At 45.9% G+C, this 71,911-nt stretch overlaps 1 protein-coding gene and 1 pseudogene across 3 annotated transcripts; one reads left to right on the top strand and one right to left on the bottom strand.

The window, feature by feature from the left end:
- Positions 1 to 18,786: 18,786 nt before the first annotated feature.
- ZNF496 (zinc finger protein 496) lies at positions 18,787 to 58,773 on the bottom strand. 3 transcript variants are annotated; one of them, XM_033095769.1, is made up of 10 exons: positions 58,549 to 58,773; positions 58,109 to 58,335; positions 56,611 to 56,727; positions 55,856 to 56,282; positions 55,292 to 55,475; positions 52,511 to 52,587; positions 29,616 to 29,748; positions 29,120 to 29,227; positions 28,451 to 28,620; positions 18,787 to 24,183 (listed from the first exon to the last, which is right to left on the bottom strand). In XM_033095769.1, the coding sequence occupies exons 4-10, from the start codon at positions 56,243 to 56,245 to the stop codon at positions 23,434 to 23,436; spliced, it is 1,812 nt and encodes a 603-aa protein (XP_032951660.1). In that variant the 5' UTR covers positions 56,246 to 56,282; positions 56,611 to 56,727; positions 58,109 to 58,335; positions 58,549 to 58,773; the 3' UTR covers positions 18,787 to 23,433. The 3 variants fall into 3 exon arrangements, with proteins under 3 accessions (XP_032951660.1, XP_032951662.1, XP_032951661.1); XM_033095770.1 differs by having other exon boundaries at positions 18,788 to 24,179; positions 28,507 to 28,620; positions 58,549 to 58,770; XM_033095771.1 differs by lacking the exons at positions 58,109 to 58,335; positions 58,549 to 58,773 and having other exon boundaries at positions 18,787 to 24,179; positions 28,507 to 28,620; positions 55,856 to 56,235; positions 56,611 to 56,723.
- On the top strand, positions 34,012 to 38,734 carry LOC117016506 (riboflavin kinase-like; annotated as a pseudogene).
- Positions 58,774 to 71,911: the final 13,138 nt, after the last annotated feature.

The following is a 71,911-nucleotide window of genomic DNA, read 5'->3' as shown; positions in this document are numbered from 1 at the left end:
TGAAAATGGATAAGTAAATTTCTCCAAGGGCACATCCCTATGCATAAACACCAAAAACTGAGCAAAAACAGTGAGAATTAACTGTCAGTATGGAAAAAGAGTCAAATGTTTACAGAATCCAAGTGAACACTGTATCTAAGACAAATTTAAAAGTGGTAGGGAACTCTAGGTGTCCTATTTATTCTTGCACACCACAGTCTCCTGTTTGGCAGTGGTCCTGAAGATGGCAGCCCACACTCCTTGTGTGGGACCCTGGTCCTTGGATCAAGAGGAAGGAGAGATGTGATTCTGGAAGAATTGTGCTTGTCTGTTTTTAACTATCTTGGGTTTACTTGAAAGACTACTGTAAGGCGCTCACCTTTATTTTTCTCAGGGTTGAAAAACAGCTACATAGAGGACTCTCTTTAAAACATTGTAGACCATTTCAATTTTTATGAAATATATTTTTCCATCCCTTTACTTTCAGTCTGTCTTTTGATCTGAAGTGGATCACCACATAAGTTATATAAATTCTAATTACTATATTGTACACCTGAAACTAATATAATATTGTGTGTCAACTGTAATTGAAAAATAAAAAATATATTAAAAATAAAAAAATAAAATACAGAAAAAAGTAAAATGTCACTGATCATTTTTATATTGATTTTTTAATATATTTTTATATTGAAGTTATATTTAGGTTATATTGAGTAAAATAAAATATATCATTACAATTAAAAAAGAACATTGTAAAGCAAATGAATAAAACATTGCATTTTAGGGCAAAATTTTACAGTTGAGGGAAACAATAGACACACTAAAATCCTGAAAGGAAAGCTGGGGAAAAAGTTGCTTTGAAAAATTAGGACACTGAAAAGAACATGTGCCAGGAAATTTGGACAGGAGGGGCATTGACTCAGAGAGGACCTAAGAGGACTCTGATTTTTTTGTCTGACTCATCTCCAGGATCAGCACAAGCAAGAAATAAACTCTAAGGCAGACTGGTTAATGGCTATCGAAGCATGGACACCATGCTTGAACCTGAGTGCGGAGACCGGCAGAGGGTACTTTGGTTCTTTTTTTTATCTTTTCCTCCAGGTATTTAAGGAAATCTCTGTCAAAACACTAGCAGACCACAGCTAAAACAGACTAGCATAATAATCTCAAGATCCTTCCATGTTGTTGCAAATGGCACTATTTCATCTTTTCTTATGGCAGAATAGTATTCCATTGTGTACATATACCACATCTATATCGAATCATCTATCAAAGGACACTTTGGTTGTAAACAACAAAGAAACAAGGAAAACAAATGAAGAAATACAAACTCATAGACACAGACAATAGTTTAGTGATTACGCTCTGGTAAGGGGGGAGGGAGGTGGTAGATGAGGGTAAAATGGTGATGGAAGGAGAACTGACTCTGGGTGGTGAACACACAATGGGATTTATAGATGATGTCATACAGACTTGTATTACATCCTATGTAACTTTACTAACAATTGTCACCCCATAAACTTTAATTAAAAACCAAAACCAAAGAGACAAAATGACTTTTATTTTTTAACAAAAATAGCCAAATTAAGACTAACTTGTTCACTAAATAAATCTAATTAAGTGCAGCAAAAATAGTGTCTGATCATATAGGCTCTTTTAAATCTGCTTTGCTAGAACTTTTCATAAGGAATCTCAGATTGAACTTTTTTTTCAGTTCTTTTTTATTGTGGTAAAATATACATAAATAACATTTATCATTTGAACCATAAGTGTACAACTCAGTGGCATTACAGATTCAACTTTTAAAGGCCTCTTGATACCAAGAAAGTTAAGCCAAGGACTTGCCATCAGACTTTGCCTGTATTACCTATAGACTTGGATGAATTCTTTTCTTCTCAAGATTCCCAAAATATCTTGAGGTTCTGGTGTCTGCCAAGAAGTGCCCTTTCTTATTCACCTGATAAGATTGCTGGAAACTGTAAGCAAGGTACCACGCCAGTTTTTCCAGGGCATAAGTTTCCATAAAGTCAACCTTAGTTTCTTAAGGCATTCTGGTCAGATTTAAGTCTCTCCACCTCAAATATGAAATTCCAGTGAAAGCCTTGGCAACAGAACCAATGTTTCCATTTATTAGAACAGATTTTTTAAAATTAAACTTATGAAAATAACTATTGCCATGAAAATAAAAATACTCACTGAGAGTTTCTGAGTCTACGTAAGGAGAAATAGGTAAATGTTTCAATATTGTTCACAAAGGCATATATTACAAAATCACTGTAAGTCATAGATAGCTAAAAAGAAAGGTTTCTTTATATTTTTTGGGGGGGTAATACAGCAATATTATAAGTAAAAGTCGTAAAAATTACAGTCATTCTCGATTTATTCAATCCCATGTAATTAATTTTTGTTAAACTTAATCTTTTGTTAGAAGTTTTATGAAGCCTTCAGTTTCTCCATTTGGTTCTATAAATTCAGTGGTATGATTTGAAAGCTATCAGAAACTTGTATTCTAGAATACTCATTAGATTCCTTTCCATGAATTTCTCTGGAGATGAAATACTTTTGCAAGAACAATCAGAGCATCAGAGTAAAACAATAACTGTCTGTAAATAACAGAAGACTTAAAATGGCCATTATGAAAAGAGCTGATGTAAGTATAATGGAATTGACAAGGAAATTTGCTTATTTTTGTGACATACAACATTTTAAGTTAATAACTGGGATTATGACAGATAAACTTACACTAGGACATATCAGACTTTTTAAAAATTTATATAATCTATAGATTATTTGTATTAGTAACATTTACTGGTTCAATATAGCTTAAGAAGGTTTATCATCATTCATTTAGCAATGCTTCCCATGTAATTTAACATACCAAGCAAACCTAATTAGTTTAATATTTTCCCAATCTTTTGAGATTGGGAAGGGACCCGATAAAAAATCTGTTATTTTCAGGTCAAAAAGACTTAATTTAGAACTTGATTTTTCAGGAAGGTTGTCACAAGTATCAAAGGTTTGGACATTTGACTGAATAGGATCACAGATCACTAGGAAACAATATTTAATTACCCGTTTAACCAAAGAAAGATTTCAAAGGCAAATATAGAAGGTTACATACTCTCAAAAGCTTAGTTCTTTTAATATGTAGAAGACTCAGCCTTTCCAAATAATAAAAACTCTGATAACAAAACAAAACAACACAGAATATTTATTCTTAGATTAAATTAAAGGCAAAGAAGCTTTATCTTTTTAACAAAGAGAAAAAACAAATTCTAATTGTGCAAGTGTACTTTTGACATTAAAACTCATTCTTAGGGCCAGCCAGGGGGCTCAGGTGGTTGGAGCGCCGTGCTCCTAATGCCAAGGTTGCTGGTTCCATTCCCACATGGGCCAGTGAGCTGCACCCTCTACAGCTAAGATTGTGAACAACGGCTGTCCCTGGATCTGGGCTGCCGTGAGCAGCCAGGGGTTGGTGTGAGCTGCTGTGTGCTGCCGCAGGCTGCTGTGTGCTGCCATAGGCTACATGTGCCACCATGAGTGGCCGGTGGTCAGCGTGAGTGGCCGGCAGCCAGCGTGAGCGGCCGGCTGGCGAGAGCTGCCATGAGCTGCTGTGAGTGGCCAACCGACTGGCGACCGACTGCCTCAGCCAGCGGGAGTGCAAGGCTCATAATACCAGCATGGGCCAGGGAGCTGTGTCCTACACAACTACACTGAGAAACAAGGGCTTGAACTGGAGTGGGGGGTGGGCGGTGGAGGATGGGCGGTTGGGGGGTCAGGGGCAACAACACATTCTTAAATGAATCCAACTCAATCTTAGCCAGCTTGACATGCATAAAATTCATTTTCAAGGATCCCTTTTCTATGAACCTTCTATAACTTTCTTTTTACATTCAGATTTTGTCATTTCCTCTCTCAAAACCAGATTTTTTTTGGACAAACTTACTCTCCTTTCCCTTGATAAAAACATCCCCATATCTCATATACATTTTACCCCAAAATACATTCTATTTTTCCTATATGTAGAGTACCTTATTATTTCTAATTACTTTAACCACATTTTTTTTTTTTTAATCCTCTGTGCTCTGCCTATTCATTCTTCCCCTGTCCCCAACCCCTGGCAACCAGTGATTTTTTTTTTTTTTTTGATTTTATTGGGGAAGGGGATCAGGATTTTATTGGGGAACAGTGTGTACTTCCAGGAGTTTTTCCAAGTCAAGTTGTTGTCCTTTCAATCATAGTTGTGGAGGGCGCAGCTCAGCTCCAGGTCCAGTTGCCGTTGTTAGTTACAGGGGGCACAGACCACCATCCCTTGTGGGAGTTGAGGAATTGAACTGGCAACCTTGTGGATGACAGCCCACTGGCCCATGTGGGAATCGAACCGGCAGGCTTCGGTGTTAGGAGCACAGAGCTCCAACAGCCTGAGCCACTGGGCTGGCCCCTACATTTTTAATTAGAATTCTCAATCCTTAGAATCCTTAATTTCTCAGCAATTAAAAATTGTCTTTTATATTAGCATTCCGTGGATTGGCAGACATGTAAATACTTTTTAGAAATGTGCATTCTCATAAAAAATGTATTAGCATCACATAAAACATGTTTACTAAAACTTCAGGTTTTTTCTGGAATGGGAAGTCAAAAGTAGATAGAGCTATGTTCAGTTTTTTATTTGATAATGACCTAGATACTCAATGAATTTTTATCATTCAATTTAACTTAGCAAAACTTTAATGATTCAAGTTACCAAAAAAGATTTTGGAAGCTATTTTTATGTACATATACCATAAAATATCATTGTTACACCTAAAAACTCTTATTTCATTTACATCAGAATCATTTGTTCTCAACAATTCTGTTTAGATTACTCATAAAATTTCATTAGACATTACACAAAGCCAGCTATTATCCCAGGCTATTTACTTGCTGACAAATTTTGCAATAGAGACAACACAAACTTATTTGACTAATAAGCCTAGGAAGAATAAAAAGTTGTTTATCTGCATAACTCTAGAGACATGTTTTTATTAAACCAGCAACTTAAACTAGCTTTTATTTACCTAAGATTATTTTATATCATGTTAACTTAAAGATAAAACATTTGGGTTAGTTATCATGACATTTTTGAGAATTTTTATATTAAATTTATATAAACTCTTGTATGTTTAGCCCATTAAATAGAGCTTTGACAAATTAATTAGTAATACAATCCAGAGGTAGAAAAACACCATATCTATAATGTACATGCATAAAACATACAAACACAAACAAACATTTTATAGCTGTTTTAAAACAATATAAAACTTACTAGTTAATAAATACCAGTTGGAATAAATTTACTTTCTCAGATGGCTAAAGTTTTTTATTATTTGTGGTGTGGAAAAGACTTTTAAGATTTGTGTTTGTCCCTAGAAATAATTTTAAGTAGTCTAGAATTTGGGCAGGAGAGCCCTTTCAGCAGTTTGTATTTTTTTAAAAAGGCCTCTTTTTTGTATTTTTTATTTTAATCTGGGAGATGGTGGGCTGTGTTTACATTTCAAGGACATGACAAGATTTAAAACAGCAAGTGTTTTCTTTGGAATTTTGGGGTATATTTGTTTATTATCAGCAATTACTGATTAAACTTTCATTCTTTTCTTAAGTACAGGACAATTTTGTTTTTAATATCCTGATCTTTTATCATATCTACAAGCATTTTTGAGAGGAACAGATGAGGTTTGGGGATTGGTAAAGATAGATAGGCTTTGACTTGCTTGTAGAATTACATTTCTGGTTTTGCAGAGATTTGTAAGACAAAGACAGTTGCTTCTATTAGCCCTTGAACATTGATTGGCCTCTGGCTGATTATTGGCAGGAGTGTATAGGAATTTGTTGAGAAGATGGGGTGGTTTTTAAGAAGGGGAATTTATGGAAAGGTAAAACTGAAATGGTGTTACAGTAAAAGGTGGGCAAGTTGGCAAAAGCACACGACAAAATTGGCATTTCATTTTAATGTGATAACAGCTGTTTGACAGCAGATTAGTTTAACATTGAACATCCCACCAAAACAGTAATCCACTTCCAAGTGTATAATAATTCATTGTTGCCCTTCACCATATATTAAATGTCACCCATCATTGTGACAGGAATATAAAAACTACTGCACACTAGTCAGGACTCAAGATAAAGCTGTGAATTATCTTGGCTCCTGATGAGCGTACAATTTAAAATTAAAGTGCTTTTTCTGTAATCTGTAATCAAATGCTTATTGGCATATTCCTTTAAAGATAATTGTGCTTGAGTATATTTTACAAGTTTCTACATCTATTTCCAAATTACTTTTTCACATAAAATATTTTTTATTGTTAGAATTAAATTAAGTATAAATATAAGAGCAGAAGTTTGATTTAAAAAAAAAACAAGAAGGGAAATTTACATTGGATTTGTGTTTTAAGTCTAATATCTGTTTCTTCACCTTGTCAGGAAGTTCCCAAGGATAGCAGTCATATCTCCTATATCCATCTTTTAATTTGGTCTTACCATGAGTACCAATAAGAAACTGTCAAAAAACAAATTTCAATTTAGATTTCCAATTTAAAGGATCCACCATCTAGTCATTGATGAGTAAGATCTTAATAGTGATACAAACCAATACACCTTTTATGGCTTAACCAAGGACGCAAGAGGTGTCCCATACGAGAGCATAAAACATGTAGCCCTCACAAGATCCGGAAAGTTCACTCCCAGAATTAGTCTAAAATCGAAAGTCTTTTTTTTGCACAGGGGTAAGAATGGTGTAGTGAAGGTGGCGCCTCTGGTCTCTCACAGCAACATCAAATGCCACGAAGCCGATCACAAACCCACCAATCTGTGACACTAACAAAGCAACAAAGGCTGAGGTGACAAGGGCCCCTGATGGATTGGGACCGCTTATGATAAATTTCAGGGGAAAGTTGACATGGCTGAAGAAAGAGCTCCTAGTGGCAGTGTCTCAGAATCCCAATCTATTTGGCTGGTCACCAGATGTACCACGTAAGTGCACCTTCTGGCTGGTGGAGATGACAGAAAATATTTTCACTGGTCATAAAACCAAGCTCTCAAGACATAGAACAAGACAGAAGGAAAAACAACAAAAACCTCATACAACATTTTACATAGAGGACACACGGCAAAGTTTGTCTACACATATGCCGGTCTGATCAGAACCGTTCATTCATCAGTCTGTGAGGCTGGCTTGAACAGCAGGTTCATAGGCCTGCAGCCTTATCCCACGGTGTTTCCTCCTAATGACAAATGACATAACAGAGACACCAGACCATCTGTGGGAGGACATGGACCTATAAAAATGAAGAGTACTCATTTACCAAATACCAAAGTTCTTAGGCCCAAAGAATTAGTTCCATAAATATTTTCTCCTGGTAAACTAAATTTAGAAAAAGAGAAAAGGACTTTCACAACTTTTGCCTCCAGACAGAGATGCAGGAAGCTGATGTGGTAAGGATGCTTACCTTTTGCTGGCTCTTGTCACATGTCCCAGGACCTCCCAGCTGTGGCCATCCTGAGGAGTAAGCGGTTTCCAGCCAGTGATTCTCCTGGCTGGCTTGCCAAAACTGTTGGGAGGGAGGAATTCCCCCTTTAACCTCCTTAAGTTCTTGTGGCTGGACTGAAAATGAGAATTGACACGACCGATTAACAGAAAAAAGCAAATTCTTAACGATGTGTGCACAGAGGTTCCGTAAAATAGGGCCTAAGAAGTGACCGAGGCATGCAGGTTTTTTATACTTTTTAGTCAAAGAAATAAGTGTTAGGCACGGCCAGAGGAATGAGTAGCAGGAGACCAAGATCGGTCTATTAGAATTTATTTGGTGTGTTTGAGCTGTGGGAGGTCAGGCTAGAGCAGAGGGAAAAGATCATAACCTCTCCAAGCAAAGAGGGGTATGGAGTTTTATAGGAGAGTGTAAATGAGGCTGCTCCCCTTTCAATGTTTCAGGGGGTTTACATGGACACCAGGTTTCAGGGCATGACCAAGCCCTCCAGCTCCACACCCTGGCCCCAGGTCGCCATCCCACCACCCAGGCCCCCAGATCACAGGCCCCTAGGAGATAAAGCAAGACAGGATCAAGATAAGAGGGCTTTTAAGATAAGGTTTCTGCTCCTGGCCGAACTATGGCTTAACACATTCCCCCTCTGGGTTTGATAACTATTCTTAGGAGAAGAGACAGTGGTCAGTCTTCTGTAACTGCTTCCTGCTGAGCGGGGGCATCGATCAGGGTCCCTAATTAGAGTTTTGGGTGCGGGGCTATACCGGTACTCTTGTAAGAGCATGGTAAGATAAAGTTAATAAGCAGATGGAGCAAGAAGGGACCAACAATTAAGAGGAGCAACAAGGGGATCAAGGGGCCTATGAGTGGGAGTGACCAGAGCGGCTCGGAGGTCCTGAGGATATAGGATGGAGGGGAGCTACCAGGTTGGAAGAGAGGCTTTGGAGCCTACGTAGTAAGGGAGTTAGTCAGAAGCAAAGGGGTGGGTTATGTTCGTAAACAAACCCTCAAGGAAAAAGAGGGGGCCTCTCATCCTGGAGGGAGGAGATCAGAGCTTGGATTAGAGAGCAATTAGTCAGCTAAAATGTGAGAGATATTAATAAAAAAAAAAGGTCTTCCCAGTCCCCATGTTCAGGGGCGGGGAGACAGCAGAGAAGCGTGAGGTAAAGGATAGGGGGCAAATGGAGATCAAGTCTAGACCCTCTTAATCACCCAGAGGACAAGGGAAAATGGCAGGCCTCCCGCTGTCGGTTTCCTCAGGTCCGGCAGAGGGGAAGAGTGCAGACCGGGGCAGGCGTCCCTGCCCATGGCTGACCCAGGGGCCTGGCCCCAGGAACAGTCAGGCCTAGCACTAGGTCTTGTATCAGATGGCAAATCTGACCAAATCTGAGGGTGAAAGAGGGAGGACTTGCCTAAGTAAGGGTAGCAAAATGGGCTGAAGAAAGTAGGAGCATGGGGGGGGTGAGGGGACAGCAGCACCGAGGTGGGACATGGATAGTAGGGGTAGTTTTCTGGCAGAGGTAAGACAGGGGCCCTTCCAAATGGCTCCAGGACTGGTAACAGGCACTGGAGAGCCAAGGAGGGCAGCCAGGCGTGCCTCCCTAACAGCCTTGTTGTTACCAATGGCAACAAAGCCAGATCCCTTTTGGTGGCCCCTGCAGTGTATAACGCAAGGGGAAGAAGCGGGGTGGAGAATTTAAAAGGGTGTCCCTCTGGGAAACATAAAAGGGGTGGGGTAGCCATGGGGTGAGAAAATATGCCACCAACCTCCACAATTGAGACAGGAGAGGGAGAGAGCTTGCCCGATAATTCAGAGAGTACTGAGTAAGTGGCCCCCATGTCTAGAAGAAAAGAAGTGGCCTTACTGGCAACTAGGAGAGTTACCCGTGGTTCCTCATGCGAAAGGCAGAGGTGCAGGCCTGTGACGAGACTGGGCCCCTTCATTCTTCATCGGTGCCGAGGATCCCCAGGAGGGAAAGTTTAGTTCCATCTGCTGGTGCTGTGGCAGGTGTGGTGTTTGGCTAGGGCCAGGAAGTGGATGTTCCTGAGACTTGAGGGTCTTGAGGGCAATCCAACTTCCAGTGGCCACCATGGCTTCATAGGCGGGGAAGCTTAGTAGGAGGCCTTGTGTTATGGCAAGAGCGGCTCCAGTGTCCCGGAGCCAGTGCCACATTTAAAGTAGGCACCTGGTTGACTAGGGTGCGCAAAGGATTGGAGTCCCAGTTCTTTCCTTTGGGACCAGCCTGGCCTAATAGGCTGGGAAACTGCTGCGGCTGCCATCTGTAAGGCTTCGTCTCGATTATTGAAGACCTTAAAGGCCAGTTCCTAAAGATCTGTCTGGGGATGTGAGGACCCTTCTCTAGTTTCTGAAGCTTCCTGTGAATATCAGGGGCCGACTGGGAGATGCCCAGCTTAGATTCAATCTGACTCAGGTCTGTCATCGAGAAAGGGACATGGACCCTAACAGGGCCTTCCGCACCTGCCACTTCCCTAAGAGGCATGTGGGTGGCTGAGGGTGCACAAGGCTGCCCGGATCAGGTATGAGGAGGGGAAGAAAGGTCAGGAGCAGGCGGGCAGCAGTGGAGGAAGTATCGGGTGGTGACATGGGAGCAGCGGGTTGATATGATGGGGGGAGGTGAACTAACAGAGGTCGGGGAGGAGAGGAAAAATCGGGGGGGGGTCCAGAGCAGAGGGAGAAGAAGAAAGAGGCTGAAGCTAAACCTAAGAAGCATGATTCACCCTTAGGTGGGAAATGGGACAAGTCCCATCACAACTCAAAGAAAGCCAGGAGGTAGGGGACCTCGCTCCATTTACCCTGCCTATGGAGACAAGTGTCTAAATCTCAGAGAACATCAAGGTCAAAAGTTCTGGTAGGCGGCCAGGATTCGCCATTATCAAGCTTATATTGTGGCCAGGCCACAGTTGAAAAGGAAATGAGGCGTTTAGCCTCTAAAATGGGGTAAAGTCCTCTCTTAATGTGGTCCAAAAGGATCCCCAAAGCGGAGTCCCTGGGGTAAGAGGAGGAGCCGGAGCCCATAGTAATGAAGGAAGGGAATGGGGGGGGGCAAAAGGAGATAAAGTCTAGACCCTCGTAATCACTGGGAGGATGAGGGAAAACGGCAGGGCGTCCTGCTATCTGTTTCCTCACATCCCGTGGAGGGCAAATCTGACCGAGTCGGAGGGTAAAGGAGGGAAGACTTACCTAAGTCGTCCGCCGAAGGGTAGATGAAGGCGGCACCTGGTACAAGCCACCAAATTGTTAGGTACGGCTGGAGGAATGAGTTGCGGGAAACCAAGATTGGTCTATTAGAATTTATTTGGCGTGTTTGAGCTGCAGGAGGTCAGGCTAGAGCAGAGGGAAAAGATCATAACCTCTCCAAGCAAAGAGGGGTATGGAGTTTTATAGGAGGCGGTAATACTACAGTGGGTTTTCGTTGACAAAGGGTTTCAGGACATGACAAGCCCTTCAGCTCCACACCCTGGCCCCATGTGGTTGTCCTGACTGCCCAAGCCCCTGATCACAAGTCCCTAGGAGATAAAGCAAGACAGGATCAAGATAAGATGGCTTTTAAGATAAGGTTTCTGTTCGTGGCCTGAATATGGCTTAACAATAAGTTTGTGAGAATTTGACAGAACAAAGAAACTTTAAGGAAGCCAAGCAGAATTCAGTTTAGGGTGATAAATTAGGGAAGGATGCAAGGCCTGTTTATACAAGCTTCCCAGCCCTGGGTCCCTGGCTCTGCCTGTAAGGATGCTTCTCTCCTCCTGCTGCAGGCCCAATACCTCTCACCTGGGACATTTATGCCCTGCTTTCAGGGGGACAGAGGAGGATCTGCATGCACTTTTTGCACCTGCTGCTTTCCAATAACTGTATTTAAAATAACCAAATACACTATTGTGGCATATCTTGGGACTACCTGCTCGGAGCCCCAACAACAGGGAAGATTTTATTCCAGAGGCCATTGCAACAGGAATACTGAAGGGCTGCTGCAGTGGGGCTCTGCTGTCGGGGTGAGAGATTGACTCAATTCTGAAAACAACAAGGAAAAGAAGAAATTTACAGCCACGGAGCAGGCTGGCGTTAATGGATGGAAAATGACTAAGTGGAAACATCAGGGTTAAGAGGGGTTCTAGCTAAACCAACCCAACAGGATTCTTGCTGAAGGCAGGCCAGGGTGATCAGACACCACCTGGGGAATGGTGGGACATGACGAACCCAAATCGATAGCAAATGTGATCAGATATCTTGAGGGTGGGGATTCTGGTCAAACTGACCTATCAGGATCCTTGCTAAAATTGGACAATGCAGAGATGAATGTGAAAGTCCAAAAAAAGTGCTCAGAAGAGTGTAAGTGGAGTTTGATTGAGGAGAGAATCTGTGTCACAATGCAAGATCGCTTAGATCAGTTCACTAGATGTATTTATTAAATGCCTGCTCAACCCAGGTGCCTCAGGCCCTGGTGATGCAAAAGTGTGTAACAGAAACTTGAAGCTATTAAAGAACAAAATTTAACTGAGAAATTTTTAAAGATTTTATGGGCTTTATTTAGGAATTCATGAATCGAGCAGCCTCCAGTCCAGCAGATAGAAAGGAGCTCCGGGGAGCTGTACAAAATAAAAGTGTTTTCTAGACAGAGGGAGCAGAAACAGAAAGTCAAAGTCATACCAGGCAAAGTGGGTGGGTATTGCAAGGTTGCTTTCTTCATGGGATAGAAGCAGTTTCTCATGCAGATACCTCACTAGTGCTGGGCAGGCCGTCCTGACGGGCTGGTCTAAGATTCCATTCCTGAGAGAGCTCAAACCGAAATCAAGTTGTCTCAGTTTGGTGACTGAGACTTGGCATAAGTGGCTCCATTTGGGGTCTGTTGTCCTGTCTTTCATGGAATTCAGTCATTACAGCATGGAGGCAAGCAGCAAGGATTCAAAAAGAATGTGGGACATTCTATCCTCAAACTCCAGCTTGTTTTGTTTCACGAATACAGCACTTCTGATTCTTCATTTATTCACAGAACACTTTTATAATATAGCCATTTTCTAATACCCTGCGTAACAAATAACACAAATCCGGACTTAGAAGAGGCTTTATTCAAAAGGATTATGGGAAGAGGTGGGGGATGGACTACTGCAATAGGAAGAATGCTCCCACCAGCATCTCGCTACAGGGAGCAGTGAATAAACGCTGGAAATAACCGGGTGTGGGTAAGTGGGGTGAAAGGGCAGCCCCAGCGGACAGCAGATCAGACAATGGTTTACCCTGAGGTTAGACCGTTCTCAGGACGGGCCTCTACTGGTTCAGCCTGACAGGGGTGGGGGTGGGGTGGGGGGTCCAAATTCCAGGGAAGGAAGAATTTTAACCAAACCTTGATTCACAAGTATTTTGTTCTGGTTGATCCGTGAGGGCAAGCATTTCAGCTAATCACACATGGGACAAAGCATGGCGATTTGGAATATCCATAGCTGGCCTTATTCTATGTAATGTTAACCTAAAAATGAAAGGCCAGAGTAAGAGGCAATGAGAATTTACTTGAGATCCAAAAGAATAGCTATTTGGGAAGCACTGATTCAGGCAGAAACCCAGTGTTCAAATTGGGAGGCGAAGGCCATGGGTATTTATGAGAAAGGGAAGGGAGACAGTTATATCAACAGAAGAAACAAATTTCTATAGGTGTAGATAAGCTAACATAGGGACACAAATTCTAAAGAGTGTCTTCAATTTTCAGTCCAGTTCTCATAATATCTGTTTCTTGTTATCCTTGCAAATGTTCTCTGGGACAAGTGTTGAATCAGGCCGAGTCCAAAGGTTATTTTACCCAGTTTGAACATTCCCAAGGTTTGAGGAGTAAGAGCTGCAAAGCATTTCCTCTGGGATGGCAGTTCTGACTCTATTTTAAAAGTGGCTCAGTTTATATTTTTACAGTAAACAAAGGGGGAGCCATATGTCTTCACAAATCATGTGAAGAAGGGGGTTCTTTGCTAGAAGCTGTTTCTAGAACACAAAGTGTGGCAGGATTCCTTTACCTCGCAGTCACAGGACTGCGGAAAGATTCAACATGCTCAACTAGTATACTTAATATTTTTCTTTCTAAAAATTTTAATCAAGGGGTGGCTGGATAGCTCAGTTGGTTAGAGCGCGAGCTCTTAACAACAAGGTTGCCGGTTCAATTCCCACATGGGATGGTGGGCTTCACCCCTGAAACTAAGATTGAAAAGGGTGACTGGACTTGGAGCTGAGCTGCACCCTCCACAACTAGATTGAAGGACAACTACTTGGAGCTGGTAGACCCTAGAGAAGTACACTGTTCCCCAATAAAAAAGTAAAACAAAAGTTTAAGCAAGTTATTTAAGGAAAGCTTCATATCACTAGTGCAAAAAGACAACTAGTATCATTTGCCATAAAAAAAAAATGCCTTAAAGAAAACAAAACAATGTTATTACAGTTCAGATGATGTCTGCCTAGAACTATGAGTGTATTTTTTCTAAATAATGAGAGATCACAAAGTATCAAAAGAGTGATGAAGATATCTTGTAATTACAGGGAGGTTTTCTCTGTGATATGATGAGAAGGATTAATGTTTTTAAAAAAGAATTTTCCCGTGTGTGATTGGAAGTTTTTAATGCTATGGCCATTTGCCAGATGAAAGTGTCTCATCTGTTCACAAACGTATTTGTTTCTCGTTCTGGGAATCCCAGGTGATATGGTGCTGGTGAAAATTTTTCACATCAATTTTTAAATAAAATTTATTATTTTAGAAGTTCTTAAAATTAATATATTTTAAATTAAAGCTTACATACAATAACATATTAGTTTCAGATGTAAAATATAGGGATTAGACATTTATGTAACTTACAAGGTGACCCACCCATAAGTCTAGTACCCACCTGGTACCATACATAGTTACTACAACATTATTGGCTATATTCCCTATGCTGCACTTTACATCCCCGTGACTATTTTGTAAATGCCAATTTATAGATCTTAATCCCTTCACCTTTCCCAGCCAGTCCCCCAACCTCCCTCCCATCTGGCAACCATCAGTTTGTTCTCTGTATCTATGAGTCTGTTTTTTGGTGGTTGTTTTTTCCATTTATTTTGTTTTTCAGATTCCATATGTAAGTGAAATCACTGGTTATTTGTCTCTCTCTGTCTAACTAATTTTACGTATCATAATTCCCTCTAGGTCCATCCATGTTCTTGCAAATGGTAAGATTTCATTCTTTTTTATGGCCAATTAATATTCCACTGTATATATGCACCACTTTTTCTTTATCCAATTGTCTATTGATGGGCACTTCAGTTGCTTCCATATCTTGCCTATTGTGAATAGTGCTGCAGAGAATATAGGGGTGTGCATGTCTTTTTGAATTATTGTTTTGGATTTCTTTAGATAAATATCCAGAAGTGGGATTACTGGGTCATAAGGTAATTCTACTTTTAATTTTTTGAGGGACATCCATACTGTTTTCCATACTGGCTGCACCAATTTACATGCCCACCAGCAGTGCACAAGGGTTCCCTTTTCTCCACATCCTCACCAACACTTATTGTTTGTTGATTTATTGATGATCATTTTTTTGACAGGTGTGAGGTGATATCACATTGTGGTTTTAATTTGCCTTTCCCTGATGATTAATAATATTGAGCATCTTTTTATATATCTGTTGGCCATTTGTATGTCCTCTTTGGAGAAATGTCTATTCAGGTCTTCTGCCTGTTTTTTAATCGGGTTGTTTTGGGGTTGTTTTGTTTTTGTTTTTATTTTTTTTTTGGTGTGAAATTGTATGAGCTCCTTATATTTTGGGGGTATTAATCCCTTACTGGATGTATCATTGGTAAATATCTTTGCCCATTCAAGAGGTTGTCTTTTCATTTTGTTGATGAATTGCTATACAAAACCTTTTTAGTTTGATGTAGTCCCATTTGTTTATTTTTTCTTTTGTTTCCCTTGCCTGAGAAGACATATCCAAAAAAATATTGCTGAAAGCAATTCAGAGACTTTACTGCCTATGTTTTCTCCTAGGAGTTTCATGGTTTTGGGTCTTACATTTAAGTCTTTTAATCCATTATGAGTTTATTTTTGCATATGGTATAAGAAAGTGATCTAGTTTCATTTTTTTGCATGTATCTATCCATTTGTCTCAACACCATTTATTGAATAGACTGTTTTTACCCCATTGTATTATATATTCTTGCCATCTTTGTCATAGATTAATTGACCATATAGGTGTGGGTTTATTTCTGGGCTCTCTATTCTGTTCCATTGATTGATGTGTCTGTTTTTATGCCAATACCATGCTGTTTTGATTACTGTTGCCTGGTAGTATAGATTGATATCAGGTAGCATGATATCTCCAACATTGTTTTTCTTCAAACATTGCTGTGGCTATTCCGGGTCTTTTGTGGTTCCATATAAATTTCAGGATTATTTTTTCTAGTTCTGTGAAAAATGCCATTGTTATTTTGATAGGGATTGCACTGAATCTGTAGATTGCTTTGGGTAGTGTGGACATTTTAACAATGTTAATTCTTCCTATCCATGAGCATGGTATATTCTTCCATTTATTTGTGCCTTCTTCAATTTCTTTCTTCAGCGTCTTCTAGTTTTCCAAGTACAGGTCTTTGACCTCCTTGGCTAAATTTATTTCTAGGGTTTTTTTGTTTGTTTGTTTGGTTTTTTAATGCAATTGTAAATGAGATTGTTTTCTTAATTGTTCTTTAATGAACAACAGCTCATTATTGGTATATAAAAATGCAACAAATTTCTGAATATTAATTTTGTATTCTTCTACTTTATTGAATTCACTTATTAGTTCTAATAGATTTTTAGTGGAATCTTTAGGGTTTTCTCTCTATAGTATCATGTCATCTGCAAATAATGACAGTTTTATTTCCTCCTTTCCTATTTGGATGCCTTTTATTTCTTTTTCTTGTCTAATTGCTGTGGCTAGGACTTCCAATACTATATTAAATAAAAGTGGTACAAGTGGACTTCCTTTTGTGTTCTTTCTGATCTTTAAAGAAAAAGCTTTCAGCTTTTCATTATTGAATATGATGTTAGCTGTGAGTGTGTCATATATGTCTTTATTAAGTTGAGATATATTCACTCTGTTCCCTCTTTGCTGAGAGTTTTTATCATAAATGGATGCTGTATCTTCTCAAGTGCTTTTCCTGCATCTGTTGATATAATCATATGATTCTTATATTTTATTTTGTTTACGTGGTGTATCATGTAAATTGATTTGTAAATATTGAACCAACCTTGCATCCCAGGAATGAATCCCACTTGATCATGGTGTATGATCTTTTTTAATGTATTGTTGAATCCAGTTTGCTAATATTTTGTTGAGGATTTTTGTATCTATGTTCATCAGGGATATTGCCTACATTTGTGTGTGTGTGTGTGTGTGTGTGTGTGTGTGTGTGTGTGTGTGTGTGTGGTGTCTTTGTCTGGTTTTGGTATCAGGGTAATGTGGCCTCGTAAAATAAGTTTGGGAGCCTTCCCTTCTCTTCCATTTTTGGGAATAGTTTGAGTAGAATAGGTATTCATTCTTCTTTGAATATTTAGTAGAATTCACCTAGAACAATTTTAGATATACCAAAAATAAAAAATAAATTGATAAGATAGTATAGAGATTTCCCATAAAACCCGTGTCCATTTTCTCCTATTATTATCATATTTAAGTGTGACACAATTATCATATTTAATTGTTAAAATTAATGAACTGATAAGGATACATTCTTATTAACTAAAGTCCTCACTTTATTTAGATTTGCTTAGTTTTCCCCTAATGTCCTTTTTCTGTCCCACAGGGCTACACAGGATCCCACATGACATTTAGTCATCAGTATGGACTCTGTCTTTTAGATATAGATGTATCTAAAACTCTCCATCCAGTTGTGCACCCTGTGAAAGAATTTATCTGCTGAGATGGCCTCCCCATGGTCAACCGAGAATCCAAGTTTTATGAATAATGAGAGCCTAGTGGCCATTTGCTGTGAGGCTCCTCACATACTCTGTTCACAGAAAAAAATCTCAGACTGAACTCTGGGCTTCCCTCACGCTTGCTGGCCCATTAGTTCATGCTGTCTGAGTCAACCACTGCAGCGAAGCCTGGCTTCCTCTTTCCAATCAGCCCCATCCAATCAGAACTGCATAATTTGGATACCTCATTTACATAAAACAGACTTAACTGGGAACCTGGGCAGGAGCTTTCCCAATAAAAGGTGGCCTCTCCTTTGTTTCAATGGAACACACTAGGTTGCTACCTGAATCTCCCAGGCTGCAGCTCCTTTTGCTCAAATAAATGCTTCTTTTTCTTTATTACAGTCTAAATTAATTTTGGCTTACACTGGCTCTCTTGTCGTTCTCCCATGGCCATCTCATCTACCTCACTAATTACAGAGACAAGTGTTTCCTCTGCTGCCTGAAGCCTTCTCTGTTCTCTAGATAAACACATCCAGCTGCACGTCCTCGTGACTCTCCTGAAACTCAGCAACCCCACACTGAATTATCCGTTCCTCCCCTGGGATTTCACCCATCTGTTCAAGTCAGAACCCAAAAGTCTTCTCCAACTTCCCTTCCACGTGTCTCAAATTTCTCGGCCACTCTGCACCTTTACTGCTGCCATGCAGCTCCCAGCTGGTATCTCAGCTGTCCTAGGCCAACATCTCCAGCTCACCTCCCCCAAATCTCCAGCACTGCCCCTGACCTTTGAGCCCACTGTTCCCTCCCTTGTGCCCCACTGCCCCTCCCCTGAGCCCCACTACCCTCCTCTGTATCCCACTGCTCTCCCCTGAACCTCACTGCAGCAGACTCATCTTTGAAAACACAAAGCTGGTCACGCCATGTTTCTGTCCAAAATGGACTCTCAAGGTAAATTGCAAGGTCTGGTGCCACTCTGGGCTTGCTCTCTTCTGTCCTTCCAGCTGTGGAAAGCCCTGTCCCCTCTTTATTCTGTTGCCTTTGTTTACCTACCCATCTCACTTTCAGAGTTACTCCTTATGGAAACCCCTCCTGGCCCCACAGACCAAGGGATGTCTCCCTGTTGTGGGGAGGAAGAAACTCCTTTCCCCCAAGGTTCTGTCAGCCAGACTAATAATCACATAGACATGAGACAGATCAGCGAGAGAAAATAACCAAATTTAATGTACACATATGTAGGGGACCCCACATAATGAGAGTCAGACACCCAATGTGCAGGAGAGGGTCAGAGACAGAAAGGGGGATTGAGGTACATAAGACACCCTGAGCTAGGGATGACGCTAGGTGCCTGGGGGGCTTCAGAGGATGATAAAAAGAGCAGATGCTCAATAACTAGAAGTTTGTCCTGCCCTACAGACAGGTCAAAAGAGGTCAGGTCCAACACTTTGTTATTATGGGCAAGGCTGGTAATTCAGGATCTTCTACACAGTTAAGTGGGGCAGAAGGTTCTTTTGAGCCCACGGGGTTGGTGGCCTCCAGCTCAAAATAATCCACATAGCACAGACGCACATCTTGGGGTGACTGGTTCTGAACCCCCCCCCAGTTAGATTCTCTCTGTATTCCTAATCTGTAGCACTTATCACAACAGTATTTAAAAATCATTAGTGAGCAGCAGCCTCTCAGCACACTATGAAATGCCCACACTGCCCAGACAAGCTGCCTCAGTTGGAATCTTGGATCGGCTGTGTGTCCCCAAGCAAATTCCTTAGCCACTCTGTGCCTGCTCTGTAAAATGAGGGTAATAATTGTGCCTACATTACAAAATGATGGTGAAGATTAGGTAAGCTGAAATGCCAAAGCTCTTCCAAGTTCTTTCGATTGACATGCAGCTGTTGCCCTGAGATGTAAACACCCAAGTTTCCTCCAGGCCATAGGAAGATTTCTGAGCCTCTTTTCTTGCTTCTGGGTTCATCTAACAAATGCAGGGGGCATGACAAGGTTCACATGAATGCTGGCAGGATGCACATGTCTGTCCCTGCTAGTGGCCTCTGAGCCAGGGCTGAGCTCACTTCTGAGGCTCAGAGTGGTGCTGTGATTCCGGGAAAGAGCTCAGGGACCTGAAGACAGTGCTGAAACCAGAATCATCAGTTATCTGTGCTGTGCCGCTTCCCTTCTGTAAAACAGATGGACAGACAGACAGAGGCTGGGAAGGGGCAAGTGATTAGAGAGCTGGATACCTACGCTGTCTGCAGTCAGTGCTTCCAGGACAAAAGGTGCACTAGGATCCACGATACCCTGAAACGGACCCACCATCACCACCGAGCTTCTGCTGCAGCCCTGTTGGCATAAACCGTCCCAAAAGCAATGCTTTGGGGTCCCAAAAAGAGCTGTCCATGTGAGGACAGGCCTTTAATGTCCACCTATCGGCACATGGCAGCCAAGCCAAGGCATCCTGTCCTTGGTAAGTCCCTGACCAGAGTGCCACCAAGCTGGCCAAGGAGAGGGATGAGCAGTAAGAGCAGCTCCTATGTGTTTCCAGGTAAAGCAAGTCCTCTTCCCAGTCTCCAGCGTCTTACTAAAAACGATGTTGTCTTTCCCAGTTTTATTCTGACTTCACCCTTGCTATCTAGAGCCTGAAGCTCAGCCAGGGCTGCAGTAGTCTTTAGCCACACCCTGCTGTCTTTGCTGGGGCACCCAGTTCTGCTTCTACAAACCGGGCTGAGTGCACATCTGGGCAGAATTTTGGCTTCTTGAGCACAGGTGATTAAAGTTGCTGGTGAAGGCTTCAGACAATGGCCACAGAATATCACCCTGACATCAGGCAAGCCATTTTAGAAAAATGGCCAAAAGGGAGACCAGGATAAATTTGGTGCAGCACCCCCTGTCCCTGTACAATTGCTGATGCAGTGTCAGCACGATTTCCACATGAGGTGATACTCTTTCCCGCTCCAGATCTTCTTCTGGGAAAACATTTAAAAATATCCAGGAATCTCACTCTGAAATCACCATCAGTGTACTGGGGGCAGGCCCCAGCCCTTCCGAGAGCACACACACACACACACACACACACACAGTTCCGAAGGGATTCAGCTTGATTCGGCTTACCTGCCATGTCTTCAGGGCAGGTGTCCCAGCCTCTTCACATTTTAACAAGATGTAGCAATGTAAGCATCCCCAAGTCCCCTACATTACACTGCAAGCATCTCCCGGGAGAGGAATGCCAGGACCGGTCTCCAAGTCAGGTGTGCACTTGCGCCTTCTCTTCATGTGTGCCACACAGTGACAGCAATGGCAAGGCACCTTCCCACCACTGGCCACATCACCCAGCTGGGGAGAGAGGTCAGGAGACAGAGGATACATGAGAATGGCCGAGGTTGTGTTCACCAGCCGTGGTGTGACCAGGAGTGCCAGCTACCCTTGGTGTTGGGAAGCTGTGATGTCCTCTCCTCAGGACAGGCGTCAGATTGGATGACCAGAACGATCTACCTGAGGCCTAAAGTGTCACAAGGTGACGTCTGATGCCCAGAAGGCTATTTTCAGCATCCACGCGCCTCATGCTCTCCTTGTTAGGCTACCTGACCTCTTCAGCTGTGCTACACACATTAACTAAAACAGTAAGTCTAACATGGATATTAATTCAGTGCGTTTCTGTGTACCTGAGTTAGTGGGAACAATACCAAGGAACCCAAGGAACACAGGGCAGATGTTTCTCAGATGTGGGGTCTCTACTTTCATGGCCTGGGGGAGGGAGCAAGTGGTCAGCTCCTGTGTCCTAAAACTTTCCCCAGTGCAGGTAACCCTACTGGCTTCTCATGTGGGACGGGATTTGAGCTACCGCACCCAGGAGAGCTTCTGACTCCAGTGACGAAGTGACCTTCCGGTTAGGTAGGCGCTTTGGTGTGCTGGGTGAGTGGGGGTCTCTCCACAGCATTTGTGGGGGGGACTCAAGACACATAGTCTCCTTGTGGGGTTCAGTTCCATTACACTGCCTTTGTGTCTTATTTAGGATCTGATTTCACAGGTAAGACACTGGTAAGTAGAGCAATGTTCCTCCTTTAGACCACATCTGAAGCCGGTGAGGGAACCTTCCCACTGCCGGGACCTTGGGCAACAGTGCAGAATGCAGAGTGCAGGAGGACGGGGTAAATGTGCACCTAGCTTCTACGTAGAATTTTCCCCTCCTTGGCCTTACAGATTCATATTTTCCCCTTCGTGACAGGTCAATATAAGAGGCAACATATTTACAAACGAAGAGCCCCAATATTTATTTCTTGTGCAGGGTATGACCAAATGGTTTTATTGCATTTACTGCTCCCGAGTGTATAGGTGTCTACAATGGCACAGTAATCAGAATTATAAAACCTTGTGGCTCTTCCACTGGGTTTGTGGCAGTGACGTATCAATGTGTCAATGACATCTTAAGGTGACAAGGAGCCTTGCTGCCTGCCAGTGGATGTAACATACAAATAACACCAAATGCCTACCTGGTGGCTTTGATCCAGCCACCACCACTCCACAGCCCGCATATTCTTGCGGTTGAGCCTGGCTGACATTGCCAGTCTTCCAGGAACAAAAAGACCATGGTTTTCATTGCTCGAGGTTTCACTGACAACTGTCACTCTCAGCCCAGAAATCCAGGTCACAAACTTCCAAGCTATCGTCAGGGGGACACCTGCCCTGGAAGCAGAGGCTTGGGTCTAAATGCTGCTTCCAGTGGAGTGGACAGCAAGCCAACTCGAGTTTGCTGACTCATCTGTAAACCGGGGATGAGGGCAGTGTCGCCAGGCTATCTGGGGCTGTGGGTTGAATTGTCTACCCCCCTCCCCCCCAAAATTCATGCTTACATCCTAACCCCAGTGCACCAGGATGTGACCTTCCTTGGAAATACGGTCACCGCAGATGTACTAGTTAAGATGGGGGCATACTGGAGTGGGGAGAAGGGTGATCCAATGACTGGTATCCTCTGAAAAGGGGAAATCTGGAGATAGACATGAGCACCGGGGCACACGTGAAGATGAAGGCAGAGCTGGGGTGATTCTTCTACAAGGAACACCACTGATGGCCAGCACCACCAGAAGCTGCAGGACAGGCGTGGAGCACACCTCCCCTCACAGGGACCCAGCCTGCCCTTGAACTTAGCCTTCCCACCTTAGTCCCAGCAATAAGACTCTGTTGTCCTAACCCACCCATTTTTAGTACTTTGTTAAGACAGCTCTAGCAAACGAACACAACCAGCATGCCAAGTGGATGGACACTCACAGCTCGACCTCACAGCTTGTTTGCGCTGCCCCAGACACAACAGAATGGGAAGGGGGACTTAAGTGCCTTTCAAATGATGACAACTCTACTTCCACCCCACAACCATTTACCGGGACCTTCATGATACAAAGAAACATTTGGGCAGGGTGTGCAACATACAGTTTAAAATGTGGGCATTGCCCTTGGCGAGCTCACAATCCCTAAGAAGCAGCCACTGTCACAAATAAAAGGGTGACACAAGGCCCCTTGGCAAGGAGCTGCAACCCTGAAAGGGTTGCCTAATAATTGTGGGTGTTCCTTGGGCCAGATAGTGACGGGGACTCGGACTTCTGATGACATAGCAGACAAGGTGTGCTTGGCTCTGCTCCCCACGTGCCCATCACCCCACCGCAGCTTCTTGCTGTCAGATGGGAAGTGCAATTACACTGGAACCCCAGGATGGGGGCGTGGGGATTCACACAGGGCAGGATGGAGTGTAGTGAGTCAGTGGCAAGGGGCAGACCCCAAGGGGGCCCCTCAGTGGGGGCGGCCCAGTCCCTCTGCCTGCTTGGGAAGCACTGGACGGGGTTCTCTCGGACCGGAAACACAGGGCAAGGCAAAGCTGGTGGTAACACGCCTCTCTCCCTGCTTTTTGGCACAGCAGAGACAGAAGAGATGCTTAGTTGGCCAGCATCTCATTTCTACCTGAGAGCAAAGGGCAGAAGGATGTGGTCTTTCCTGGGACAGGTGTGTCCTGGGGTGGTGGTGTCCGGGGCCACTCAGTAGGAGTTCAGCGCCTGCTTGGAGCGGCGCTTCATGTGGAGGCGCTGGTGGCGCAGGAGGTCGGAGTTGTGCGAGAAGCTTTTGACACAGTACCGGCACCGGAAGGGCCGCGCCTCGTCCTTCAGGTGCACGCTGCTGCGGTGCCGGGCCAGGTGTTCCGGTCGCTGGAACACCTTCCCGCAGTCACAGCACTGGACACTGAGCCGGGTCCGGCCCTCGGCCAGCAGCGCGTCAGGGTCAGGGACCCCACCTGCTGGCCCCGCCTCCGCCTGCTCACCACCTCCCAGCGGCAAGTGGACCCGCCTATGGCAGAGCAGGTGAGAGTTGAGGCGAAAGCTCTTCCCACACGCGCCGCACCGGAAAGGTTTCTGGGCCTCGTGGGCCTCCAGGTGCCCGTCCAGGTCCTCGCTGTCACTGAACAGCTCCCCACACACTGAGCACTCGTGCAGCTTCTCCTGCTCCCTGCGGCTGCGCAGGTGACGGATGAAGTTGACCCTCCAGCGGAAGACCTTCCCGCAGTTCGGACACACATAGGTCTTCCCGGAGGTCTGTACTTCACCGCCAACTGGTGCGCCGCTCTCCTGGGCAGCGGGGAGGCTGTGCTGCTTCTCCACCGGGCTCTGCGGCTCCTCTGTGCAGTAGGGGCCCAGCTGGGAGTCTTCGTCCCCAGAGCTGGACAAGACAATTTCAATGGTCACCTCCTCATCCAGGCCGTTCTGGGGGGTGGGTGCGTCACCTCCGGCTGCAGGAAAACGATACGCAGGTCAGTGGTGCCGCCCGGGCCTTACCCCACCCCTAGAACCCCTGCCCCCTCCAGGGAGATGCTCTTGGTGCAGAAAGCCACATCTTGCAAGGCTGCAGCCTAGGAGCAAACACTGTACACTGCCAACCCCCCTGGGTAGGGCTCTCCTGCCCCAACCCGCTCTGCCCTGCCCTTTTCGCCAAAAGCTCCAGCCCCAATCCTTTTCTTTTCTGGCCACTGAGACCCCTCCAAGCTCTAGGAATTTGTATTTATCTGTGTAATGTCTTGACCATGTGCACATCAGTTGTTCCCAGATATAACTGATGATATATTATTTGCCATGTTATACACATTGCGAACTTGGTGACACACAAAGGCTGAGGGTTGAAGTGGCAGTTGAGTCTTGCTGGGCCGTCTGTTGCCAACCCTATTCAATGGTCCTAGACCACCCAGGGTCATCTCTCCCTCAATGTCACAGCTGAGGCCTGCTAGTGGCCACCAATGGCAATAGGAAGAAGAGACGTCCTGGACTTGACAACCTGGGCTAACTTGATGGACCCCTAGTCTGTGGTGTTCAGAGGAGGTACCATGGGGAGCAGGTGGGTGTTCAGCCGGGAGCCTGTGAGGTCCTGCCCTGCAGCCTAGAGCCCATCACACGCTCCCCTAGAGCCTCTGTTCCTCACTTTTTGAAATGTGGGGCTCAGGTCTACACCAGGGGGCAGTGGTGCTACACCCTTCAAGACATTAGTAGGAACATGGTTATTTTGGACTTAATTTCTACAGGGAGGAGGGTTCTGACAGGTTCAGGAACCTGAGGGCAGGTGGAGCTGAACAGAGGCAGAGATACCGGGCAGTGCCAGGGCCAAGGGGGTGTGTCCATGAGAAGACAGGGCAAGGGGGTTGGGAAGAATGCGCGTGGGGAGTGGGAGGGAGATCTGAAGACATGGGGAATTCTCAGTCTATCCATATTGCACAAAGTGGGAGAGCCCCAAGGGTCTGGCTGGACAACCACGGCGCTAATCAACGATGTGAGGAGAAGCCAGGAATGGAGGTGAGGTAATCAGGAGAGCTCTGCAGAGGATCATCTTGTCTGATGGTCTGGACCCGTCACACCAGAGGCTGGAGTGTTAAGGGCTGAATTGCATCCCGTAAAAATTCCTATTATGTTTAAGTCCTAATCCCAAATACCTCAGGATGTGACTGCATTTGGAGTTAGGCTGTTTCAAGAGGTAATTAAGTTAAAAGGAGATCATGAAGATGGGCCCTAATCCAACTGTCAGCCTTACAAGAGATTAAGACACAGCCACGCAGAGATGGCCTGTGAGTGTGCAGGGAGGAGACTGCCGTCTACACGCCAAGAACAGAGGTTGCAGGAGAAGCCCGCCCTGCTGACAGCCTGATCTCAGACTTACAGCCCCCAGGACTGTGATCTCTTCCTGCTGTTTGAGCCGCCCCGTCTGTGGTACTTGGTTATGGCAGTCCTAGGAGAGTAACATAGTGCCTACAGGATGACATCCCCTCAAATCAGCTAAAGTGACCAAAAATAGATGCAGAGTTTCTAAAAGGGGAATAAACAACCAATAGTGCTGCTGTGGGCCAGCCACACAGCAGTATGAAGGGTTCCTAGTAGATGAGCCGCGACTCCGAGGTGTGCCCAAAACGCCAGAGAGTCAAGCCAGAGAGTGCTCAGCTCAGCAGTGAGGAATACAGAACGGGCTGTGCGGGGTGTGGGAGGGGTCCCACGAATTGGCTTTTAGGATAACAGTAGGGAAATGGGCAAGAGTTGTGGGTCTGTGTGCTTTTATGTGTATTAAATCATGCAGTTCTCCACAATAAGCCCGCAAGACAGCTATGATTTCTGTCTCTGTTACAGGGGAAAAAATTAAAGCAGAGTGAAAGTTGCCAAAGGTTTCTGGGGGAATTGAGCCCAATCAGCAGAGTGGGGGCACTGCCCAGGCTGGTAAATAACTCCCTAAGAGTACCTGCGGGCTGGAGGGGCCCAGGGGGAATCAGGGAGGACAGGAAGCAGATGGGAAAAAGCAGAATGACAAATGCAGTGTCAACATACATTCTTATAGTATTAGCATGGGGAGGCTTTCTTGCAAGAGAAAAACAAAAAGGAGACGAATAAACGTATCTACATTTCAAACATGTGAAAAGGAATTTATGTGCTGAAAGACTCACAAGGTTTAAATAAAAAGGGGGGGAGGGATTATGTGCAAATTAGAGGTGATGGATTTGGACCCATAATTCTGATTTCATAGAAAAGGCAGGTGATGGCTCGGAGATGTGCCATGAAGAGCCTGGCCTGGGCCTGACCGCCCAGGGTCACCTCTGCAGTCTGACCCCACAGCCTGAGTGTGGGCCCTGCACGAGTGACTTTAGATCACGTGCCTCAGCTGCAGGACGGAGATGTCACAGTGCCCATCAGGGGCCGAGCGCTTGTGTCCCCCAAAATGCATATATTCAAGGCCTAATCCCCAGTGTGGTGATGTTAGGAGGGGGGCCTTTTGGAAGGTCATTAGGACTAGATGTGCCTTGAAGGTGGCCCTTGTTGGGAAGAATGACCTCATAAGAGGAGACACCAGAGCTCCCCCAGCACGCACTGGGGAAAGGCCGTGAGCGCACGGCAGGCACATGGCCAGACAGCAGCCTCCACAAGCAGGAAGAGCCTGCACCATTCACAGGCTTCGCGGGCACCTCAACCTCAGACCCACCCACGTCCGTAACGGTGAGAAATAAATTCGTTGTTTCAGCCACCCAGATCCGGCTGTTGCTGTATGACTCGTGCCCACTGGCAGCACCTATCTCAGAAGGTCTGTCCAGACACAGTGCACAAGGTCGCGTGGGGACCTTACCCTGAGGCCTGGGACATACAGCCAGCTTGTCCAGCATGATGGCGGAAGGGCAAAAACAGAAACAAGGCCTAAACAGCAACTACCTGGTCCACAGGGAAAACAAAGAAACACAAGCGAGTCCATCTCAGGGCAGTGTTAGAATGTGCTGCTCACACTGGTGCTGATGGAACGGGTGGGGGCATCCTGCATGAGTCCCCGCAGCAATGGGGACAGGGACCCCTCACCTGCTGTCAGAGAATGTGGACAGGAGCTACCCAGATAAAAATGGTGCCTGTTCTCTGAAATCTGTCACCTGTCCTGTGCCGTGGGCACCTTGCCATATCAGAGCCCAGGAAAGGGAGAGTGAGGCTGGAAGCTCCCTGTGGCATAGCCACGCATCCTCCAAAGCATGAGACAGGCGATGGGTGGGCAGAGAGCTGAAGGACACGTGCAGCACAAGCACTGTCAAGCTCAGCTGAGACGGGCACCTATGTATGGCCACCCTCAGCCTGGGAGGAGTCATCCTCCTGCATCTGCTGTGGGTTTACATAAATGTGATACCCCTTTTGTCTACACACAATCGGGCGAACACAAGTGGTAGTGAGCCCTGCACGAAGCTAGGTGTAATTACCGGGTCTTATTTTTTGCTCCAAAAGACGCATTAGGGCTTATGTTGAGGGGATGTCATCCTGAAAAATCATGCTAGGGCTTATTTTCCAGTTAGGTCTTATTTTTGGGGAAACACGGTACCACAATGCCAGGCCAATCTTGCCTCTAAAACACATCTCAGGTTAAAGAGACTGTGCATGAGTCAGTCCCCACAGCTGTGGAAAATCTGTGTCACAGTGGGTTCAAATAAGAACCAGAGCCATAATATTGTACGTCAACTGGAACTGAAAAAAAAAAAATTTAACAGAGGAGAAAGAAGAAAGAACCAGAGAGCAGGGTTTAGTGCTTGGAAGAACGCCTGAACCCTGAGGATATTGAAGATGGCCTTATGTTAGCCTTGGCCACTGGAAGCGGTGACTTTTGGCAAAATGAGTGCACATATTGGCTCCCCGTGACGGCAGGTGGGGCACACACTCTCCAGAATCCCTTTCGCTGTACCATTCTGCAATGTTGCTCTTTACTTCCAAGACTTTGCCCAGGACTCTAGCCTTCCGTGCTCAGGGGAAAAGCACACTCCTACATGGCTAGCCATGCTGTATCACACCTGCTTCACCTGCAAGGGGACTATGAGGGGACTGGGACTCAGCTGGAAGGCCCTAGCAAAAGGGAATCAGCGCAAGCAGCTGACAAACCCCAGGAGCATCTGCAGGGACCTCAAGGAGTTCAATTCCTGACCTCTCACCAGCACACGGGCATGCACACACACCACACACATGCAGCACACCAGACACACCGCCCCCACGCCCACACACGCCCACACACTGCCGATGGCACCACATGCACACGTGGGCGCACTCCCCACGCCTCCAGGCCGTCCTTACTTGGGCAGGTGCTTTGAGTGAGCGCCATCTGCTCACAGGCCTGGAACTCGGGCACCTGCAGGTCATCCCTTTTTCTTCTTTCTTCGACCTGGAATGGTTGGAGACTTGGAAAGTCTTTCCAGAGAAGAAAATGGAAAAGTTAGTTTGTCCTGCAGCTACAGCACCACCTGGGGAGGCATCTTAATAGACGCCTGGCTGGGATCTGAAGCAGCCCTGGGCTCCCTCTCGGGCGTCACCCAGTGTTTGTAGAGCGAGTAAGTCAGCAGGCAACACGGGTTCTGAAGCTAGTTGGAACCCAGGTGAGTCCTGGTTCTGCCCTGTCACCTGACTGTGGACCAGCCACTGCCATCCCTGTGGTCACTTCCACCTGTGTGGTGGGACTCCCAGAGGCCCCCATGCCCCTCACAGACGCTGCATAACTGAATGCAGCCTGCAGAGCCACCGTGTCCTAGCGCCTGGTTGAGAGAGTGTGACTCCACACCCTTTCTGCAAGGAGTTGGGGAGGAGGCAAGACGTGTTCTACTGACACAGAATCCAGGTGACACAGGGCTGCAGAGAGATGGCAGGCAGCAGCCCGCTTGCAGCTTCCCCCCATTTTGGAGTGGGGACTCACCCAAGCAGACGGGCTGGGTGGCCTCCTTCCCCTGGATGTCCTGGAGCTCCGGAACTCGTGGCTCGTTCTCTTCGCCCTGGGAGAGATCCAGCTGGGCAGCTGGGTCATCTGCTCACAGAAAAGGGGAGGACACACATTCCTCAGTGACCTGAAGACATGTGACAGGCCATGGCAGTGACAGGGCCATGCAGGGAGGCCAGGAGGGAGCAGTGGGTGTGGGGCAGCTGTCAGACCACAAAGTTAGAGGGCCAAAAGTGAAGAGGTCACGGGAGAGGACAGAGAAAAGCAGATGTATGGGGGTGTGTTACATTTGGCTTTTTCCACAAAGCACCTGGCAAGCCTGAGTTACATGTGATAGTAGCAGGTGACAGCCCATCTGTTAAGTGCGCTTGGGGCCACTGTATGCAGGTGACCACCAATCAGGGTTGGGGGGTGGACTGCAAGATCAGATGTGGGCCCCCAGGTTCCTGGTCTCAGGGCTTGGGGGGAGTCTTACTGGGTGGCAGCGAGACCCCGCAGTCCTCTCCAATGATGAACTCCCCATAGAAGCCAGTCTGGGCGGGATCTAGAAGGGACCAGTCCTCTTCCGAGAAGCAGAAGATCATGTCTTTGAAGGGAGAAACCCGGTTCTGAAACCACAGAACAGGGAAGCCTCAGTCTGGGGACCAGCTGGGGACAGATACTACCAACAAGGGGAGTGAGCTGGGGCTGAGGGCAGAGCCCCCACAACACGTGCAGCCGGAAGTCAGCAGAGCTGCAGATGTACGGGGGTGTTTAAAGAATGAGTAAGTTCAGAGCTCCCCAGCTCGCCTGACATCCACCTGGTTCCTATCCTGCCAGCTTTGGTCTAATCCAAACAGCGATGCCTAAGGGGCTGGCAGGGCGCACGCGCAGTCCAGCGATGGGGAGCACCCGCAATGCCCCGCGCGCCCAGCCCGCCACGGACATTCTGCACGCGCACAGCGTGAGGTCTATATGGGCCGCTTCACGGCAGCATTGATGACCATAGAGATGATCAATAGAGATGATCACAGACAATAGTTAAAGACTGAAGACGAGCTCTGTGCCCATCAACAGAGCGCTGATTAATTCCAGGACATTCTGCCGGGCAGGAGCTCACCTCCATTGGAGGGAACAAGGACCTCTGCACTGAGGAGGAAGCCCTCGAGGTGTGTCACATGAAAAACACCTGTGTACAAGGTGGACTAGGCCCCCAAGTAGGGTCTCCAAAAGTCTGTAATGGTGGCGACTTCGCGGGACCGGGGGTTATGCGTGGCAGGGACTTTCCTTACACTTTTGAGTCACAGATCATGGGACTGTATCAAATTAATTTTATTTAAAAAAAAATGATGGCATATCCATATAATACCAGGAGACCATAAAAATAAGTCTTTTACAAAATGGAAATACAGGTCTTTAACAGTTGAAGCATGAAGCTAGGGTCTCAAACTTCCTGTAAATACATGTATTAATATGATAAAAGGTTGATGGTAACAATAAATGACACTGAAAACTTATTCACTTCACAGTGATCTGCAACTTTGATTACTTGATAGAATATTTGGGAGAAGATGTGAAAGATGGAAAACTACTGGTCTAGTTGACATTTCTGTTTGTACCTTTTAATCCCAGAAGAACAGAAACACACATCATATCTCTACCTAACACGTCAATTCTCTGAACATTGGCTTAACAAGGCACATATTTTCTGCAAAGTGTTTCAATCAGAGCATTTAAAATAAAATTCCACTTTTGGTTTTTTTACAAAACATAATTCCTTTATATAGTCAACTGGAAAGGACTTCAAAATAAAATTTGGGGGGAAAGTGCAACCCATATAATATTGTATAACACTATCTGTTGAAAGAATGAATAAGTTCCTATTTTAAACGCATGCCCTCACATCTGTCTAGCTGTCTGGAAGATCACAGGTTACTTGTCTGGTGTCCCTGTGGGACGGGGACAGGTGTCGGGGCACAGGGCTGGGAAAGGAGTTTTCAGTGTATGTCCTCTGCTGCCTTGGACTCCTCCTCCCCTACATACACACTTTGATTTTTCACATTAAACCTAGAGATAACAGAGTAAAACAGTGAGCATGAAGGGTACAGAGCCCTTGGACTAGATGCGCCACATTACTATTTTGCCCATTTGTCGTATTTCCCCCCCACATGTGGGTGGGTGGCCATGTTTCCTTATCATCTGAATCACTGCAGAACTGCAGGCACCACGATCCATTACGTAACATGCATCTGCGTGAATCTTCTAAGAAAAAAGTTATTCACTCACATCAGCACAACTTCCTATGGCACCGTGGTTCTCATCCAAGGGGGACTAATTCTGCACCCAGAGGACATGTGGCAATGCCTGAGACATTTGTTTGTCACCACTGGGGGTGGACACTACAACATCAAGAGGCTGGAGGACAGAGATGCTGCTCAAGATCCCACAGTGCCCAGGACAGCCCCATGTGACAAAGACCTATGCAGCCAAAATGTCAAGAGCCATGGTCTAGAAACTGCTCTGCAATATCTGAAAATATTAACACCAGTTCAATGATATCATTGAGTGTCTTTTGAACTACCGTGTTTCCCAAAAAATAAGACATAGTCGGACCATCAGCTCTAATGCGCCTTTTGAAGCAAAAATCAATATAAGACCCGGTCTTATTTTTAATATAAGACAGGATATAATATAATATAATATAAAATACCGGGTCTTATGTAAGACCAGGTCTTACATAATTTTTGCTCCAAAAGCCGCATTAGAGCTGATAGTCTGGCTAGGGCTGATTTTCGGGGAAGCACAGTATGAAATAGTTAATACCTTTTCAAGAAAAAAAATTATGACAGTTCCACAGGTGACTGTGAGAAGAAGTTAAGACTGGGAATTGCGGGGTTAAAGCTTTCTAATGGGTCCTAGAAATCTTGCTAAACATAAATTGTGTCTTTAATGTCAATCATCAGGTTATACAAGTGAAATTCAACAGAACTATGTATTCATGACGAAAGTCATATGCTTATAAATACGTGTTTGTTTGGCCTACGCCCACCTGATTAGAAAAGATGAGATTAGGTGTAAGCTCCCCTGGATCTTTGGGGTTGTAGGAAGACAGGCCTGGGGAAATGCACATTTCTGGACAGTTCTGGGAGGATGTAACAGAAGCACACCCGGTGACCCAGTAATTCCATTTCCAGGACATTTTCAGAGGTATATGCACAGGTGTGTGTAAAAAAACGTAGAACACACCATTTGGTAGACTCTCGTGGGAGGTTTCTTTTCTTCTTTAAGCTTTTCTCTAGTGTCTGAAGACTTACCCTGAGCCTGGATAATTTATGTTTTATTAAAAATTGAAACAAAATAACGTCCACACACCCATATAAAATATAAAAACTACTCACAAGTTATAGTGTTTGCCTCAGGTTTTCTGTGAAAGGGTATGCAGGGTGGGTCACAGGTGGAATGTGGTCTCAGCTTCTCTTGCCCCCAGTCCCACCCCCAGACCTTCCCAGAGGGAGGCTGCAGTCGGGGTTTGGAGCTTAGTCAGTGCAGGCCCTTTAAACTCCAACTGCATCTGAATATAACTTGACATTATGTCACAATACTGTACTGTAAGTTTTTAAATGTTGAACTTGCCTCACACTCCCGTTCTGTTTAAGGTTTATTCATACGCATATATGTAGTTCTAGTTTATTGAGGTTACGCCCAGTCTTCTATCAACAGTGTTGTAGGTTTTCCCAGTACAGATGATAGATGCTCCTCGACCTAGATAGGGTTACATCCCGGTAAGACCACACAAAGTTGAAAATATCTTAAGTTGAAAATGCATCTGACAGCACGCTGCATGTTGCCGACCTAAGGACCACAGGCTGGTGGGGAGCTGCGCATGCCCAGCATGAGAGCACCTACTACGCATGCGCACGGCAAGTCGGGAAAGGGTCCAAATTAAAAATCTAAGCACGGTTTCTAACCGTAAGTCTGGGATCGTCTTTACTTTGCTATTACAAGCAACAAACAGCTCGATGAACCCTCTCATCTGTCTCCCCGTCCGTGCGCAAGTGTGAGTGCGAGACAGATTTGTAGACTAAGAGTTACTGGGCCACTGGGAACACATCTTCGCCGACACGAAATACTGACCATCGTCCAAGTGGAGCACCTGAACTACGCTCCCCACACGGCCACCAACACTGCGTACTGCCAGCCGGCCTTGGTTTCAGCTCTGCGGCAGGAGCCCAGCGATCACAGCCATGGGAGGACCCCCGATGAGCACCCTTCATGTGTTTACTGCCTCATAGGGTTTTTTTCTTCTTGGAGATCCTTGTTTATTTTCTTTGCCCATTTTTCTATTTTCTAATGGACTGCTTTTCCTATGTTTTAATCAGTTTGTTTTAAATTGTAGATATACGTCACTATTATAAAAGAAAACATTTCAATTTTAAAATTTAAGAAGATTCTAAATCTGTTGCAATGACTTTATGGTGGTATAAATAATCAGTAATATTCGTGGCATGGGATGAACTGCAAGAAAATGTTTAACAAATTAGTATGGTTATAATTTTGATAAAAGAGCTTCAAAATCAGAAATGTGGTTTTGGAACAAAAATATACCAACACAGAAGAGAAGAAAAAGTCCAGAAACAAAATTTGGTACACATAAAAATTTAATCTACAAGAAAAAAATAGAACCCTAATCAATGGAGAAAGAGAAAGATGATTTTTATCCAATGTACCTGATGTAGTTGGTTGACTATTTAGAAATGAAACTAGATTCTGATCCTTGATCGTAACTAATATAAAAATAAAAACCTTGAAAGTACTAAAAGAAAAAATAGCTTTCAGAGACTAAAAACAGAAGAATGGGACGACGTTCACATAAAAATTATAAATACCTCCAGTAATTAAAACAACATGAATGAAATTAAAAGACCAGTGATAAACTAAGAACAAATGTACACCATTTATAAGAGGCAAAGAAGACTTAAAATATACAGAGCCCTTATAACACAATTGAAGAGGCTTTCATCCCAATTAAAAAAAGGGAGAACCAAGAAAGTAAATTATTTTAAAACATGAAAAAAGTTACATTCACTAGTACATTAAAATACTATTATCAATCATTGCTTTTATGAAGATTCAAAACGAAAGGTAATAAAACTTCAACAATCATCTTGTCATTATACATAAAACTGTGAGTTAGAAACACTTTGAACACCATGGCCTAGAAGCCAAAAATCCCACAACCCAATCGGAAAATCTTCTGGAATCTTCAGAAAAACTACCATACTAATAAAAATTAACAAGGTTACTGGATAGAAGGTCAATGTACCAAAATCAATTGTATTTCTATATTCTATATATGAACAATCAGAAGGTGAAATATATATATATATATATAAATACCATTTACATGGCATCAAAAACCATGGGATTCTGAAGGAAAATGTTTATATGTGCCCCACCTGAACACTGAAGAACCAAAGAAATGAAGATTTAACATGGCAGGATATCAATTTGTCCCACAACACCCTGTAGATTCAGTGCAATCCCAAACAAAATCTCCATGAAGATTCCAAAATTTATATGGACGTGTAAAGCATTTAGAAGCAGCCAAAACAATTTTGAAAACTGGAGGACTCACATTACCCCACTGCAAAACCTACTATAAATTATAAAGTTACAGTGGTATTGGCACAAAGCTTCAAAACATAGCTCATCGAGGGTGAGCCCACATGCTCAGAAGTATGTGGATAACTGAACTTTGATAAGGTTGCCAAGGAATTCAACAGGGGACAAAATCGGTAAGTTGCACCTCCTCAAAATTAAAGATGTCCAATTTTCAAAAGACATCATTAAAACAATGAAAAGGCAAGCCGCAAACTGATAGGAAATATTCCCAATATACACATCTGACGATGGACTTCTATCCAGAATATGTTTCCAGAAGTTCTTAAAACACAGTACAAGTAACCCAATAAATAGGGAAAATATCTGTATACTTCACAAACAATGTGCAAATGATCCACAGCAGGTGAAAAGATGCTCAACTTCATTAGTCAACAGGGAAATGCAAATTGAACCACAAGGAGATTCCCATTTTAATGGCTAAAATACTTTTTTTTTTTTTTTTAAATGACAACACCAAAGCCGCCTGCGTCACTGGGCAGCTTCTGTGGGGTGAGCAGTGCCACAGGCCTTGCCTCAGCATGTCCCTGGGGCTTCCTGGCCCGCTGTGAGTCTGCCCCGCCTGCCAGCAGAGCTCCCTCCCGTCCCCTGGCTGGTTCATGGGGTCTCGGCATCGCCTGGACAGGTGGACCTGCTGACCTGGCCGCAGCCCATGCCTGGAGGGGATGGTGTCATGAGGCACCTGCCTTACTTCTGCCGCGGTCAAGTGGTGTGGGGCTTTGGCCACAGCTCCAAGCAGCTGGGCACCCCCACAGCTAATTCTCCTGTGCAAGTAGTAGATAATATTCCAGTTGATGGATCCACTGGCATTTATGATGGTTGGGCCAATGCTGGAAGTGGAGCTGTCCACATGATGGTAGCGAGCATAGGATGGAATACAAAGATGCCCACGGAGACTCACATGCATCCCTTTGAAGAGGTCATCTATAGGGAAATCCTCAATGTGGCCACTGTTGGCTACCTCAGACCAGAAAAGAACTTTGATTCCTTAGAGTGACTTATTTCAGCAATTCAAGGTGATACTGAGGAAGCTAAGAAACTACTAGATTTACCAGAACATTTCAAACTCAAAGACGACAATTTCTTCCAGGTTCCTAAGAGCAAAATAATGAATGGCCACTGATGGAAAAAAAACCGTCTTATTTACTTATTTGCTGTTTTCTAGTATTTTACTGCTCATAAGTGTGCAGTCTCATCTTGGTTATATTTTTAAAATCAAACACTTTCCTACAGCTGTGAATTAGTTTAAACAGTACAAAGTAGTTACATTATATTTCAACTGTTCAATTAAACCCATCATGCTGCAGTGCTACAAAGATTCATTTTAAAAATCAAGATTCTTTTTATGTAATGTGTTGATTAAAATTTACCACCAGAAAGGTCTTAAGTGTCTTGTAATGGAAATGAAATGCTTATAGCTATGGGTAAAAAGGCAAGTCACTAGTTTGAGATGAAAATTGTAATTCTCACAGTAAAATATTAGTACTGTGTTTCCCCGAAAATAAGACATAGCCGGACCATCAGCTCTAATGTCTCTTTTGGAGCCAAGATTAATATAATATCTGGTCTTATATTATATTATAGTTTTGCTCCAAAGGACGCATTACAGCTGCTGGTCTGGCTAGGTCTTATTTTTGGGGAAACACGGTATGTATGCACTTATATAGCATAAGCTGCTAAAAAGGAAGGCTTATGAAAGCAAATGCATTAAATAGAGGTTTGATAGTTTATTATAAACTGAAGGGCGAAATTCATACTTTGTATTTTTGATATTTTGTGCATTAATATGTTATCACAAACATGAAGACTTGTGAAATTTTAATTAGTCATTTCCTTTATGAGATCAAATCAGTGTACTGGGTTCATTTTTGTTACAGCTGCCTTAGTTCGAATTGGTCTAGACTCCCTCTGCCCATCATTTTTTTATGTCTGTTTTTAAAACATTAAAATAAGTGATTTTTGATTTCTAGGTCTGATTTTTGTGTTGTATAACACTTCTCTCTTTTCAAGAGTAGATATGCAACATTCTTCTTGACTGTAGTTCTTTTTTTCCTTTAAACAATTGCCAGTGTCAGGTTTTTCATTTAGAACATCCTATGACTTACAAAGGATTGTATCTATTTCTACATTCCACTATATGAACAGTGATTAAGGGCCTATCTATATTGAAGTTTAGAAAAACCTGAAAGCTTCATCTTTAGGTTTCCTCCAAGATTAAATGAACACATAACATTACATTTACATATGCCAGTTAAAGAACACAGAATACTTGTTTTCCCCACTAGGGAAACTATTTAATAAGAGCCAATTAAACTACGAAATAGAAAATTACTGATTTTTAATGTAATGATATGTTCCTGAGCAAACAAACTGTCGTGGTTGTGTATACACAATGTAATTTAGTGCTTGTAGCTTGGGGGAAAGGCATAAAGAATAAAGTTTTAGTTAAACAACAAAAAAATGATAATACCAGGGGATAGTGAAGACATGGAGCAATTGGAAGTTACGCACTGCAGGCAGGAGTGCAAGGAGTAAAACACCACAGACAACCTCAACGCTAGGCAGTTACCTCAGAGAAGTGAAAACATTCACCCACAAAAAGACTTGCATGTGAACGTTCATAGAAGCTTCAGTCAAACAGCCAAAAATGGAAGCGACCCAAACATTTGTCGACAAAGTCAATGGATGAACCAACTGTGACACAGCCGTGCAATGGAATACTGAGCAATGAAAAGAAACAAGTACCTGATACAATGTGAATATGCGTAAATCAAGGGGCTGAGTAAGGAAAGCCTGACACAGAAGACAACACACTCTATGATTCCGTTGATATAAAGTTCTGGAACAAGGAAGAGTGAATCTACTGAAACAAAAAGGAAGTCAGTGTTGGCCTGGGCATGAGAGCATGGCTTTATTGCAAAGGGACACAAGGGGAATTTTGGGGTGTTGTTCCGTATCTTGATTGGGGTGATGGTTACATGAGTGAAGACACCTGTGAAAACTATCTATACATTACACTTAAAATAGGTGTATTGTATGCAAATTATAACTCAAAAATATATTTTAAAAAGTAAAAATGTAGACACCATTTTGGTGATCATTTTTGTGAAGATCAAAAACATCATTAATATAAAAAAATCTACAGAAATAATTATACCCAATTTCTATGTATGTCCTATTAAAAATAACCTAAGGCCCTTACCCTGTGCACAGTGCTGTCACGACCTCTATGGGGCACACCACTACTCGATGCCACCCTGGGAAGGATACAACTCAGCTGGTACGACTACCAAAATGTGTGACATGAACCTGAATGTGGGTTAAAGCTGAGGAGGGCTGGTCTTCCCTCTTTAGTATGACCACCTGGAGCCAAGACAATGAAATGAGAAGACCCCATGCGTATGATTTAAATGTTAAATTTCCAGAATGGGATAAATGCACAGTTAAGTCCCCACTTAATGTCAATGATGCATTCTTGGAAATTGACTTTAAGCAAAACAACATATAAGGAAATCCATGTGACCAGAAGCTAATTGATATAAATGAAACTGGACTGAAGTTCCTACGGTACATTTCTAGTCACAAAAACATCACTAAACTTCTAAATGAAGACTCCAAACACTTCTCATATTAAACACTGGAAGAAATATGACCTATATAGACATTTAAGAAAGATTAATAAGAACAAGTCAGATCCTTATTTTCCAGCTCAGGGTTGCAGTGGCCAGAGCCTCTCCCAACAGTTCAGGACACAGGCGGGACCCACCCGGGAGAGGACACCCATCCATCGCAGGGCAACCAACACCCGCACTCAGAACGGGATGAGGGAGGAAACCAGAGTCCCCGAAGAAAACCCATGCAGAAGGAAACCCGTGCAGAAGGAAACCCGTGCAGAAGGAAACCCGTGCAGAAGGAAACCCGTGCAGAAGGAAAGCCGTGCAGAAGGAAAGCCGTGCAGAAGGAAAGCCGTGCAGAAGGAAAGCCGTGCAGAAGGAAAGCCGTGCAGAAGGAAACCCGTGCAGAAAGAAAGCCATGCAGAAGGAAAGCCATGCAGAAAGAAAGCCATGCAGAAGGAAACCCATGCAGAAGAAAACCCATGCAGATGTGGGGAGAACGTGCCAACTCCACACAGACAGCGGCCTCTCTGGGAATTTGTTTTTCCTCATCTACATTATAATGAAAGGACATTGAACAATACAAAGTTATTGGAGGACCTGCTGTTTTGTGCTTAGGTGAACAACTGTCCTAGCTTTTAGAGGAATACGCCCTTCGGTATGAATAAGGAGATAAAGGGGACTGAAAATCCGCATCTGTTTCTCTCAAGGTTCAGGGGCAAAAAAATATGTGTAGGGCGCGGGGAGGTGAGACAGAGAGAATGTAGGAAAATGAAAATGAAAGGTATCTGGAAATCTCTGTCCTATTCTTGAATCTTCCAAGTCTGAAATTAGTTCCAAAGAAAAAGTTAAAAAGAAATTGTTTAAACAGAATATTTCACAAATGTCTACAGTGGAGTTTGAAATCAGGAGTTCGAAACAGGGCTTCTCAGACTCGATGTAAAGACGTACATTCTGCTTCATTGGTCTGGGGTACAGCCTGAGAGGCTATGTTTGAAAGGGTCCCCAAGTGGTTTTGCTGTTAGGAAGAGGCTAGGGTGGGGGAGCCTGTCCCTGCAAGACAAGTTCCACAGAATGGAAGCCAGGCTTCTGGAAGTCACGGGCTTGCAGGAAAGAACTTGATGTTGGTCTCGAAGGGGACCAAATATGTCACCCCAAAATAGGCCAGTTTGGCATAGACTGTTTTGAGCTGAAGGCAACTGAGAAACAGACAATCTCAGAAGTTCTCCACCCTCCCCCACCTGCCTACAGGCAGGGCACAAACTTCCATGTAAGAAGGACCAGGAAGGGCAGAAGGACTTGTACCACAGACTCTAAACTCTTAGCCTGTCAGCACAAGTTACTAAATAACGTCTCTTCCATTAGTGTCCACATACATTTACCGCCCACAACTTACTGCCCCTTTGAACCTCAAAATCCTTTTCCTTTGCCTGGTTTCTCCATGGATGTGGTACGTGCGCCTCTAGCTCTGCTTCCTCCGCCCACTTTACCCATGAGGCACACATGTGAATCTACCTTTTTCTCCTGTGAATCTGTCTCTTGTCAGCTCAGTTTGCAGAGTCCCAGCTGCTGAACCTCAGAGAGTAAAGAGGTTTTTCCCTTCCCAACAGTCTCTCAATGAGGAAAGATGCTAACCGCTGCTATTGACGGAGCATGGAAGAAATCAGGGCGCTGGGACAGCATTGGGAGGGTTGCTTCTGCAGACTGTGAAGAAAATCGGCAGTGTGCATTATCCAAAGACATACGGACCTGTCTTCCCTTTGACCCTTGGAGGTGTCTGAGAATCTACCCAAAACTGCAAATAGGAACAAAACGTAGTGGGCAAAGGTGCTCACAGGGCCACGCAGGTGAATGACCAGGAGTGCCCCAGGCACTGACGACACTGACACAGCCACTCAGCTTTTAGGTCTTATGGGGAAATGCCTACACTTGGGGAGAAGCATAAAAATAGGGCACAATGATCAAAAACGTGACCCCTGCAAGACACAGACACAACAGACTAAAATACAGAAAAAAGTTTACCAAAACATTCAGAGATCTTCTGAAGTAACTGGGGATGTGTAACATACTTTTACTTTCTAAATCTTGCCAATTTTTTTGAGAATGGATGGGGAAAATACATGTCTATTTAAAATTCAATTTTCGGAGGACACTTCTGTTGCCTTGTTGGAGATTGAGCAGGTGTACTTTTCCCTGATTCCTCCCACTAAGAACGGCTCAAATCCTGACTGCTAGGGACCTGGGCCCCAAGCAATAGTACGGCGGTGAGGACCCTGGTTTTTCTTTCTGCCTCACACACCAAACTGAAAGCTGAAGGAGCTGGCAACCCAGGAACACCAGCAGGCACAGATAAAAATAAAACCCAACAAAAACTGTTCTCTCAGCCCCAGGGCCAGGAATGGGGTAGCCGAGCCAGACAGCAAACTGCTATAGTCCATCCAAGGACCACAGGACCAGCTGGAAGCCTAGACCTCCACCCTCAGCAGGCTGCAAGGAGGCCCCCCACCCCATGCCCCCACCGGGTGGTCTCAGGATGCCCAAGCGGGGAGCTAGGACTTCCGCCCGTGTTGGCCAATGACAGTCCCCTCTCTGCCCCACCCTCCCCACCATGGTATCAGTGGAGACCCCTTCTGGGATAATGGAGACCAAGGAGAATCTCAAACTGGGTGAAAAAACGGCCAACAGATGTGAGATGTGAGAACTATCTGACAAAGGAAGAAGCCTTGATAAAAATGCTTCAATGAGCAATTACAAGCCACTATAAACTAACAAAAACACAGACAGCCTCTGTGAAGAAGGAGTCTCAGCAAAGAAAACAAAAGATGATGAGAATAACTGAAGGGAAGTGTTAGAACTAAAAGCCACAATACAGGCACACCTCGTTTGCTTGTTCTATGTAGACATTGTGTTTCTCACACGATGAAGGTGTGTAGCAACTCTGCCTCGAGCAGGCCTATGGGTGCCATTTTCCAACAGCATTTGCTCACTTTGTGTGTTTGAGTCACAATTTGGTAATTCTCGCAATATTTTAAATATTTTTATTATCATTATGTGTTGACGGTGATCTGTGATCTACTGTAACCGTTTGGCAGTGCCACAAACTGCGCCTATATAAGATAGCGAACTTAACTGATAAATGTTGCGTCTGTTCTGACTTTTCCACTGACCCACCATTTCCGTCCCTCTCCCTCTCCTCAGGCCTTCTGATTCCCTGAGACACAACAACATTGAAATCTGGCCAATTACTAAACCCACAATGGCCTCTAAGTGTTCAAGTGAAAGGAAGAGTCACTGGTCTCTCACTTTAAAGCTAGACATGGTTAAGCTGAGTGAAGAAGGAGTATCGAAAGCTGAGGTAGGCCAAAAGCTAGGCTTCTTGCACCCGTTAGCCAAGTAGTGAATGCAAAAGTTCTTGAAGGAAATTAAAAGTGCTACTCCAGTAAACACACAAATGATAAGAAAGCAAAATAGCCTATTGCTGATATGGAGAAAGTTTCAGTGGTCGGGATAGAAGATCAAACCAGCCAAAACGTTCCCTTAAGCCAAAGCCTAATCCAGAGCAAGGCCCTAACTCTCTTCAGTTCTGAGATGGCCGAGAGAGGTGAGGAAGCTGCAGAAGAAAAGTTTGAAGCTGGCAGAGGTTGGTCCGTGAGGTTTAAGGAAAAAAGCTGTCTCCATAACATCAAAGTGCAAGGTGAAGAAACAAGTGCAAATGGAGAAGCTGTAGCAAGTTACCCAGAAGGTCCAGCTAAAATAATGAAAGAAGGTGGCTGCACTGAACACCAGGTTTTCAATGTAGACGAAACAGCCTTATATTGGAAAATGTCATGTAGACTTTCATATCTAGAGAGAAGTCAGTGCTTGGGTGTTTAAAGCTTCAAAGGACAGGCTGACTGACTCTCGTGTTAGGGGCTCATGGAGACTTTAAGTTGATGGCAATGCTCATCATCCTGAAAATCCCAGGGCCCTTAGGAATTATGCTAAATCTACTCTGCCTGTGCTCTAAAACTGGAACCACAAAGCCTGGGTGACAGCACATCTGTTTACAATATGGTTTAATGAATATTGTAAGACCACTGTTGAGACCTACGGCTCAGAAAAAAGATTCTTTTCAAAATATTACTGCTCAGTGACAATGCATTTGGTCACCCAATGGACAACGAGATTAATGTTGTTTTCATGCCTGTGCACACAACATCCATTCTGCAGCCCATGGATCAAGGAGTCATTTTGACTTTCAAGTCTTATTATTTAAGAACTACATTTTATAAGGCTATAGCTGCCGTAAATACGATTCCTCTGATGGATCTGGTCAAAGTAAATTGAGGACTTCCTGGAAAGGAGTCACCATTCTAGATGCCACTAAGAACATTGATTCATGGGAAGACGTCAAAACGTCAACACTGGGGCGGCCAGATGGCTCAGCTGGTTAGAGCGCAAGCTCTTAACAATAGGGCTGCCGGTTCGATTCCCACACAGGCCAGTGAGCTGTGCCCTCCACAACTAGATTGAAGACAACGAGCTGACACTGAACTGCCAGAGGGGTGGCCGGATGGCTCATTTGGTTAGAGGACAAGCTCTTAACAAGATTGTTGGTTCCTTTCCCACATGGGACGGTGGGCTGCACCCCCTGCAACTAAGATTAAAAACTGCAACCGGACTTAGAGCTGAGCTGCGCCCTCCACAACTAGATTAAAGGACAACGACTTGGAGCTGATGGGCCCTGGAGAAACACACTGTCCCCTAATAAAAATAAAAATAAAAAAGTCAACATAAACAGGAGTTTGGAAGAAGTTGATTCCAGTTCTCATGGGTGACTTTGAGGGATTTGAAACTTTAGTGGAGGAAATAACTGCAGATGTGGTGGAAACAGCAAGAGAACTGGAACTAGAAGTGGAGCCTGAAGACGTGACTAAATTGCTCCAATCTCATCATAAAACTTTAACAGATGAATAGTTGCCTCTTATGGATGAGCAAAGAAAGTGATTCCTTGAGATGGAATCTACTCCTGGTAAAGGTGCTGTAAAGACTGCTGAAATGACAATCAGATATTTACAATATTATAGTTGTATAAAGCAGCTGCAAGATTTGAGAGGATTGACTCTCCAATTTTGAAGTAAGTTCCGTGTTGCCCCGAAATAAGACCTAGCCGGACCATCAGTTCTAATGCGACTTTTGGAGCAAAAATAGGAACCCAGTCTTATTTTGCTATTAAGACCAGGTCTTATATAATATAAACCATTCATGAAAGGAAGAGTCAATGGATACAGCATACTCCACTGTTGTCTTATTTTAAGAAATTGCGTCACCACATTAAACTAAAAAGGTTTTTCATAGCAAATGAAACCATCAACAAAACAACAAGACAACCTACTGAATGGGAGAAGATATTCGACAATGATACATCTAATAAAGGGTTAATTCCAAAATATATAAGAAGCCCATATAACTTAATACCAAAACGAAAGAAACAATTCTATTAACAAATGGGCAGAGGACCCGAATAGACTTTTTTCTAAGAAGAACATACAGATGGCCAATAGACATGTGAAAAGATGCTCAACATCACTAATCATCAGGGTAATGTAAATAATACCCACAACGAGACGTCACCTCACCCTGTCAGAATGGCCATCATCAATAAATCAATAAATAACAATGTTGGTGACGAGGTGGAAAAAGGGAACCTCATATACTATTGATAAGATTGAAAACTGGTGCAGCCACTATGGAAACCAGTTAAGAGGTTCCTCAAAAAGTTAAAAAGACTACCTTATGTCCCAGCAATCCCACTTTTGGGTATTTATCTGAAGAAATCCAAAACACTAATTCAGAAAGATATAGGCACACCTATGTTCACTGTAGTATTGTTTACAATAGCCAAGATATGGAAGCGACCTAAGTGCCCATCAATAGATGACTGGAAAAAGAAGAGGTGGCACATTTATACAATGGAAAATTACTCGGCCATAAAAAAGAACGAAATCTTGCCATCTGCAACAACATGGATGGACCTAGAGGGAATTATGCTAAGTGATGTAAGTCAGACAGAGAAAGACAAATACCATATGATCTCAATTATATGTGGAATCTCAAAACAAAATAAATGAACAAACAAGATACAAAGAATACAGAGAATATTTTGATGGTTGCCAGATGGGAGGGGATTTAGGAAGATGGGTGAAAAAAAGGAGAAGGCATTAAGAAGTACAAACTGGCGGTTATAAAATAGTCACAAGGATGTAAAATACAGCACAGGGAACATAGTCAATAACGTTGTAATAACTATGTATAGTGTCAGACGGGTACTCGACTTTTCAGGAGGATCACTTTGTGAATTATATAAATGTCTTACCACTATAATATTGAATGTCAATTGTAATTAAAAAATAAATTTAAAAAAAAGAACTTGCCACAGCCACCCAATCGTCAGCAACGACCACCCTGATGAGTCAGCAGCCATCAACATCACGGCAAGACCCTCCACCAGCAGAAAGATTATGACTTGAAGGCTCAGACGACGATTTTTTTTTTTTTTGCAACAAGGTTATTTTTAAATTAAGGTATGTATACTGATTTTTTTGGACGATGCTACCACTGCACACTTAATAGACCTCGCTATAGTATAAACATAATGTTTATATACACTGTGAAACCAAAAACTGTGCGACTCACCGCACTGTGCTGGTCTGGAACCGAACCGCAGCGTATCTGAGGTATGCTTGTACTGAAATAAAAAGCCCAGGGGATGTGCTCAGCAGCAGAATAGACAGGACAGAGAAAAGGGTCAGTCATCTTGGGGACAGGAAGAGAAATTGTGAATCTGAACAACAGAGGAAACAAACAAAAACATGAAGAGAGTCTCAGGCACGTGGGGAACTGCAGCAAAAGAGTAAAATCTGTGTCATTAGGGCCTGGAAGGAAAGAGGGGGTAGGGCTGAAAAAGCACCTGAAATAAAAATGGCTCAAGACTTCCCTGATTTGGAAAGAGACATAAAGCCACAGGTTCAAGAAGGGGAGTAAACACCAAACAGGTAATTCAAAGAAACCCATGCCAAGAGCCATCATAATAAACTTCTAAAAATTAAAGACAAACAAAGAAAAAAATCTTCAAAGTCGCCAGAGGAACACGCTATCTTCCCTATAGGAGAAAACGAAATTCGAAGATAGCTGGTCTCTGATCAGAAGCTATGGAAGCAGAAGGCAGGGCTCGTATTCCCAAGTGATGAGAGGGGATGGTCAGCTGAGATCCCACCTCTTCTGGTGAAAAAACCCTTCAGGAATGAAGGGGATCAAGACATTCTCAGATGAATCGAAAACAGTGCATTTACCACCAGCAGACTTATCATAAAACACTGGCTGAAGGAAATGCGCTAAACAGAAAGGAAACAAGGAAACGCCTGAAGGGGTTCAGAACAGGCCTCCTCAGACCTGTATGTGGGTACTCTGAGTGGAAGGCAACCAACCAAGGCCCTGCAGGGTCGTGAGAAACTTACTTCTCCCTTGAAGAATTTAAAATGGGGCCTTCTCCATAATAAGAATTATCACCAGAAATAACTTTTTATGATCTGTCTATAGGGAGGCAAACTTCTAATGACTGGACACCTGCTCTTATCGTCCTGTACTGACCCTCCTCCCCGAGGCCCCAGGTGCTTGACCTCAGCCTTAGAGCAGAGTGACACACATATCCACCTCATTTTACCTTTCTGTGTGGGAACCACCCATGTATATGGGGTCCCTGTATGTATATATGTATGTATGTATGTATGTACTAAATTTGGTTATTTTCTCTTATCAGTCTCTGTCCTGTAGATTTAATTAGACCAGCCAAAAGAAGGTAGAACAGGAGAGGAACATTTCTCCCTCTCCCTCACAAAAGAAGGAACTGTGGAACATAAGAAAGGAAGAAAATAGTCAGCCAAAGTAGGTAAATACAACAGGCTTTCCTTCTCCTTTGAAGTTTTGTAAATAATGTTTGATAGATAAAGCAAAAGTTGTTAACACTGTGACGTGGTCTAAATGTATGCTGAGAAATTATTTAAATCAGTTGTATTAGGAAAGGGGGAGGGTGAAGGAATGTAAGGGTTGCAATAAGTTATGTACGAGTATATACAGTGTAATACTAACCTCTTAAAAAGCTTTGTTGACAAAAATTGTTGACAAAACTTGAGTCAGGCTCCTGAACCTACTCCTGGGCCCATCTATGCACTTCCTTGTAGAAACCCTGCTGCTAAGTCCGTTTAACCAGAGCCCCCCAACCCCCACGCCTGATATCTGATCACCCCATATGTGATCAGGTTCCTCATCCTGCACAGCCCCAGGTGGCCTCTGATAACCCTGGCCTGTCTTCAACAAGAATCCTGTTAGGTCAGTTTAGCCAGAGCCTGCTGTGATACAGTGATTTATAATATATATTTGGTCTTCTTCCTTGTTTCTGGCACAGAGCTTCTAAAACCCTTGGAATTTCCTAAGTGGTGAGAGCAACAAAGGTGTCTTTTGTTATGTTAATGAGGTGACTTTGAACCCCACCTGAGGAAGAGGGCTGGTCGTCAGAACCAATCATGTGATTAGAGGGCTGGAGCTTACAGTCCCAACCCCTCCCCAACCTTCAGGGAGGGAAGAGGGGCTGGAGGTTGAACCAATCACCAATGGCCAATGATTTAATCAATCACAACGACATAATAAAGCCTTCATAAAACCCAAAAGGATGGGGTTCAGAGATGCAGGGAGAGTGGTGGGCTGAGAGAGGGCATGGAAGCCCCGCACCCATTCCCACACTGCCCTGTGCGTCTCTTCCATCTGGCTCTTCCTAAGTCATATCCTTTATAATAAGCTGGCAATCTAGTAAGTAAATGTTTCTGAGTTCTATGAGCCACTCTAGTAAATTAATCAAAACCCAAGGAAGGAGGAGGTTGTAGGAACCTCAGATTTATAGCCAGAGGTACAGGTGACAACCTGGGCTTGTACCTGGCGTCTGAAGTAGGGGAGGTGGGTGTGCAGTCTTGCAGGACTGAGCCCTCAGCCTGTGTGGTCCACGCTCTCTCCAGGTAGATATGTCAGAATTGAGTTGAATTCTCAGACACCCTGCTGGTGTTTGAGAATTTTCTGTGGGCATGGGGGAACCCTCCCATATTGGAAATACACTGAAATGAATGAACATAAAAATGCATCATATTACAATTTGTGGGAAGTAACTAAAGCAGTGCTGAAAGGGAAATTTATAGTGCTAAAATGCTTGCATTAGAAATGCTTACATAAGAAGGAAAGTCCTGAATCAATAATCTAAGCTCCCACCTCAAGAACCTAGAAAAAGAATAGTAAAATAAACCCAAAGCATGCAAAAAGAAGAAGATATAGATAAGAAAAATCAATGAAATTGAAAACAAAATAGAGAAAAATCAATGAAACAATGAGCAAATTCTTCGAGAAGATCAATAAAATTGAAACCGCTAGCAAGACTGACAAAGAATGAAAGAGAGGACATATTTCCAATATCAGGGATGAAGCAGATATCACAGAACCTGTTGATAACAGGATGATGAAGGAATACCACAAATAACTCCACATTTGGTAACTTAAATAGGAAAGAACCAATCCCCTGAAAAACACTAACCACAGCTCATCGACTGTGAAGTACATGGTATGAACAGCCCCACAACCATTAAAGAATTTGAGCCTATAATTAAAATACCATTTCCATTTCATCACCCCCTCCCCCGCAAATCTCCCAGGTCACATGGTTTCACTAGACAATTCTACCAAATGTTCAAAGAATTAACTCCAATTCTACACAATCTCTTTTAAAAATTAGGAGGGGAAACTTCCCAACTTATCTTATGAAGCTAGACCAAAAGCTAGACAAAGCTACTGTGTTTCCCCAAAAATGAGACCTAGCCGGGCCATCAGTTCTAATGCGTTTTTTGGAGCAAAAATTAATATAGGACCCGGTCTTATTTTAATACAATATAAGACCATGTCTTATATAAGACCAGGTCTTACATAATATAATATAATAAATATAATGTAATATAATAATATATACAATAATTTATATAGTACAATTCCGAGTCTTCTTTTATTAAAGTATATTGGGGTGACAATTGTTAGTAAAATTACACAAATTTCAGATATACAATTCTGTATCACATCCTCTATAAATCACATTGTGTGTTCACCACCCAAAACAGGGTCTTGTATTAATTTTTGTTACAAAAGACGCATTAGAGCTGATGGTCCGGCTAGGTCTTATTTTCGGGGAAACACGGTAGAACCACAAACCAAAATATCCCTCTTGAATAGATACAAAATCCTTAACAAAATAATAGCAAAGAAAATTCAGCAATATATATAGAGATTTTTATACCATGACAACAAGGGGTTTACTCCACGGATGAAAGGCTGGTTCAATATTTAAAAATCAATTGACATAATCCACCATATTAACAGCGTAAAGAAAACTCAGGACCAGCCCAGTGGCTCAGGCGGTTAGAGCTCCATGCTCCTAACTCCGAAGGCTGACGGTTCGATTCCCACATGGGCCAGTGGGCTCTCAACCACAAGGTTGCCAGTTCAATTCCTCGATTCACGCAAGGGATGGTGGGCTGCGCCCCCTGCAACTAGCAACGGCAACTGGACCTGGAGCTGAACTGCGCCCTCCACAACTAAGACTGAAAGGACAACGACTTGAAGCTGAACAGCACCCTCCACAACTAAGATTGAAAGGACAACAACTTGACTTGGAAAAAAGTCCTGGAAGTACACACTGTTTTCCAATAAAGTCCTGTTCCCTTCCCCAATAAAATCTTTAAAAAAAAAAAAAAAGAAAAGAAAACTCACATGATCTATTAACTGAAGCAGAAAAGGTTTTGACAACTTTGAACACCCACATACAATAAAAACACGCAGAAAAATATGAATCAAGAACTTCTTCAAGTTGATAAAGACAATTTACAAAAACTTATAGCTAATGTCATATTGGTGAAAGATGAACACTTTCCCCCTCAGATTGGGAACAAGGTAAGGATGTCCCCTCTCACCACGGCTACTCAACATTGCGCTGGAGGTTCTAGCCAACAGAATGAGGCAAGAAAAAGAAATAAAGGCATACAAGCTGGAAATACATAGAACTGTCCTGATTTGCAGATGACATGATTGTCTACATAGAAAATCCAGGGGACTTTTATTTAAAAACAAACACGTGCACAAAAAAAAACCTCCTTAAAATGATATATGAATCCAGCAAAGTCACAGAATACAAAATAAACATACAGAAATCACTTGTGTTCCTTATACTAGAAATGAGTATGTTGTCATCAAAATTAAATTACACCATTTTCAATTGCTCAAAAAATGAAGTATTTAGGTACAAATCGTACCGAACACGTACAGAACTTGTACGCTATGAACCACGAAACCGTGATGAAAGAAATCCAAGAAGTCAATGGAGAGGCCCATCGCATTCACAGACCAAGACTCAGGGAGTGAACAAGTCAACGCTCCCCAACTGACACATCGGCTTCACAAAATTCCTGCCAAAATCTCAGTGGAACTTTGTGCAGATACCAGCAGGATACTCTAAAATGCACATAGAAAGGCTAAGGGACTAAAATAGCTAAAATTAATTTGAAAAAGCATAAAATGGGAGACAGCTGCTTGGCTCAGTTGGTTAGAGCGCAGTGCTTATAACACCAAGGTCACTGGTTTGATTCCCACATGGGCCAGTGAGCTGAGCCCTCCACTAGATTGAAAACGACTTGACTTGGAGCTGATGGGTCCTGGAAAAACACACTAATTCCCCAATAAAAATTAGAAAAAAAAAAAAAGAAAGAAAAAAAAAATGGCCCCAAACTGGAAACCCAGATCTCCCTCAAGAGGTGAACAGTTCCACAAACTGTGGTACATCCTTACCTTGCGGTCCTCCCAGCACCCCATACGGACAACTGATAAATGCAAAACCCTGGTCAAAGCTCCAGATTTACGCTGATTGACCACAGTCCACCCCACATGTGGTACATGTGACAGACACCATGTACGACGTTCCTGAAATGACAGCCCTATGGATATGGACGATAGATTAGTGGTTGTCAGAGACCAGGGAGAGGGTGGGTGTGGCTACAAAAGACGACTCCAAGGGTCCCTCTGTATCCCGTGTGGATCAGTGTCAGTAGGCTGGTTATAACACTGTGCTACGTTTCTACAAGACATGACCACATAGTGCAAAGAGCACAAGGGGTCTCCGTTATTTCTTACAACTGCACATGAACCTCCAATTACCTAAAAAAAAAAAAAAGATTAAAAAACAACTTTATGTGCACCCATGTTCATAGCAGCATTACTCACAGTAGCCAGATAGTGGAAGCAACCCAAGTGTCCCTCAAGAATGAAGGATAAACACAATGGGTTATAAACGTACCATGGGACATCATTCAGACTTAACGAGGAAGGAAATTCTACACAGACAACAGCATGGATGAACCCTGAGGATATTCTGCTGAGGGAAGTAAGCCAGCCACGAAAAGACAAATGCTGTATGATTCCACTTACAGCAGTCAAGCCCATGGAAAGAGTGGAATGTGGTGCCAGGGCCGGGGTGTGGGGGAGGGGAGAGTCACTACTGCACAGGTGAGGAGTTTCAGTTTGGGAAGCTGAAAGAGCTCTGGAGACTGGCCGCACGACAATGTGAGTATACTTAAGATTACGGAACACTGAAAAACACTACTGTACATTAAAAATGGTTACAATTTGGGGCAGCCAGTTGGCTCAATTGGTTGGAGCGCCGTGCTCCTACACCAAGGTTGCAGGTTCGATTCCCACATGGGCCAGTGAGCTGTGCCCGAAAGGAGCTGATGGGCCCTGGAAAAACATACTGTTCCCCAATATTCCCCAATAAAAATTAAAAGAAAGAAATGGTTACAAGTATAAATTTTACAATTAAAAGTAGAAAAAACCCTAAAAAATAAGGCCTGCGTGATGGTGACTTTTCATGCACTGGGCAGAAACAGTCTTCAGTGAAGTGACAAAACAGCACTGACTTATCAAAATCTGTATCTTCTGCTCCTGAGGTATCTACAGAAACCTGGGAAATTCAGAGATGAACATCAAAGCTCAAGATACTAAAGTCACAGCTTCCCCTTGCAGTTTTACTGGTCAAAGGTTTATACGTTTTTATTAAAAAATGTTTTACCTCCTTTGGGTAATTTTATTCAGCAGCTATCCCAGCACACAGCAGATGCTGGAGCACACGTGTGGCGTGTCCCATGGGCGCAGCTCCAGGCACCAGACACGCCCACCACCAGGCCCAGGCCCTCCCAAGTTTAAAGTCACGCTAAGAGCACTGTGCTGAGAGCAAACTGCGTCTAGTGTCCTTCCGTCTCCTGCCCACCAAGAACCAGTCACAAACAAGATCCACTCCTTTGTGGTACCCACATTCTTGTGGGAGGAGACAATGCTGTAAAGACTTAATTTCATGCAACCAGGGAAAAGCATTCGGAAGAAAAATTAAGGGGGCATGATCAGAAACCATGGCCCAAGGCAGAAACTGAGCTGGAGAGCGGGGAGTGAGGACGCTGCCACACCCACCCCTGCTCCCAGCCTGTGAGGGCGCCCGAATAAGTAAGCAGGAACACAGGAGGCACATACCAGGAACTTCCCCCAACAAGCCTGCACACTGTGTGACGACACTGAAGTGTCCTGTGTCTTTCCCTCCATTTCCTAACATTTATGAAATAGAATTGCAGCGATTATTATTAAATAAAAATATCCCGTGAAGTCAAAGAATGAAAAGGTCTCCCTTTTTTCCACAGGAGGGGACACCGAGTGCCAAGAGGAGGACAGATGGGGACGCCAGGGCATTTGTTTCCTGCCATCTTTGTCCGCACAAGGCTCTGGAAGGTGATGTCACAGCCAGCCCAGCGAGCAGCTAGATCGTACAGCAGGCTGCGTGGTGGGAGGAGGATAGGCGTCCACCCTCTTAGATTTTCTGGCTGGGGCCGAAATGCCTGTGTGGCAGACAGCAAGCCAGCCAGGGTCCTGGTAAAGCTGCCCTGTCACTTACAGAGGCAAAGTGGGGATTTCAAGTGCTCTTGCAGAAGTCACTCACCAGGGGCAGCTGGAGGGCGGTCACCTGCTGTGCATCCCTCAAGCTGGCTTCCTGAAGCAGGGAAGCCTCTTCTGGAACTGAAAGAGATGAGAAAGAGTGTCTCGTAAGCCCGGTCTCTTTTCTTACCTGCAGGAGGAGGATCACCAGACAAAGCACATGAAAGATGCTGGCAGACCCCAAGGACTTGTTATTTTGCTTTCAGACATGACAATGGGGACTTTAACAGGAAATGCCTGGGTTCACCGTGCCCTGCCTGAGTCCCGATGCAACATCCCACAGGTCCAGGAGCCTCAGCCTCACGATCCGCAGGATGGGAAATGATGGTTAGGGCTCTAGGGGTCGAGGTGTCAGTAGGAGCTGCTGGTGACCTCAGGGTCTCGTCCATGTGCCAGTTGGTCAGGTGTGACACTCCAGAAGGACATGCAGGACAGTGCCCCAACTGCCACCACTGGGAAGTGCAGAGTGTACACTGGGCTACGTCACTGTCCCTTACCTGGGCGACAGGGACCTGGGGCTGGAGGGACACTATTCCAACAGGACTTCTCTCCAACTGCACCTTGCTCGGGCTTCTGTAAATAGTGAGCCACATACCTAGGCCAGGTGCAGCCATGTGAAAATGAGCTGTTTCAAAAGGTGCTCCTTTCACAGAATAAGACTTGGAAAGCTGCACTACTGCCCCTTGGTCTCCTGAAGGTTGACCCCAGGTCACACGTTAAATCAGCATGAAAGCTAACAGAAGCCAGTTCCCTCACCTTTCAGACCCAGGACGCAAAGCTTTCAGCAAACAACAGGGACAAAGCACACAGCAGGGACATGAGTAGCTATTTAGAAACAAGGGTGGGACCACAAGGCAGCTCAGCCAGCAGTGACAAGTGGGGGATCCCTGTGGGAGGCAGCACGCTTACTCCGCTGGCTTACTCCGCTGCCGGAAGCTCAGGCTGGGAGTGGGGAGGGTGCATGGATGTGAGGGGGAGACTTAATTCTGCTCTGTCACACCTGCCACCTTTCCCATGGTACAAGAATACCATGATCACTTGCAAAGCACTTGGAAAACCTTTCAGCCTCTACACAAGACCTAGCCTTTTGGGAAGATTTTTAAGATTAGGCATCCTATGGCTTTTACTGGAGGTTCCTCCCAATGATAAATCACCCATGTGTTTAAGCACTTCCTAGTACCAGACACATCCTGCCTCCTTTTCCATTTTTGATAACTCAGGGAAAACAGAAGAGCTGATTCTGGGACCCAAAGCCCCTGGAGGTAACTGGTTTATGCCCGACCTTCACCAGCATTGGCTGCTGCAGCTTCTCCCAAGGGTGTTCCTGCCACCCACCTACACAGCCCGGGCTGCCTGCACATGCTACGTTCATCTGAACTAATGGTTGTTTCCCTTACGCCTGTCTTCATGAGCTGAATTGTGTCTCCACCAAATTCCTATGTTGAAGTCCCAATCCCTAGGACCTCAGAATGTGACTGTATTTGGAGATGGGGTCTTTCAAGAGGTAATTAAGTTAACATGATATCTTTAGGGTAGGCCCTAATCCATTTCGACTGGTGTCCTTACAAGAGGACATTAAGACATAGACACACACAGAACAATGGCCACGTCAGGACAACTGGGAGACAATGGCTGTCCACAGGCCAAGGAGAGAGGCCTCCTCAGGGGAACAAGCCCTGCCCACCTGGATCTCAGACTTCCAGCCCCTAGGACTGGGAGACAATAAATGTCTGTTGTGTAAGTCGCCCTCTCTATGGGATTTCATTCTGGCATTTCTAGAAAATTTACGCACCTATCTTGACTTTTAATCAAGGAGAGGCTGAAGAATTTGATTTGTATAGAAATCAACATATTTTCACACATAAAGAAACGTAATATGCTTTTTTTTTTCCTAACTGAAAAGCTTATTACAATGCCAAGGACAACTTTTGTGAACCTTAAGAACACACTCCTGGCCTCCCCGTGCTCTCCTTTTCCATCTGTATCTACAGCACAATGTGGCAAGTCCAACCAAGGTAACCCCCACTCCTTAGAGGTCACTTACTCAACCTGAGGGCGCCACACTTCCCATAAGGATCACTTCAACTAAAATCATGGGTGGCTCAGGCTTCCTGCTCAGCACGTTATGGGTATAATCCCTTAATCCTCAGAAAATCCAGTAAGAACCAGGAAACTGAGAGTTTAGAAGCACGGCCTGGGTTATAGATCAAGGTTTCCAAGCCAAGTGTACCTGGTGCCCAAACACCTGCCTATAGCCACTAGCACGCTTTGAACAGACAGTCAGACATGTCCAGGTGACTGAAGCCCCAACTTTGAGATACCACCCTGTTCCCTGCAACAGTATTCCTGTATCTCCTCACAGCATCATAATAAGCCTGACAGCAGGAGTTGTTTAGCCAGGGAAAGAGATTTGGGGAGAGACAAGAGGACGTGGTCACACTTGGCTCCTGACACAGGCCCTGCTGGGACAGCAACAGTGCCCAGCTGTCCCCCAAAATGAAAAAGCCCAGAGATACACCTCCACCCCGCCCCCAGAAAGGAGATGGTACAGCCTCAAAAGCACCACCCGATAGAAGTGGTCCCTCTGAGCAGACTGGCACCATGAAAAGGACAAACACTCTCAGGAGATTCTGATTCTATTGCTTTAGAGAGGAACTCAGACCTTGAAAATGGTTCGTGGCTCCTCAGGGGATAAGAGAGAACACTGAGGTCTGAGGTCCAAAGCCAGCAGCTAGGCACAGGGTGGGGTTGCAGGCCCCTGGCCCCATTCCCCCAGGCTCCCTACCTGGGTCTCCGCTGAGCTGACCTGGAGGTCTGCTTGGGAGCCCTTGGCCCTGACATAGGGCCAAGAGCTGGGCGTCTTGGCTCTTTGCAAGGTGGCTCTGGGGCTCTGCTGACAGCCGCTCTTGCTCCTGGTCCCGAGGGCCGTCACCATCGTCAATCACCACAGGGTCTTCACAGTGCTTGAGCTGCAATCCACACAGGTTTTCTCAGGGCTTGGTGGAAAGGTCCCTAGCCAGGGTCCGTGGCTGTACCGGGACTGGGCAAACCCCCTCTCTGGGCCTGCTGACCACTGGAGGCTCTGTCCAGGTCTTGGACAGGGCTGGAAAGAGGTATGACTTCACCATCACTCTATTTAGAGGCCTTAGGGAATGTAACCTGCTTTACTGAGACACCAACTCCCCTGTGGGCCTGACCAAAGCACCACTTCTAGTCAGAATGCCTCAGCCCTGGACAAAGGACGTGTAACCCCACCAAAGCAAAGGGTGGCACCCCACTCCACACCCACTGCCCAGGCTGCTCTTTCCCTCCCCTCCCACCCTCCTTCCACCCCAGCCCCTCTGCTCACCCACTGCCAGGGTCTCCCTGGCTCCCGTTCCAGCGCCTCCACTGCAGCCACAGCCTGCTCGCCGCTCTCGGGCTCCTGGGCCCGCACCCAGCCCTGGATCTCGCGGGGCAGGATGGCCAGGAACTGCTCCAGCACCAGCAGCTCCAGGATCTGCTCCTTGCTGTGCCGCTCGGGCCTCAGCCAGCCACGGCATAGGTCCCAGAGGCGCTGCAGGGCCTCACGGGGGCCCGCTGCCTCCTGGTAGCGGAAGCGGCGAAAGAGGCGGCGAGAGGACTCGGGGCTGGGAAGCTCCCCCTGAGGGCCAGGGCTCTCTCCTGGCGGGCTCCTCATTTTCCTGGGCTCCTCACTTTCCTTCGGAGCCAAGACTCGGGGGCACAGGGCTGTGGGCATGATGGGATTTGATGGGGGTCAGCAGCAGAAGACGACCCTATTTCCAAACAGAAATCACTGGCTTCAATGCTCTGGTCTCCTGCAGTGGGTTCTGGGGGTGCCGATGGGGAAAATGACAAGGCCCAAAGACAGCCCTTGGAAGAAACCTTGGGACATGTGATGAGTCAGTGTGGTGGGTCCTTACACAAATGAAAAGAGAAGGACCACCCCCCTAAAAGCATCATTACGTGCTCCCCTAATTGGGCAAGCAGACAAACAAGGCAGGGGAGTCCAGGAGAAAAGTGGTGGCTTTTCAACATGACACTGGCGTTCGGAGCATCTAGGGCTACATGCAGGAAAGAGAAGGAATTAAGACTATGTGGTACCTTCGGTGGTCAGGTCCTCTTGGAAAGGACCTGAGACGGAGGAGCCAAGTAGGCTGCTATCTTGGGGCTTCTGAGCCAAAGTCACTGTCCTCGCGCTTGAGACCTTTACAATATGGGCTGGAAAGACAAAGACAGATGTGCAGGGAAGATCTTGCCTTGAAAGCACATCCGGGATGAGAAACCCACTATGCCAGAGGCCAGGGCCAACTCTTGGTGCTGGGCCTGCTGGATTGTCAGAGCCAAAACGCCCGGCGCAGCAGGAGTCTGCACTGGGAGACAGGGGTGAAACACACGGCTGAGAAGATACCCACACAAGAGATGGGACGATTAAAAGTGACAGCCACACCCAGACTTTCCTGGAGAAAAATAACGGCTATGCATTTTAAAACACCAGCATTTAAAAAACACCAGCACTTTCAGCTTAGTCTCGTCTGACTCAGTCAAGTCTGCATAGTGAACTTTAGTGTATATTTAAAGATGCCTTGACCCTTAACCTTGCTCCACCTGCCTTCCCTACACTTGTCATCTTCCAACCATGCTAAAGGCAGCCCCACACACTTCCCCAGGCAGGACAGAGGTGGGCACAGCCCCCACATCAGTGAACATCCCCCGTGAACACACACAGGGCCCTATTAGAGTCACGGTCACTACTCACAGACTATGGGACCCAGAGAGAGTGAGGACAAATGGGGATGCACACAGTTGCCTGCCCCACCCTCAGGCCTCTAAGACCCTGGACACAGTCACTGGCTCTTCACACCCCAATTGTATGAGGCCTAACCTTAACCTCCAACCACTCAGTGGCCCGCAAGGGTCCCATGTGGAATGCCGGCCTCACTCCTATTTCCCAGAAAGACAAGTAGGGCCAGAAGAGCCACAAAGCCACAGAATGGCAGAAAAACCCAAGTGTCTGGACCACTTTGCTTTCCAACATAAAACAAATACGGACTGGCAGAAAAGGATTCAAGGAATCTGGCTGGGCACCTTACAGCTTGTCCCACAGTGGATTTCCTTCAGTGTCTGCTCCTGCATCTGGAACACAGTCTCAGCCCCTCTCAGCCCCACCTGCCCCCACCTGTCTCCGAACTCAGCCAACACACATCTAAAGGGCCTCTGGATTCCTCAGGTTCCCCGCCCCCCCCAACCTAGGGGACCCGGGCCCCACCCTCAGCACTGTGTCTACTGAGGATCAGCCCTAATCAGATAGTGGCGTGCCTCTTTGTCATCCAGGCACCTGGCGCGTAGGAGGCTCAGGAGTGATGCCTGATGAATGAAGGAACGTAGGTACGGGAGGATCCCGCGGGGCGGGGGGTGCTTAAAGCAGCTCGTGGAGGAGGGACCGAGCAGGATCCGCAGAGAGGATAGGGGAAGGCATTCTAGGCCAGGAAAAGGGCGAGCTTTTCCTCGCCCCCCCTCTCTCCCGCTTCCCTTCCTACACACACACACACACACACACGCACGCGCGCGCCTCCAGTACCACGAGCTCTCAGCTCCTCACCTCACAGCCTGGAACTCCTTCCCGGCGTCTAACTCAAACCCCTCCTGCGGCGGCGTTAGTCTCCGCAGCTGCTCCGCATCCTTGCAGGCCCGCCTCCCGGTGTCCTTCCCGAAGCGGGCTCTCTGCAGGGCCCGACTCCGTCCCTGGCCAGCCGAGCCCCGTCTCTTGCTCATCCAGAAAACCACGGCTCCGCTTGGGAGGGAACCAGTGGGAGCAAATGGAGGCGCCTGAAAAACATTCATGTTGCCTTATCCCCCGCCCGCAGATCAACCGACGCTCGGCTCCGGGATGGGGGCGCGCGGGGCCGGGGACGCGCGGAGCCGAGGGTCCGGGGAGCACCCCGGGCCGAGAGTCCGAGAGGCGCGCGGGCCCGGGGCGCCCGGAGCCGAGGGAAGCGCGGGAGGACGCCGCGCGGGCCGCTGGAGCCCCGCCGTACTCACCCCCGCGGCGCGTCCCCGTGGGCAAGCCGTGCAGGCCAGGCCGCCGCCGGAGCCCGCCGGACGCGGAGGAAAGGAAAGACCGGACCCTCCGGCTCCCTCCCCTGGGACACTTCCTGCTCCGCTCTAGGACCGCGGAGGTCTCCGCGTCTCACTGGTTCGCTCCCCGCCCCCCGGCCGAGGTGTGCTCGGGGGTGACATCCGACACCCCCGGCCCGCGCGCCGCCCCGCCCTGCTCCGCGCGCGTCCCGGCTCCGGCGCCGGCCGGGGTGTGGGCCCCGCCGCCAGGCCCGGCCTCCCCGCGGGCTCGCGCGGTGGACGCGCGCCCGGGGGGCGGGAGGTGGGACCAGGGACGGCGTCCGCGGGCGGAGGCAGAGGACACGGTCCGCACCAGGGTGCGCGACGTGAGAAGGCGCATGGGGGCTCCTCCCCACTGTCCTCCCCACTCCCGCGCCCCCCGGGTTTGTGGACGTCCGGAAGGGCAGATCCAGGAGCCGGGGCTAAAGGCTGGAATCGGGAAAGGGAGCAGCTCCATTTCGGAATCCCCTGGTGACCGCCCCCGGCAGACCCCACCCCCAGGCGTCCCAACCCCCTCCTCTCCATTCGCGCGCGGCCGCTGAGGGAAAACGTAGGACGGGAGAAAAGAAGACCCTCCACTCCCCGCCTGGTCTGCTGTGGGATGCTCCAGGTGTCAGCTCGCACTCTCGGGATGAAGCCGATTTGCGGAGTTTCACTTTAAGAAAGTCAGCCCGCTATGCGGCCCTTCTGAGCATCCGATCAAGGCTGGGGAGTGCGCAGGGGGCGCCGGTGAACCCCACCCCAGCGGCTGGTCGGGGAGCTGTGCTGGCTGTTCGTACTGAAGCGGAGGCGCAGGAAGAGGTCAGGGGACTTTGGAAGTCAAGTAGCAGTTGAGGGGCAAGCAGGAATTAGAGCCTCCAGACCCCTCAGACACGGTGATTTGCCACTATCCTATGCTGAACATAACCCCAAAGTCAGGAGGAGTCTTCCCGGGTCCCCCTTAGATTGGGAGAAAGCGCATTCCGGGTTCCTGAGCAGTCGGATTCCCTTCAACCTTCTCTTCCGTGCGTCCCTGCACTGAAATTGGACTCTCCCAAGGAACAGAACGTTGTCTCCGTCTACCAGAAAGTCACCAACTACAGACACCTCTGTTTCCGGCAGGCCTTCTTTCAAGGACAAGCAGAACAAACCAGTTAACCCAAAGAAAATGGTATGGTGAAGAGGCTGGGGTGGAGTTCGGTGGACCCAGGCACCGGACCCTTGCCCTGTGGTTCTCATTCCATGGCCTGGTGCCTCCTGTTTCTTTTCCTAAATTACAAAGTATCACTCCTGACCAGTGGAGTTAATTGGGAGCCACCATATGTCAAATGTCTGGACTCTGACTAAAGCAGATGGACAAAAGCAAAGGAGTGAAGCTCTTTTTAGTGAACAGCGATTGTTCCCTCAAATGCCAGATGCTGGCAGGGTCACCCAGAGCTTACCTGGAGCCTGTGGATACCAATGGGAGCCAGCCTCTTCCGACTTCACAGTTACGCTCCTGTCCACCCCAGCCCAGGAGCACAAGCAGGCACCATGGCTCCCTTGGCCTAGGAGGAAAGGTGGCCCCTGAGGAACTAAGGATCAGCAAGGCAGGCAGAGCTTGTGCTTTAGCAAGCAGCGCAGCCTGTGGCACCGCTCTGCAGGTACAGACCCTCTGCTAGAGCTCCCGGCCGTGACTAGCTGGGCACCAGCTGCTGACTGTTGAGAACCTGTGCTCATGGCTCTGCCCAGTGCAGCCCTAAAGCAGGTAAAATGCAGAGCCCAGAGATTGCTGGCACACAGCATCAGGTCAGTCCCCACTGCCCTCCCTGCAAACTTACCCCCTCAGCTAAGGAGTTACCCTTACTCTGCATTTTTCTGTAGTTCCAGAAGCACAGGGGGTTGAATCAGAGCACGTGGGTTAAATCCTGCCTCGATTCCTCACCAGGTGATCTCAGGCCTACTTAAACTTTCTGTGCTTCAGTTTCCTCACCCAGAAAACAGAGATGACGTTGTCTACCTCACTGGGTGGACTTGTGGGATCATTTGTCATTCAACGTATACTAGGCTCTACTAGTATACTAGGCACCTACTAGGCTCTCTCGTAGTGCTAGGTGCCTTTCCAGGTGCTCAGAATATTTTTCAGATGATATTAACATTTAAGTTAGTCGACTTTGAGTAAAGCAGGTTGCCCTCCATGTACACAACTGCCTAGTGGAAGGAGGAGAAGTGGGGCAAGCAGTTAGCAGAATCAACAGCATGATCTGCTGTGTCTGATCCCGTGGCAGAGGAAAAGGAAAGTGGAGCAGGGTCAGGTAACGGGATGCTGGGTCACAGTATTAAAATAGGGCAGGCTCCATTGCAACAGGCAGTGACATCTGAGATGTGGGAGCTGCTGAAGCTCAAGCCTGAGTGAGAACAGAGTCCCAGGTAGAGGCCACTGTGACAGCAAAGGCCCTAAAGGGGGCGAAGGGGCTTCACAGGGAGGTGGCCAGTGAGCAAGGGGCTCAGGGTGTCAGAGCTTGGGGGACCACTGGAGGCCATGGGAAGGTGCTTCTCTGCACCAAGTGAGGTTGTCAGATGCCACAGGTGAAGCACCAGAAAGGGAACCTGCTGTAAATCCTGCTGAAGTACCACCAGCCATCTCACAGTCAAGCTGCGTGTTTATTTGGTTTATGTTACTGCTGCTGATTGTGTATGCATTTATAAAATGCTTGCTGTGTGCCATCAGCTGCTGTGTGCCATCCTTGGGGAGACCATGATGGACAGAAGATCCTGGTATCTGGAAGCTAGAAGGAGAAGCAGATACTAAATAAATGACTCTGCAATATGATGCCATTGGTGAGAGATGCCATGAAAAAGAAAATAAAACAGGGTGAGGAGAAACTAGACCACTTTCTTACACTATATGCAAAAATACACTCAAAATAGATTACTGAATTAAATGTAAGACCAGAATCCATACAATTCCTAGAAGAAAACATAGGCAGTAAACTCTTTGACATTGGTATTAGCAATATGTTTTTAGAGAAGTCTGCTAGGGCAAAGACAATAAAAGCAAAAATATGAGACTACATCAAACTAAACAGCTTTTGCGTCCAAAAGGAAGTCACCAACAAGACAAAAAGGCAATCTACTGAATGGGAGGAGATATTTGCAAATGATAGATCCAGTGAAGCTTTATTTACAGTAGCCAAGATATGTAAGCAACCTAAATGTTCATCGATAGATAATTGGAGAAAGAAGATGTGGTACTTATATACAATGAAATATTATTCAGCTGTAAAAAAAAAAATGAAGTTTTACCATTTGCGACAACATGGATGGACCTAGAGGGTATTATGCTAAATGAAATAAGTCAGACAGACAAAGACAAATACCGTGTGAATTCACTTAAATGTGGAATCTAAAAAAAGAAAATAAAGAAAACAAAACAGAAACGGACTCATAGCTACAGAGAACAAATTGACGGTTGCCAGATGGAAGGGGGTTAGGAGGTTTGGTGAAAAACATGAAAGGCAAAAAAAACAAGAAATGGATTAAGAAGTACAAATTGCCAGTTATAAAATTAGTCATGGGATATAAAGTACAATATAGGGAATATAGTCAATAATATTGTAACAACTATGTACGAGGTGTGATCAAACAATAGGGTGAATGTTTTAAAAAAATGTATTACAGTAAAAGACACATTGCCATTAATCCCCCTCAAAATACTCACCCTTGCTTCTAACATACTTATCCCATCATTCTTGCCACTTTCTGAAGCAGTTCTGGAATTCCTCTTTTGTGAGTGTCTTTAGTTGCGCTGTCATAGCTGCCTCAATGTCTTGAATCGATTCAAAATGTTTACTTTTCATGGTCATTTTGACTTTGGGGAAGAGCCAGACGTCACACAGTTCCAGATCCGGTGAATAAGGTGGAGGACACACCGTATTTGACAGAAATTGCCGCATACTGGAAGCGATGTGTGACACAGAGCCTTTCCGTTGTGATCATGGTGAATGCCGCTGCCGCGTGCCATCCAATAGAAAGATGGGGATCTTCAACACAGGAAGCGGCGCATCGAACCTCAGTAACAATATGTGACAGGTTTCAACTTGTTCGGTGCAGTCAGTTAGGTGTGAGCTACGATTGTGAGAAGGTGTGTTTTAAAGTGTGCCGTAAATCATCGTCCATCATGACAATGCTCTGTGTCACACATTGCTTCTGGTCTATGGCAAACTCTTAACGTGTGGATAATGTTATCCACACGTTAAGAGTTCAGTCCTATGAGACTGACCCTCTACACAGACACCCACACACACAGACTTCAGGCACTAGTCACAGCCTAGATTCTTACTTGTGCTTCTGACCAAACTAGCTATAGATCAGAGGTTCCAAGGATTCCTACCAACTCAGAAGGCCAATCTCAAGTCCAGGTTGTTACCTGGACTTCTGACCAACTGGCTGTAAGTCAGATGTTCCCCAAGGCCCTCTTTCTGTTCTATTAATTTGCTACAGCAGGTCACAGAACTCAGAGAAACATCTTACTAGATCACTGGTTCATTATAAAAGGATCTAACTCAAAAAGAGCCAGATGGAAGAGATGCACAGGACAGTGTGGGAAGGAGCGAGGGGTTTCCATGCTGTCTCTGAGCCCACCTTTAACCCAGCATCTCCACGTGTTCATCAACCCAAAAGCTCTCTGAACCTCATCTCCTGGGTTTTTATGGAGGCTTCGTTACACAAGTCCGATTGATTAAATCATCGACCACTGGTGCTTGAACTTTCTCTCTAGCCCCTCTTCCCTCCCCAGAAGTCAGGGGGTGGGACTGAAAAGTTCCAACCCTCTGATTACATGGTTGGTTCCCCTGGCAACCAGCACCAACCTTCAGGTGCTTTCCAAAATCACTTCATTAACATAAAAAAAGACATCTTTACCACTCAACACTTAGGAAATTCCAAGAGTTCTGAAAAATGTGAGCCAGAAATTGTGGATGAAGAGTAGATATATAGTACATATCACATACATACACACACATACATATATACAGGGGATGCCAAAAAATGTGTACACATTTTAAGAAAGGAAAACTATTAAAATTGAAATACTCAATATACGAATATACCGATAACAAAAGATGAATACCAGTCACGTTTAACTTCTGCAATTACAAGAGGTGCTCAGAGTGGTTACCATCAATCAGCATCCAGACACTTCTGATTATGGTGAACTACTGCTTGAGCAATGTTGACAAAAATGTCCACTTGTATACATTTTTTTGGCACCTTCAGTATGTATGTGTATACACACACACACACACACACTCACACACACACAGTTTCCCCGAAAATAAGACCCAGCTGGACAATCAGCTCTAATGCGTCTTTTGGAGCAAAAATTAATATAAGACCCAGACTTATATAATAATAAGACTAGGTCTTATATTAATTTTTGCTCCAAAAAACGCATTAGAGCTGATTGTCCAGCTGGGTCTTATTTTCAGGGAAACGCGGTATATATACATATATATACACATATGTATATATATGTATATTTGTTGTTGTATGAATAACCAAATATATTTTTTTATAAATTACAGTATTGCACCTCCATTCCCTTAAGCTCAATTTACTTCATGTGCAAATAAGGGTGGAAGTGAGGGTCTGATAATGGGTAAAAATGTGTTCCCCAGCATGTGTAATTCCCAGTCTTTTATTCCTGTAAGTGTGACCTTATTTGGAAATAGGGTCTTCGCAGATGTAAACAAGTTAAGATGCGGTCCTACTGAGCTAGAGTGAGCTGGACATCCAGTGATGGGTTTCTCTGTTACCAGAGAATGGGCCCTCCTCGGTGCGGTGTCCAGGTTCTTGGCGTCTCGAACAAAAATTGAAGGAGACACAGAAATAAAGTGGTGAAAGCCATTAGAAAAGATAGTACACTCACAAGAAACAGGAGCAGGCCCTGAGCAAAGCCAAGGCTCAAGAGGCTCAAAGGCCCAATGTGGCATTATTAAAAAGTACACTCCAAAGGGTTTGGAGTGGGCTCCAAGAAAAGGCAAGGCTCAAGAGGCCCTGACTGGTGAGGACTTGGAGTTTTTAATCACTTTTTTTCTCTAGAATGGGCTGTTCTTTTCCGGGTGTGGGACCACTTGATTGACACCTGTGATTGACAAGAGGCTATTACCTCATCTTTTTAGACTGCGCATGTTCCTTCCCAGAATTCAGTCTGTTATAATAATATTAGTGAATTTCCAGGCATATGTATGATATTATAATGATGGTATGAGGCCCAGGTGAAATGAAGGTGGTTGTGGCCTTTACTATGCAGGTGTGAGTGACCGGTTTAATCTAGTTGGGTATTTTGTACCCATTTGTTTCCACATAGGGTAGATAATTACAGTGAGAAGGGGTAGTTCTGGGCGGAGAGGGGTCTTTTGGGTGGTCGCATTCTGTGGGTTGTGTTGGACGTGCAGGAATGCAGAGACCCAAAGCCTATCTCTAACTGCCTGCCTTGTTTTCCCCTTGAGAGACCGGATCCCCATAAAATCTCTATGGGAGGCTGAGGGACAGGAGGTCTTTTCTTCTGTATCTGCTTCTTGCTGGGCAGGAGCGTGGAGCTGTCCCCACATACTGGGGGATTCACGGAACTCTCACTCTATCCGATCTTAGATGAGATAAAGGGGTCTCGAGATCCACCTGGAAGACCGTGCTGGCTTCTTTGGTTGGAACTGGTAATTTTGCTGGGGTATCATCTGTATCCCCAAGGCCCCTAGATGAGGAGAGATCAATTTTGGTTAGACAGAGTTCAAAGTGTTGGCCCATGAAGCAGGACCCAAAGCCATCGACACAAGGAGGCTGTGTGATAGAAATTCTGTTTAGCTTCATGGAGCCTGTGGTCTTTTCCTGTTTAACCGGGTCATTCAGGTAGTGGTTTTCACCCAGGAGCTGGTCCTGGGAAGGCCTCCAGCAGGGGCCAGGGGACTTCCTATGATTCAGGCTAGGAACAATATTCTGTTTAAGATTAAAAAGCTGATTTGAAAGGAGTGGCCAGCAGAAGGGGGAAAAAAAGAGTTTGAATTTCACTCTGCGGTGTTTCTCACACTTTTGTGCCTGCAGTCCAGTGATGATGCACTCTGGTAATTTCTGCTCTATTTTGTTATGCTGGGAAAAGGCTGCACTGTTGTTGGCAAACATTCAGTGGACAAAAGGAGTTTCGATGGAAAGTACTCCCCAGGTGATCTGACCATAACTTTCTAATTGGGTGGGTCAGGGTGGGTGGTCATGGCCCAGGCCTGTAACTCTTTAGTAAAAGGCTTATCTTTGCTTTAAGCAGCACTGCCCATTGTTTCTGTGCATCTAGGTTAACAAGCCTTTGAAATGCCCCTTTTCAGACCCTCCTTCTAAATCATGACCGACCCCCCTCAAGAGAGCACTTGTCTTGTTAAATATCCTATAATTGAATCTCCCACCTTTAGGTGATCTTATGTTCTCTCCTAAATTCCAAATGCATAAAAAAGTGTAAAACTATCATTTTCTGAAGCATTTGAGATATTGATTCTGGGCAACTGTTGCCAGTTTTGGCTCAAATAACCTAAAAAGTTTTCTACAACTTTGGACTTTTCTTATATTGACAAATCTCTCCTCAACCAAACTCTATTCGGGCTTCCCTGGGCATTTTTTCAAGTACAACTGACTTTCAATCTCTGCATTATCCAATTTTTGCAAGAATCCTAAGTCAGTTTAACCAGAAAACCCCCTACCCCCATATCTCTGATCAATCTGGATATCTGATCAGATTCCCCAGCCCGCACCTTCACTCACGTGATGTCTCCAGCAAGAATCCCCTTAGGTAAGGTGGATTTAACCAGAATCCTCCTTGCCTCATGTTTCATTTCAGTAATTTTCTATCCACTAACCCCCACCCTGCTTCTTGGTCATAAATTCCCACTTTTCCTTGTAGTCAGAGTTGAGGCTGATCTCTCTCCCCCACTGCAAGCCCTCACTGAAGTGGTCCCTATACCATCCCAAACAGTACCCAGAATAAAGTCTGTCTTAGCATGCTCATGAAGTGTCATGGATAATTCTTTTTCTTGAGTGCTCTCACAAGCTGTTGTGGGGGTTCAGAACCAGTCACCCCAAGAAGTTCCTCTGTGCTATGCAGATTATTTTGAGCTAGAGGCCACTAACTCTGTGGGCTCAAGAGAACCTTCTGCCCTACTCAACTACCTAGAAAAACCTGAATTACGGGCCTTGCCCATAATGAGTGTCGGAGAGGACCTCTTTTGACCCATCTGTAGGGCAGGGCAAACGTCTAGTTATTGAGCGTCTGCTCTTTTTATCATCCTTCAATGACCCTCTGAAGCCCCCCAGGCACCTTACGTCATCCCTAGCTCAGGGTGTCTTACGTACCTCAATCGCCCTTTCTGTCTAACCCTCTCCTGCACATGGAGTCTCTGACTCTTATGTACATGGCGTCCCCATACATATGTGTGCATTAAATTTGGTTATTTTCTCTTGCTGATCTGTCTCATGTCTATGTGATTATTAATCCAGCTGACAGAACCTTGGGGGAAAGGAGTTTCTTTCTCCCACACACTGTAATGCGTCTTTTAATATAGTGAAGTGTTGAAAAAGGGTTCTGTCATGCAGGTGTCATGCGGGGTCTTTGGTCCTGCTCCCCACATAAGAACGCAGGACATGGTAAGACCAAAAAGGAATACTCACAGAGCCACAGTGTCGTGCGAGGCGGCCTGTGGGGGTCTCTGGTCCCGCTCCCCACATAAGAACGCAAGATATGGCTAGGCCAAAAAGGAACACCCACGGAGCCATAGGTAGGGAAGTCATACCACTACAGTCTCACTGGAGGCTGCAGCCACACGACGTGCGACCTGCTGTCCGCTTCTCTGCCAACCGACTGACTCCCCAACCAATGCAGCCACGGCAGCTATATCAGTGGCCAACTGGCCAACCGGCTACAGCTGATGGCCAACCAGCCACAGCCGAGGGCCATCTACTTCCTGAGCCAGCACCTTTCCACGTGAGGCCGAGAGCCTGGAAACTGCTCTCTGGGGCTCTGTCCTCACACTCCACCCCTACAGGGTCTCGCCTCACAATTTACATGACAAGCATCTTCCGCGAGGGTCCCTGTGTCATATTAGCCTACAGGCACCTACGGACAAAAAGAAACAGTAGTCTTGGGAACCAACAATGGCAAATCCCTTCCATCGGGGAGGACACATGCTAGCTTTTTGTCCTGGGAAAGGAGGGTCGCTGCCGCTGGCACCTTTCCCGGTTTGTGGTCCCAGACCTTTATGGCAGTGCTTGGGGTCCTTTACATAGTTGCAACATGTAACAGAACAGGGGACCCCATAATAGGCCATAGTGAGAGCACATAGGTTCCCCGCAAAATCATCCCAGTATCGGGACCTCCATATACTACAGTCACTTGCGGTAGCCACTCAGCCACCAACCCTGGTGTCACTTGCAAATCATGAGTCAAACCAGCCCCCCATGGGGCTATCAGGCCCAACTACTGACAGTGGGGGCTTTTGACCTGCCAGGGCCAAGTCCATTGCTGCCGTTCCCCTGCTTTCAAGCATGTGGGTGCTGGCAGCAAAATGTTTCCATTTCTGCCATAGCCTGGCTTTAACAGAGTCTCACTTGTGGTAACTTGTAATTGAGTGGGAGCGGCCGTTCGATGTAGCAGAGCTTCTACTGGTGCGAGCCCTCCCTTCCGTGGTCTCTCATTCAGGACTCTCAGGACGTCCCATAGACGTGAGGCCCAGTCACGCTTCGTGGGAGGGTATTTTGACACCAGGAGGCCTTGCTTCAAAAGGCCATTGTAGCGTTCAATCATGCCAACTGCTTGTGGGTTATACAGGGTATGAAACAACCGCTGCACTTCTTGCCCCGTAAAATGGGTACCCCTGTCACTTTCAATGACTTGGGGGTGCCCATAGAGGGCACACAGCCGTGTAAGAGTGACCACTGTATGCCGCTGATCCACAGCCGGACACGGCCAAGCAAACATCAACCCCGTAGCAGTGTCCACTGCTGTGAACGCATGTATTGCATTGCAGGCCTTAGGCAGGGGTCCAATGTAATCCACTTGCCAGCGAGTGAGGGGCACCCTCCCTCGCGTAATCTGCTGTGTCTCCCAGGGGAGCCTCCGCCTTTGGGGGCTGTCCTGGGCACAGACGGCACAGTCATAGCAGGCATCTGCTATCTCCTGCCGTTTCAAAGGCAGACCCCAGCATCTGCTCACCTGCCACATGGTTCGGCTTCCAGCGTGCTGCAATTTCCTATGCAGCCAATGGGCTACATCAGTGGCAGGGGCCCGTTCTAACTATCGGACCCGTGCTAGGGCATTTGCTTCATCATTACCTGGGGACACTAAGGGGGAGTGACCTGTGACATGCATTAGGGTCACCTCCTTTCTCTGCCCTAGGTCCCAGAGGTCCTGCCACATGGCTTGACCCCACAGTGTGTCCTACCAACCACTTTTGGTGTTTCCATGTAGGGAGCCACAACGTTAGGCCCCGGAACACCGCCCAGCTGTCAGTACAAATAACTAGGGGCCCGGGCTCGTGGCTGATTATCATCCACACAGCCCATATCTCAGCCCACTGACTACTCTGGCCCGTCCCAGTATCAAACCAAATGGTGTCTGTTTTGGGCTGCACACCAATAGCCGTCCAAATAGCTGCGGCCCCTCGGCTAGAACCATCGGTAAACCAGGCATCCTCAGGTACTGGGGGCTGTCCTTCTTTGTAGGGCGAGGGCTCCAAGTCCTCCCCTCTAGGCAGAGCGCTTGGCTCAGCCTGGGCCACAAGCTCCCAGGCCCCAGGACCTGTTGTAGCTCTGTGCTCAGAGGGCTTGAACTAAGGGTGCTACGTTGCTCCAAGTAGGCACCCCACTTGACGAGGGTGGTGGTCTGTGCCACCCCCGTTTTGGGCCCCTGGGTCCACATATGGACCCACCCCTGGACGGGATAGGTTGTTTGAACCAACACCCGTGCCGTTCCTGTGATGGCTTCTGTGGCCACTAGGGCTGCGTACACAGCAGCCAGCTGTTTCTCTATTAGAGAGTAGCAGACCTCCGCTCCGTTACATAATTGGGACCAAAATCCCACTGGCAACCGGAGACGCTCCTGCCATTGCCAGAGGCCCCAACTGTACCCCTTTTGGGTTATGTGAACATCAAGTTCAAATGGGCAGCCGGGGTCCACTACTTGCAGAGCCTGTGCCTGCTTCACTGCCTGTTTCATGGCAACAAAGTCTTGCTCTATAGCCTCTGTCCAATCCCATGAGGTCCCCTTTTTTATCATGTTATACAAGGGCCTTGCCATTTGTGCTAAATGGGGTACAAACGCCCACCAATATCCTAGCAGACCCAAATACATCTGCAGTTGGAAGACCTTGGTCAGCCAGGGAAAGGCTTGTGTTTTGTCAATAATCACCTCAGGTATGACCTTTGTCTTACCCCACCACACAACACCCAAAAACTTGACGGATAAGCCAGGGCCTTGGACCTTTTCCTCATTCACCGCCCAGCCACGTGACTTCAGGTGGCAGAGAAGAGAGGGAGTTGCTTGCTCTAAATCTGAAAGAGAATCAGATGTTAACAAAATATGATCGACATAATGAAACAAGGCCACAGAGAATGGGTGATCTCACTGTGCCAAATCCTGGGCCACGAGCCCGTGACAGATAGTGGGGCTGTGCAAGTATCCTTGTGGAAGGACTTGAAAAATCCACTGCCGCCCATCCCAAGTAAAAGCAAACTGCTCTTGACACTTGGGTGCAATGTCAATGGAGAAAAAAAGCATTGGCCAAGTCCACTACGTAGTGATATGTTCCCAGGCAGACAGTCAGACGATCCATTAAATCATGTATTGAAGGTACTGCCGCGTGCAAAGGTGGTGTCACCTTATTTAACTCCCTATAGTCCACAGTCATTCGCCAGGTCCCATCTGGCTTCTTGACAGGCCATACTGGGGAGTTAAAGGGACTGTGCGTTGGCCTCACAATATGTACCTTCTCCAATTCCAATATTATAGACCAATCTCCTCCTGTCCTCCTGACAGGTGGTACTGTCACACTGTAACCACGCGCCGGGGCTGTGGCAACACTTGAGGAGGGTGGTGAGCATGCCCGCGTGTCACTGCTTTCACCACCCGGATCCGGAGACGGAACTCTCCTACCGACGTCTGTCAGCTGAGGCCATGTAGCACGTCCACCCCTAGAATATACTCCGGAACAGGGGAGACATACACCTTGTAGGTACGAGGGGGAAGCCTTCCTATACCCAGTGGTAAGGAAATGGCTTTCACAGTCACAGACTTTCCCCCGTAGCCATCAATGCAGATTGCTGGTCCGGGGAATAGTTCTGGGTTCCCATAAACAAGACTGCAGTCTGCGCCAGGGTCAACAAGTGCCAAAACCCTCTGCACATTAGAAGGGGACCAATGTATGGACAGTTCCACGTGGGGCCTCTGGTCCCTGCTGTCCCCTCTGACCGGGTACCTTGGCCCCAGCCCTAATCAAGCTGAAAGGAGTCGGCCTCAAGTGGCTGTATGAAGTCCTGGAGGGACACGGGTCGCGCTTTCCCAGACTTCTCCTTTAGGCTTCTCCGGAATTGCTGTTCGGGACGCAACTGTTTCCAAAATTCCAACAAGAGTGCATTGGGTTTTCGGTCTATTTTCTCCCGATGGACCCCTGCTGCCACGAGATCACACCACATCTGCGTGCATGTTATTCTCTGAGGCCCGCGACCTCGCCCGTTTACTTTTGATTTGGGCTTCCAGGTCTCAACTGTTCGGACGTCCTGTCTTAACTTCCTTTGCCTCTGGCTTTCAACATCCCCTAGGGTCGCCATGGCAGTTGTAACTTCATGGATCCGCCGCCCCACATAGGGCGTAAGAATGGTAACCAAACATCCAAAAACACTTGCAGGTGCAGTAACCAAAACCAGATCTCTCATGCTGGCTGTAAAAAGCTCGTCATGCAGCCCCTACATATTAGGGTTGAAAATAGCATGTCTCATACCCATTTCACAGATGATTTGCGTAAGTTCCGTATATGACTGCCATTGACTCACAGTGTCTGGCAGCTCGCCAGCCTGTCCCCATACTGTGCGTACAGCAGCAGTGAGCCACTCCATTAGAGTGTGGTTGCCCTGGTCTTGGGCCAACCTATGGCAGTTCTGTAACCTTTGTCGCAGGGACAGATGCACTGTCACGAAAGCCAGCTTTTCCATCTCGCCTGGGGAGCAGAGAATGCTGTCTGCTCCCTCATCCCATAAACGTAGTAGCGGAGACTGGCTCTCCAGGGCTCTGTCTGTACCG

This window comes from Rhinolophus ferrumequinum, chromosome 24 (genome assembly GCF_004115265.2).
Source record: "Rhinolophus ferrumequinum isolate MPI-CBG mRhiFer1 chromosome 24, mRhiFer1_v1.p, whole genome shotgun sequence".
NCBI lineage: Eukaryota > Metazoa > Chordata > Mammalia > Chiroptera > Rhinolophidae > Rhinolophus > Rhinolophus ferrumequinum.
Note: the sequence above shows the minus strand (reverse complement) of the source record. Positions and strands in the feature narration are given on the sequence as shown.

What these genes read in the sequence shown, in the direction of transcription:
- ZNF496 (XM_033095769.1), bottom strand. Translation starts at nt 56,245, where the DNA reads ATGCCCACAGCCCTGTGCCCCCGAGTCTTGGCTCCGAAGGAAAGTGAG. An exon ending in CAGGGAGACCCTGGCAGTGG is followed by an intron (nt 55,476 to 55,855) that starts GTGAGCAGAGGG and finishes TGTGGATTGCAG; the next exon opens with CTCAAGCACTGTGAAGACCC. An exon ending in CACCCAGCCCGTCTGCTTGG is followed by an intron (nt 28,621 to 29,119) that starts GTGAGTCCCCAC and finishes TTCTCTGGAAAG; the next exon opens with ACTTTCCAAGTCTCCAACCA.